The sequence below is a fragment of the Aulonocara stuartgranti genome (genome assembly GCF_965226115.1).
Source record: "Aulonocara stuartgranti genome assembly, chromosome: 18".
In the NCBI taxonomy this organism is placed as follows: Eukaryota; Metazoa; Chordata; class Actinopteri; order Cichliformes; family Cichlidae; genus Aulonocara; species Aulonocara stuartgranti.
In genome coordinates this window covers 33,712,534-33,772,393 of record NC_138954.1, presented here as the reverse complement: position 1 = coordinate 33,772,393, position 59,860 = coordinate 33,712,534, and the positions used below count along the sequence as shown (strand labels likewise).

General features: G+C 40.3%; 2 protein-coding genes across 4 annotated transcripts in view; both read left to right on the top strand.

Annotated features, from left to right (window-relative positions):
• Positions 1–9,200: 9,200 nt before the first annotated feature.
• On the top strand, positions 9,201–52,900 carry LOC309694166 (solute carrier family 12 member 7-like). Of its 3 annotated transcripts, XM_082514004.1 has the most exons (27): positions 9,201–11,625; positions 25,234–25,325; positions 27,152–27,277; positions 32,789–32,935; positions 34,179–34,233; positions 35,073–35,203; positions 35,307–35,419; positions 35,505–35,609; positions 37,863–38,050; positions 38,153–38,317; positions 38,448–38,546; positions 39,505–39,562; positions 39,673–39,847; positions 40,345–40,463; positions 40,542–40,640; positions 40,714–40,833; positions 41,618–41,722; positions 42,144–42,312; positions 42,555–42,750; positions 43,582–43,751; positions 45,027–45,158; positions 45,271–45,378; positions 45,673–45,774; positions 47,942–48,111; positions 48,344–48,358; positions 48,672–48,805; positions 51,845–52,900. In XM_082514004.1, the coding sequence occupies exons 1-27, from the start codon at positions 11,481–11,483 to the stop codon at positions 51,934–51,936; spliced, it is 3,330 nt and encodes a 1,109-aa protein (XP_082370130.1). In that variant the 5' UTR covers positions 9,201–11,480; the 3' UTR covers positions 51,937–52,900. The 3 variants fall into 3 exon arrangements, with proteins under 3 accessions (XP_082370130.1, XP_082370131.1, XP_082370132.1); XM_082514005.1 differs by lacking the exon at positions 45,673–45,774 and having other exon boundaries at positions 9,202–11,625; XM_082514006.1 differs by lacking the exons at positions 9,201–11,625; positions 25,234–25,325; positions 27,152–27,277 and adding an exon at positions 30,239–30,244.
• A 4,390-nt stretch (positions 52,901–57,290) lies between these two features.
• Positions 57,291–59,860, top strand: part of col15a1b (collagen, type XV, alpha 1b) — a gene marked incomplete at its 3' end in the record, with an annotated part of 57,395 nt that continues 54,825 nt past the window's right edge. The window contains exons 1-2 of the mRNA XM_082513990.1: positions 57,291–57,427; positions 57,694–57,749. Coding sequence (XP_082370116.1) covers positions 57,417–57,427; positions 57,694–57,749 — 67 coding nt within the window. The 5' untranslated portion in view covers positions 57,291–57,416. The remainder of the gene's footprint in view (positions 57,428–57,693; positions 57,750–59,860) is intronic.

Below are 59,860 nucleotides of genomic sequence, written 5' to 3'. Positions count from 1 at the left end.
TCTCTTTGGGGACATGCCCCAGCCCCTCTGCAACCCGGATAAAGACAGGATGGTAGTTGTAAATCCATTTACTTTTTATGTTAACCACACTCTACACTTTGTTGAATATTATGTAATATGAAGACAACATGTAGTATTAAAGTGACCAAGTAGTATTGGGGTAAAAATTATTGAATAGTGTTGGAATAAAATTACAAAATTGTGAAGGATTAAAATATTCCAAGAGCTGAACTTACTTCATCTAAACATGTTTCAATCATGTTTCATCAACAAAAAATGCACAGGTTTATTTAATATGAATATTTTGTGTGTGGGGGGGGGTTGTTTTCTTTTTTATTATTTATTGTGTGCAGCGACTGACAGTGACATGTATTTATAAAACACACACATATGCTTATTAACCTGTATGTGGGGTGGCTGTAGCTCCACAGATAGAGCAGCTCACCTACCAATCGGTAGGTTGGTTCGATCCCCGTCTGCTCCAGTCTGCATGCCAAATATCTTTGGGCAACATACCCAAGAACCCCAAACGCTCTCCAGTACATCCACCCGAATATGAATGTGTGTGAATGTTAGATAGAAAGCACTTACACAGAAAGAGAAAAAAGTGCTTTTGTAAATGCATAAAGAACTTCGAGTCCTCAGTTAGAGTAGAAGAGGGCTTTTATATAAGAACCAGTCCGTTTACCATTTACCGTGCCTCCAGCATATCTCCATAAAACATGGCGACTTTGCAGCATTTAAATGGACCCAGGTGCACTGGTAAGAAATCTAGGTTTTTGACTAGGATATGCTGAGCTTAGCACAATCTAACCTGGCCCCCATTGAGAAGGGCCCCACAGACATAGAGGACATATTCTCCACTCTGTGTGCCACACTTCTCAGCTAGGAACTGCATACGTCAAATGCTTCAGTCAATCTGCATCAGACTCAAAGCCTTCACAGTGTTCACTCTCCCCTCGTGCTAAACTTAGTTACCCCTTGTAATCATAACTGCCATCTCATGAATCTTTAAATAATGATAGACAGAGACCTGGAACATTTAATCCACAAAACTGAACTGTAAAGAAAAGTATGAGTCTTTTCATGGCAAATGAATAAATAGTCCCAGCTTGTATTTGTGTAAGTCTAACAACATACTCCTGTGTTGCCCGTTTTAGCAATAAAACCTTTTTGATTGTGTGTGTTGGTCAAAAAAATACAGAAACATCAAATAGACATAGCAATTATGAGGCTTTGTGAGATATGTTTGAAATTTGGACACATCTGGTCATGCCTGAAAAACACTGAAGTGCATGGGTAAAATGTGTGTGTGTGTTTGTGTGTGTCCACATCTACGTACAAATGGGTAACTGTGCGTGTGTAAAAGTCAGGCACTTTCTAAATATGACTCGTGCAATCACTCGCATGCTTTATAGCCCGTCGCTGCTGGCGGTTGACTCCTGGGTGGACACACACCAAGCATGTGGGCTAACAATCACTGCGTGACAGGATGAGAGGCGTGTGTGTGTGTGTGTGTGTGTGTGTGTGTGTGTGTGTGTGTGTGTGTGCACGCTGCTGTGTGAGTGTGCGGTTGGACTTCCTCCTCTCAGCCCTCCACCACTCATAGATTTAGACGTTGTTATTATTTTAACATAGTTAGCAGCTGTGTTTTGGTGGCGAAACATGGTAATCATCTCACGGCCGCAGGGCTTTCTGATGGCTGAGGTGTATTTATAACGGTGGGGAGTTTCAGTCTTCTTTCTCATGACACAACACAGATCTGGAAGCTTCTCAAAGTCATACTCGATTAGCCTTTGTGTCAATCTATTAAGCCTGAAAGAATCATTAGGGGCAAATCATTAAACTACATTAATATGTCGGTTATGCTTCAATTTCAGTGTAAATGTACAGGAAGAGTTGGTCCTGGAAAAAAGAACTTTTAATGTTCGTCACAGAGATGTGTATGTTTCTAATGCCAAAAATAATCGTGTCACGGCCCGGTGGATCAGCAGGTAGCTGATCTGCATTATTGTTCTCTCTCTTGTGCCGGGGTGGAACTCGTTGCAGTTTCACGGCACCCGTGAAATGGAAACACCTGAGTCTCACTGCATTTAAGCAGAGGGATGGCAGCCATTCATCACTGGATCATTGCGTGACTCGCATCAGTGTATCTCAGCTCGAGCGAGTGTTTTCCCCTGTCCTCCCCACCTTGGATTCCCTGGAGCCCGGACCCCTGTCACATTTGTATGTAGCACAATTCCCTTCACTGTCTGTACACCTGGTGAATGTGAAATAAACCCCACTGGTCTCCTCAAACCAAAGAGTCCTGCATGTGAGTCCTCAGTGAACTGTGACACACTGAACTCAGCGTTCTTTTAATAGTTATTCTCACTTGGGTTCTTTTTTTTTTTAAATTTGCCATCATCATAAAATAAATTGTATTTCTGTTATGTTTTGGTGACTTTTCTTTTTACTGGTTAACTCCAAAGGACAACCTCAGGAGTGAAGTGACCACTCAAGGTAAGCTTCAGAAGTCAGTAAATCCCCTTAGACTCCCATGTTAAAATCTCCATCAGTTTTGGTCTCTATAGATAGTATCCTCCCTGGTAACAAGTCATAACTCATCCACCTGTACCCATCCATCCACCTTGTGGACTGCCAAGTATCCTGATACAGGCAGCTGGAGCTGACTGGTGTCATTGTCATTTTCATCATTTTAATTCATCATTCATCATTATCTGGCTAATATTGTGGTTTGTTGCATGGTACAAATCAACCCAAATATAACTTTGCACTCCATGCTTTCATCCAAACAAGGTACCTTCTGGTTCCATAAACAAACGTGGCTGCAGGAAGAACACTAACACCGAAGCCTCAAAATGCAGGCTCTTGAAACCAGTGGGTGACATCAAGATGGCTAGGTTCGTTGTTTATGCTGTTGGTTCCCAGAGATGGGTTACTGTAATCAGATTACTTTTTCCGAGTAACGAGTACAGTAAGGAATTACTATTGCAAAAAAGGTAATTCGATTACCTTTATTTTCCCGTAAGCATAAACGATTTTATTTTATATGCTGGAATATGCAGAAAATAGGTTTAAATGTTAAACAAATTTCTTCCAGTCAGAGAATGTTGCAGATAATTTAATGTTTGCCTGATGCATAAAGTTAAAAGATTAAAACTAATAAAACAATTTTTAAAAGAGACTTTTTCATTTGATTACATTTTATATGATGGATTATGCAGGAAAAGTAGAATTTGGCTGAAAGATCTATTGCTTTATTACCTATTTAGGGGATAAATCATGTTTTAAAAAGTAACTAACTAACTAATTACTTTTGAAAATAAGTAATCAGTAAAATAACGGGATTACTTTTTTCGGGAAGTAATCAGTAATTAGTTACTGATTACTTTTTTCAAGTAACTTGACCAACACTGTTGGTTCCTGACTTTGGTAGCATCCTCCTCTCAGGTCATCTACTTTACAGAATTAGAAAATGAATTTTCCCCAGAACCATACCTATAAGAAATTTTACCAAAGGACAGCTTCTCAGGCACTGACCAGGGTCCCCAGCCCAAAGGGTACAGTGAGCAGTTGTGTTTTTACAAGCCTCTTGTGTCAGAGAACACATTCTGAGGATGTTGGATGCTGAATGTATTTTGCTAGAAACAAGTAAGTGATTAGTAAATGGACGGGTTCTCACTCACACAAACACTTTTTTCTATGCTTCTGCTTTTCTGTTCAACATTCACACTGTATCTCATAAGCACACTGCACAGCAGCTTGGGGTTGGTCTCTTACCCAAGGATACTTTGGCATGTGGACTGGAGCAGCCAGGGATCAAACCACCAACCTTCCAGTTTGTTAATGACCTGTTCTACCTCCTCAGCTGCAATGTGGCAAAGCCTTCCCCACAAAGCCTTTAGCATTTTCAGTTTATTTGGGATACATCTTGCGTACATCAAAGAGGCACTCTTGGGGTACCAAATTATATTTTAAATCCTGATTTACAGATTATATGAATTTTCTTTTTGTTTGTTTTTATGTTCTATATTTTCTATTTGAGTTGCTGACATATCTATTTATTTTAGCTAAATCAGTGGCCAAAAACACCATGAGTGGTTTCGAATGCACACCCTACAGGTTGCACCAGCTGGAAAGAGGGTTGGTGCCAATGCTCTGCCCACTCTGGAGGAAAGGGAGTGGGCGATGACAAGTGGCAGAAATATGGGCGAGAGCGATATATCACTCAGTCAGACTGTTTCTAAACTCCCTTAAGCAAACATGTCTACTGGACTATGTACAGTAAGCAGTCACACTTCAAAGAAATTAATTGGTCTGAAATCTTGCCTCATGTTTGGCAAGAGTCTCCTTGTCCTGCTTTTACTGATTGAAACTACAACTGCTCTTGGCCTCCTGTGCTAAAGTCCCTCCAAAAATTCAGCGAATTTTTGAGCAGATTCCAGACCCACATTTTGTTGCTAGTCTGTCAGTTTTAGTTATCACCCACTCATTTAATCATTTGCCTTTTTTTCGTTTCTCCACATTTTACATTTTCCTCCCACCGGTTTCCTCTGCAGTGTTTCTAGCTTAAGGAGTGGTTCACCTCATCTGTTTTCGTGTAAAATGCTGACACAAAGAAGAAAACTGACTTGATTTTGGACTTTTTTTTTTCATCTGCAGGTGGAAAGCATTTTAAGGATGATGAATTCTGGCTCTGCACCTCCCACCAGCCAAACACACTCGCACACACATACTGATCCCAAAGTCAAATTATGGGCTTGGCAACCCTCCCTCGCCTGCTGTTTTGTTGGTAACCCACATGCAGAATTTCAGCGCCAGCAGAGTGTTGCAGAGGGTCACTGTTTCCCACAGTCCCCCAGGAGTCACAGACTTTCTCCTGATCCTTTGCTGTTGGTCCCCATTCAAAAACAAAATTTTCCACTTATACCAAAAATAGTTGTCTGACTGCTGCCCATGCTTGCCTGGAGCCCCCCTGTTGGTTACGGTAGGCTGAGTACACACAGTGAATCCTAATAGTTAAGATATTCATTTTTGGTTTTTTCCATAACGAAGGAGAACTCGGTGTTTAAGTTAAAGTGTGAAGAAGGACCGAGCGGGTTATTCTTGGGTGTTCTGGAGATTGCTGCATGTTGAGCAAGTGGTCATGTCTCTAAAAGGAGAAGAGTGATGCGGACAAGGGAGGCATTATATGATCTTCAATGCTACTATACAGTATAGCAGTTCCAAAAAGATTTTTGGTTCAGAAACTTTAGTTGAGTTTATTTAATAGTATAATTCAAAGTTAGGCATCACCATGATGTGTGGTTGTTTCTTTAACAGTTTACAGTCTAAGTCACTGTTGGTGGTAACCCTATCCTAACCTTACATGTTAGAGGAAGATAAACTTTTTTGGAAAAAATGTCAATGGTTTTTTATGTTTGTCAGTTGGAATTATTATTTTCTTTGTTCCTCAAGTATGAAGACATTAGAGAAGGGTGTATGGAGAATGGTCCAAACAATAGAAAATCTGTATGCACCATTGGCAGTTCCCTTGTTGAAGATCTCTGATCAGAGAAGATCTTCTCTGATCTCTATTCATGCCAGAGATCAGAGAAGAAACAGCAGACGACCACATCGGGTGCTTAAACCTGGTAAAAACAAGAAAATGAGGCAACAATTAGCACAGGCTTAAACTGGACAATAAAAGATTGGAAGCGTGTTGACTGGTCTGATGAGTCTCAGTTTCTGCTCTGACATTTGCATGATAGAGTGCACACTTGAACATGACAATGAGTTCACTGTACTCGGCCTCCACAGGTGGATCTCAATCTAATAGAGCACCTTTGGGATGTGGTGCAATAGGAGATTTACTTCACGGATTTGCAACCTACAACTCTGCAGCAACTGAGTGATGCTGTCATGTCAATATAGACCTGAATCTCTGATTAATGTTTCCAATGTCTTATAGAATCTATGCTGCAAAGAATTAAGACAGTTCTGGTACTTACAAGATGTACCTAATAAAATAACTGGTGAGTGTATTTAGCATTTAACACAATCTCAGCAACACTTTTGTTTAATATAGAAGGAATTACTTTTCATTGGGTGTCTGTGTATATAATTAGAAGCATTGTTCATATATTCAATATCTCTGGATTTCGTCAAATACTCTGACTAAATGAAAACTTGGACAAACACGAGTTCTGTTGCTCTTGATGTTGCATTTTGTGGTCTGACAGCACAGTGCAGGCAATTGAAATTTATACCTTGTGTGATGTCACAAGAGGTCATCCAAACCCTGCAGTATGTTTGTGCAGCTACCTGGTTTTGGAGTGGGGGAGTCAGTAAACAGGTAAAATGCTACAAATAGAATCTATAGCCACTTAAGAATATAGTCTTGAGGGAGGACAGCCTGCTCCCAGGTCTGCGTCAGCACTGACCTTTTTACTGTTTGCTAAAGGGATTTGATTTCACCTCTACTTCTCTAGGTTTTACCTTTTTTTTCAACATTCACACATGAGCCATCTGAGGATAAAATGGCAGTTTTGTCCAGGAAGGAGAATCTGTGCTGGTTCAGGCATAGGCATAGCAATATCACACACAAATGATATGAAGGAAAAAATGGGGTTTTGTAGATACAAAATTTGCATCTCACCTAATAACTGTATATCATTTTCTACAGCTCTGTTCAGATTCAGGTGCTCTTTGCGCCATCCTCCTGTGAACCAAAGCATATGTGCAGCTAGTCCACCACTGGCTGCTTGCAAATTATAAATATCATTCCCTGTGACTTGGACACTGAGTTGCCATCTCTTCGCACTTCACTGTCAGCGCTGCAGGTTCAAGGCCTCATGAACCTGCAGCACCCTCTGCTGGCATTATATGGTGTGACCTTAGTACTTATCATTTGATGACTTTGAAGAGACTAACAATGGCACCAACTCAATTAAATTTTATTTATATAGCAACAAATAAAAATAACGTTGACTCAAGGCAACTGTTGTTGTAAAGGCTTTATATTCTAAGGTAAAAACCCTACAATAATACAAACAAAATCCCAACAATCAGATGAACCCCTGTGAGAAAGTGCTTTGGCAACAGTGGGAAGGTATTGCATTAGGCCCATTAATTATGGGCCTATTGCACCATAGCCTCCTCTGCACCCTGGTGACATACCCCTACTCCAAGGCCCTGCATGTGTGGGTGGACTGATTATTCAAGATCTTGTATGTGATAAGAAGGATTTTAAATGCAATACCAGTAAGAGTAAGCATGTGGTTAGAAACTATATTTCTAAGATTATTAGGGCCAAGTACAATAACCTCAGTTTTATATGAATTAAGTAGGAAATTAGAGGTTATCCAGGTCTTTGTATCTTGAAGGCATTTCTGTAGTTTAAGTGTGTTTGTTATCTGGCCTCATGGATAGAGAAAGCTGGGTATCATCTGCATAGCAGTCAAAAAATACACGCTATGCCTTCTAAGTGATACTGCCTGGGGAAAGCATGACTTTGGACGATGAGGTCAATTTGATTCATATTATCATTAAAATGAAAATCGTCATGACCAGTGACAAATAGCCATGAGTACCATGGGTGGTCACAGCATTATAAGATGAAAAGATGTACTCTCAGGCCCCCTCTTCGATTCTGAGATGGTGCTCCCCTTTTACCTTTTTGAATCCACAGGAGTGGATTTCAAAACATAATTTTATTTAATTTTGTTCCTTATTGATGTTACTGTGTTGATTTACATTTTTATTACTTTATTTTGACATATATTATGCTCACTGGCAATCCAACTACAACATTTAGTGGGTTAATTGACTGTGTGCACGTTAGCATATGCTACTTCCGGTGCGGAAACTCCTGTGGGGAGCTTTGTTTCCGGTGTCCTATTCGCGCCTGGTTTACGGTCCAAAACAAGTTTAGCAAATGAATGAATCAAGCGGCGATTTACATTTCTATAGATGTCTCGGGCATTTACCCAATATATCTGTAAATGATGTTCATCGACTTGTTGATATTTTTTCCTGCGCCTCAGAGCAAAAGAGAAAAGGGATTCAAATGTTATATTTCTCAGCTGTCCCTCGTTTATCGCGGGTGTTATGTTCTAAAAATAACCAGGATAGGTGAAATCAAGTAGCCGATTTTATTTTTTGACGGTGCAAAACGTTTGGTGGACATCGTGGACATACAGCACTGCACTTCAGAGTCACACTGCTAGCGATGGATGCAGCGATTCTGTACTGTACAGGAGAGACATCACGGAGGAGATCGTCTGCAGCGATCAGGATGCAGGACACAATGTGACGTAAAATAAAAAAGTGCAAACTTGCACTAAAAAATCTGCGAAACAGCGAGGTGAAAGGTGAACCGCGTTATAGCGAGGGACCGCTGTAATTTTGAAGGCAAGTCACAACATATCCTTCGTACATACTAATGTATAGAAACCGTTACCAGCAATCATTCATTTTTTGTGTGGCTTTTTTCACGGTTTGTTAACATGCTGTGTAGGTGTGTACTTGACTAGCTGATCTCGACATTATGGGGGAAACATCTGGTTTGACTATTCTTCACCTGTAGTTTGAATGCTGAACATTTGCCTGTTTAAATCATGAGACCAGTCACGATACAGAGATGTGCTTCTGAGTGTGGACGATGTGTCTTCTGCTGCAGTGATGCAGTTCTGCTTGTGTTGAGTGATGTAAACAACTGATCGATCTAAACGCTTTAAACATCAAAACTGATCATTAGATTTTGTATAACACAACAGTGGTGAGTGTTCCCACCTTCTGCTCTTTGTAACTTAACGCAATCTTTCCGTTTTCGAGTTTTGGACATGATTTTGGAGGATATCTTCGCAGTAGCGATTGACCGCAAAGTAAAGCTATCGGAAATGTACAACCCTACATCCGGTCTCAAACCAGGAAGTTAGCATTTTCTCGTGCACAGGGTCTTGTCACTACCCGATCCGTACCGGAAACCCGATCGGTACCCCGGGTAGCGACAGGTCTATTATAATTCCCATTAGTGGACCTCGCGCAGGCACTGGGTAGGGCAGCTTGGGGGTCCTTATATCTTGTTGGCACACGCGCGTGGCGCGAGCGGCTTCCAGAGTGAATCCGCGCTGAACGGAAGTGCTTGTGTTTCTGTGTCTGCAGGTGAGCACAGGTAATGTAAGCAGAGTGAAGCTGTACAAGAAGTGTGTTCGAGAGATGTTGTTATGAACATAAATACAGCGTGAATGTTGGCGTGTGCAGTTTAAATCTCGTACATGAACTTGTGCGAAACTGTGTTTCACCTCTCAAATTGTCAATAAGGGGATCAGAGTAATCCCCAGCAGCCTGCTACATTATAAGTTGTGTAAACATACATAGGGGTGCACAATATTGTCAGTGTGAACAATACTGAGTATCTGGTTATTTTGTCAGCACAAGTTCTGAAATAACATAAGGAGCTGGTTACAGTGGTCCTGTATCATATTCATCGTATTCAGTGCACACCTCTGAGTTGAAGTGCTTGTGTTTCTGTGTTTGCAGAACAAAAGACAAGTAACGGAAAACTATTAGAACAACATGCTTTCTTGACATGATGTTCTTCTGCTTCCCTGGCTGCTGTGTCTGTGGCGATGTTGTTCACTTTGTGTTGTTGTAGCGTCCTCATGATACTCAGTTTGTGCTCCAATAGATTATGAGAGACAAACATAAAATCCTGATCTGTGGCACTTACTGGTTAACCCTACACATCGACTTCTGAATTCATTATTGACGGGAATTTTACAGCCTAAGAGATCTAGCTCACGGCCCACTGTTAGTCAGCGGTGCTAGTTTTGTACTTTGTGCAAATGTGTTGTTGTCAGCCAAGACTGAAGAAGTCGCTTGGATAAGTTACAAAATATTTCTTGCACTGAAAACGTCACATACAGATGAACAGAATCAACTTTCTGAGATGATTTGTCTAATTAATCTATTACGTGATTCTAATGGATTCATTAGAAATGTTACATAAAGGCATTTGTGTAGTTAATGTCCAGATTAATAATGCTATGTAGTGGATGAGGTCCAGGATTGGCAATGTAATATTAAAAAAATTAACAAATAGCACAAAAATGATACCATCCTCCTGGAGAGCAAAGAGCAAAACTTGAACTACCAAAATAATACAGAAAACAGCAGCAGTAAAGCTGCTTGTTCATACTGTCTTGCATTTCAGGGTGTAAATGGCATTTTTCCATGTGTCTCGGGTTTATGTTAGAGTAACTCAACAATGTGTTAAACTTTAAATACAAGTGGTATAAAATACATTAGATGAATACAGACATGTATAATTTCAGACCATAGTATATTTTACTATAGTTTTAAACCTCAAAAGCCAAAATGGCATTCTCAAGTAAGACATGTAGTTTAGCTTCCCTTTAAACACCTAACAGACGTGCTGCAAAATATACTGACTGACACAGACACTTTCAAAAACAGACACTTGTATAGTTTCTCAGTACTCAGACTTCACAGTACTGACACAAAGATATGATGTAACAGGTAGTTTATAGTTGAGTAAGACAGGCCCTGCCAGCCTTTTAAAGAGAAAGATGGGTAATAAAATAATTGTTCCCACAAACTAAACACAATGCATGTTTACTTGTGGCCGTTGTTATTCAAAGCTCACTCCTTTCCGCCTGTGACTGTCCATTGTAATCGTGGAACTCGCAACAGACAGGAAATACAGAGAAATAAAGAGGAAAGTCACTCTTCAAGATTTCCAAGGTGTTTCCTTTGCTGTTACAATGTGTGCGGACGTCAGAGAGCAAGAATATTCTGAATCGCTGTTCTTCCTCATTACCCATCATGCAATGTGGGAAAAGGAACACTCCTCTTGTTTACCTGGAAAAACACAGAGACGACAACTATTAGCCGAAGGGAGAGGAACAAACGAAAGCAGAAAGAAACAGACTTAGGTTTGTCCTGCTAAGCATGACTCGGGTGTTCCGCTTCGTGTGGATGAGTCAGATCCTTTTTATATGTACTTCTGGATATTGCTTCCCTGCCGTCTTGCATTTCTAAGGTGTGTGCGAGAGAAGTGGGACGTCAGAGTGGGAGGGGCTGCAGGGCTTCCTCTGTGTGGACTAACTGTTCATATGGTAAACAGAGGGTCACGTGGGCCAACAGTGCTGAAGCAGTTAGGAGAAAAGGGAGGGAAAGAAACAAGGAGAGGGCGTAACTTGATACACAGGAGGACTTTGGCCTGCTTCATGTGCAGGAGGCGGTACTTTCACCCTGAGTCTAGAGGACATTGGATTACACACCAAAAAGAAGGGAAACAAAAGATCTGAGTGCCATGTTGTGGTTAAAGTGAAGTTTGGCCTGCCTCATCGGGTTCAGTCCTTTTATTTAGATTTATCTGGACACTTTTTAAAATCTGTTCTCTGTGGGAAAAGCCAGTGTCTTCCTAGTTTGTAATCTCTTCATAGTTTCTTCCGGGTAAAAGAAGAATCAAGATGCCCACCTTCACTGTGGTGCCAGTGGAGGATGTGGAAGATGGCAGCAACAGTGGAGCTGCAGCTGGAGGGAACAGACCTATCAGCTTGGGCAAAATCTTTTCAGAGGAGCAAGAGGCTGACAGTTCAGAGGATCCTTTTTCAGGTAGGTGTAAACAGTTCTTTGCTGATGTGCTCATACACAAGCCTGCTTTTTGGGGGTTTTGTGGTTGCTATCCCAGCATGCACTGCGGGAAGTATAGGTGTGCAATTTTGATAAACTGCATGCGTCATTGTGAGATTAAATATGACATTGGAAGCGCGCTGACACAAACAGATGCATGTTTTGACAGGCACATGCTTAACACATATAGACACCCACAAGGAAAAATGCAAAGTCAGAGATGAACTAGCTATAACTTGCACTTGGATGAGTCGGGCAGGAAGGGGGGCCTTGGTGTTGGTATGTATGCCTTAGCAGCCCTGAATGATGGTTAAGGCTCCTTGCCTCATTGCATGTGTTTCTGTATGTCAGTTCTGGAACAAAGCAACTAAATATACAGTAAACTAAACTAACCTCAAACAGCAGGGAAGTTGTGTAAAAGAGGCCTAACTGTTTTACAGTGACAAAGTACAAAGTCTATATCCTTACATGACATATTATTATACCATTTAAAATTACTGCCTGTTTTTCTTTCACCTTTATAACACTTAGTTTAACCATTTTTCTTTGTGCACATGTTGTACCTCTTTACATCCATCAGTTTCCCAGTCAACCACTTTGGGGGTTGGGTCAGGTTGTTTGTGCTACACGTTCCAGATACCTTGAAGTCGTATTTCGAAGCTTGGGAGCAACGCGACTTCAAATAGTAGTCTTTGTTTAATATTCAGCAGTGGGATTGTATGCAACAGCTGAAACATTTGGTTGTTTTCTCATTTTACTGCAAAAATCTACATTCTTATGCTGTACTGTCTGAAATCTATCAAACTCCTCTTGTGCATTTCTGGCTACTTTTTTGCCACAGTTTTTAAATGGATCAGTAAGAGAATTTTATAAGGAGCAAATCCTCAATATAAAGACTTGTAGATGTTAGAAAATTACTGGATGTAGGTTGCAGAAACAGAACAGACACGGGGCAATGCTCGAAGAAGCGGAGAAGCTTGAAGGCTTTGTTTTCTGGAAAGACAAAAAATTGCTTCAAGATTTTTAAGTGATAAAGAAAGTCATAATGTCAGCTGATATCTTTATTGTAATCTAGGTGTGCTTGTTCTTTTTATTACTTTAGACTCAAAAGTCTGCAGAAATGGCTTCGAATGAAATCCAATTACAAGACACTGCCTTGTTTAAATATTTTGATGAAGTAACTCTACTGCACAAGTGTCATGTTTATGAACAGGCATACTTTCCATTTAGGGAAAATTCCTGCAATAAATGTAGGTTTGTCTTTAGCTAAGGCATTTCTGGTCATTTTGCTTTGAACTCTGGTTGTCTTGCTTCTCTCGGAACTTCTTTTATGCCTCCTCTTTTGCTCATCTTTCATATGTGGGCCTTTTTTTTAATCTGTTTTTTGTTTTCTGACTTTGATCAGTTAGATTTCACAGTGAGCCCGAGTCACCCATGGTCATCATTCTGGACCCACCAGTTAGGACATGTTCCCCCAAAGCATTTGTGAGATTAGAGGCAGATTTGAAGTATCAGTAAAACAAGCATAACAGGTTAGGTTTTTTTATATTCTAACCCTCACTATAATAATGTTAAAAAGAGAGCAGACCCTCTTTAAACTCTAAGGTTTTACATATGAGTACCACATTAAAAATTAGCTTGCTTCTTAGTAGGTCTTAAAATGAGGTAAATACAGTCTTAGAAGAACTACAAACCATGACACGTTACTTTGTTATTTATTTGACAGAAATTAAGTGTACATGGTTATCTGTTTCAGAAAGAGAGTCAACGGTTAAACTTAAGAGCTCACAGACTGATCCAACATGCTTACTGGCAGGTTTTCTTCAACAAACCCAGTTTCTTTCCTTTTCCTCTCCTGTGATCCCAGTTTGGTGTTTTTAATGTTTAACATGTGCGTTTTTGTGCTTAATCCACCATCAGTTTAAGGACAAAGACAGTGACTAAATGCATTTATTTTCAGCGATCAGTCATATGTTGCACTCAGTCTTGTTGATGGACATTGTTTGTCACAATTTGGATAGCGCTAAATAAAATTACTCTCTTTTTAATCTAAATGTTAGACTCCACATTGACGCACATGATTTGTAGAACCAAATCACATAACGTTGGGGTGACTGTAGCTCAGGAGGTAGCCCAGGTTGGAATGTTGATGGTTTGATCCCTGGCTGCTCCAGGCATGACAAATATCCTTGGGCAAGATACTAACCCCAAGTTGCTCTCTGAATGTGAATGTTAGCTAGAAAGCATTTACACAGAAAAAAAGTGCTTGTATGAACGGGTGAATGAGGCCAGTTGTGTAAAGCGCTTGTGGTCAGAGTAGAGAAGCACTATATAAGAACCAGTCCATTTACTATAACTGAAAACTTGGTAAAGAACCAATTTTTAATTTCTTGAATCTTTGAAAAACACCAAAGGTAACACGATTGGAAGGAGATGGAGCAAAGTGATTACCAAAGAACTATTGGCTGTGGAGTTGACATGTCTTGGCATGATAAGTATCATATTCTTAAGAAACAATTTGAGGTATGCAGAATATGGATGGTATTTAAAAGCCATGCTGTTAAGAAATAGAAAAAGGACCTGAGAGCTGTATCTGGCATTTCAGTTGATCTTTCTACAGAAGCTTCGTCAAAAATGGTCTCAGTGGACGGCTGCCTCCTAAGAACTCATTTTTAAGACGGGGATAAAAGACTGAAGTATGCCAAATTATAGAAGAACTAATGTGAGAACGAGTGGCAACAGGTCTCATGAAGAGATGAATCCAAATTTGACATTTTTGGTTCAAGTTATTGTCAATACAGAAGAGGTCAGGAGAGAGGTCCAACATCCTTACAGCCATCTGTAAAACACGTTGGAGGCTCTGTCATGGTTTTGGGCCACATTTCAGCTGGTGGTGTTGGGACTCAAACACCACTACCTTGCATGAGCATGTATGTGTCCACCATCCGCATGTTTTTTTTCTGAACATAGGTTACTGCCTTTCTTTCTTTCTGTTAGGAGTTTGCGTAAATGCATCGCTACATTTGGGCGCACTCTGAGGAGGGTGCATTTGCTCGCAGATGAAAGAGTGTGCTGTAGGGCTGAACGATTATGGAAAATAATCTAATTGCGATTTTTTTGCCCCAATATTGCGATTGCGATGCGATATGCGATTATTTTTTAAGGTCTTTGTCTTCTGTATTATTAAACAAAGACAAGCAATACATCATATAGTATGGCCAATACTATATTACATTAATTTTAAACTGTTCTTTCCTGGAAGACAGACCTCTGTTATGATGACATGAGGTGATGCATGAATTGATGACTGACATTTTTATTTAACTTCTTCAATCACAACAGTATATTTGAACATACACAATAGTTTATTTTTAGCTTACAAACATCTGAGCATAAAGTGCTGACAAGGAACCCTGGTGTAAACATTAAAATGAAAGTCAGTACAATGTGCAGATTGCAGAAATATACATAAACAAAATCAGTGGCTTTACCACACTCAGTTTTTCGACATCTGTGAACTACTAGACAGTCATTCAATTAAAAAATAATATTAAATAAATAAAACTAATAAATAAAAAATACACACATCTTACTGATCTCTGCAGTCAGTAACATTACACATAAAGTGCAAACATAATAGCAATTGTATAAACACACACACAAACATGCCTTTAAAGTTTAAAGGCGTGAAATTGGACGGTCTAGCCTTCTGATTAGCGTCACCGCTGTCTCGGTGGAGTTTAATAAACTCGGCCGTCTGCTTCTTGCTATCTAAAATATAACCAGACACTGGTGTAAATTCTCGACTGTCTCATACTTCTGTTTAATAAGTTTTCTGTTTGACGTTTAGTCAGCTGTGTGAAAACCAAGGAGGAACCCACCCGGGGGATTAATAAAGTTTTATTTTATCTAATCTAATAACTTTAATCTCAGCCAAACCGATTTACTCACGAACAAACAAAACACTGAAAAAAGCCCAACAATAACATTTTTAGGTTGTCTAAGTGACGTATATATTACGTTTAACCCGAGCAGCGAAACTCCGCGGTGATCTGAAAATGATGTGCCGGGAGTTGTGCCGTTCTCGGCCGCATCAGTAACCCTCGAGCTCCCGGCTAGCTGTCGAGCTGGTGGGTAGCAGACGCCTCTGAAAACGTCGAAGCACTTTTGCAAATATGGGATATCTTGATAAACCGAGCAGATATTTGATGTTTACACAACTACTTTCTCGCCTGAAAATATTTTAAAAGTTTATTTTGTGACACAGAAAGATTAGTATGAGTAATTTTAAAACTTAGTAGCGGCCGCCATTGCTGGAAACTGGAGTTTGGCTGGGCCGCGCTATGAATTCTGGGATATGGTAGTAATTTGGACAGCCTTCGGCGCGTCGCTGTGACGTAATCGGTCTACAAATGCGGCCTCAGGAGGATGCAGCCCATGAATTTGGACATGTCCAGAGTATAATCGCAGCCTTTGCGGTTAGAAAATTGCACTTGATCATGTCGCGATATTATCGCAAATGCGATATATCGTTCAGCCCTAGTGTGCTGTTAAAACGGCGCTATTATTATCATTTTTTTTCTGTTTACTGCTTCTATTAATTCCATCATTATTAACTTACTCATGGCCAAGTAAATCAAAAAATCGCCCTTGTAAAAATGATCGACAATAGGCTCAGCCTATCGTCGATAGTCGATATATTCGCCCAACGCTAACTGACAACGTTTCAGTATGACAGTGATTCCAATGCAGTAAAAACATACCTGCATAGAAAAACACACAATGGAATCAGTCATGGATTGGCTTCCCCAGAGCCCAGACCTCAACGTTATTAAAGCAGTGTGGGATCATCTGACCAGAAAATTGAACAAAAAGCAGACAAATCCAAAGAAGAGCTTTGGAATATCTTTCAGGAAACCTGGAGAATTATTCCTGAAGACTACTTAAAGAATACCAGGAAAACTGTGGAAGACTCAAGGGGCTGATACCAAATATTGACTTTCAAGCTTTTTAGAATTGTACAGACTCAGCTTTAGCTTTATATATACGGTGTTGTCATATGTGTTTGCAAAATGAATAGTTTTAATAAATTGGTGCTGGTAGGGCTGTGCGATATGACCAAAATCTCATGTCCCGATATAAGACATCTATCGTCCGATAACGATATAAATCACAAAAATGTAACATTTTCTGTAAATTCTGTGAATCTCGGGCAGCTCGACTTGCGTGAAGTGTTTCCAGCTGTGTGTCGTGTAGCTGGAGTCGAGTTTTTTAACCGATGCATGAAACGATACATTTTTAGACATAAGTTGTAACGGACGCCGTTTTCTTTGTGAGTATTTATTACACGGCGTGCTGCGGGGAAAAGCCTGTTCTAACGTTTGAGTCTAAGGTTTATTTTTAGCACCTGGCGGCTCGTTTTTACTTCTCATCCGTAATTAATCTGCTCTTTCACATGATTCAGTTTATTTTGAAAAGTCTCAACAGGATCTTGAGCTTTATTGTGAAAGGTTTATGTGGAACAAGCGGACACGCCGTGGTTTTACCGTCGTTGTTGCTAACGACAACGCATACAAAACAAAGGCTTGTCTGTCAGTAGTGTGGTTATATTAACTTTAGGAAATGAATATAGCCACTACAGTGACCATCAAAACCATGAAACAATATTGCCGTAAACAGTTTATTTTGCGACACCACGAAATAAACGACAGCGTAAAATGAAACGACAGACGTTTTTATATCCGATAGATATCGTTATATCGAACAGCCCTAGGTGCTGGTGTGTGCATATGTATATATAATACAGAGTGACGTGATATAAAAGTAGTAATTTTACACATTTACATAGTTTTTGTTCTTCATATAATTAAACTTAGTTTTAATTTATTCATTCTTTATTTTTATATTCTATTTAATTTTTCTATTTGAGTGAGCTTCATTCTTTTTGTGTGTGTGGGTGATTTGTTGTTGTTGTTGTTGTTGTTGTTTTTTTACCTCATTTAATGACTTTGGGGGTGTTTTGGGGGTAGTGGTTTATTTTCAGTGCTTTTGCTCTTTTAAGATTACATTATGTCAACATATAGGATAAGGAAATTATTTAAAATTGCTTGGAGCCCACAGGGGGGGATGAACAGGAAATCCTCCCCTGAAAACCTGTATCTCTTACTGATGCTAATGAGGGGAAAATAAAAAGGTTTCCAAACAATGTAGACCCTCTGTTATCTGTGTATCAAGGTCCAACAGATCCTTTAGAGTGGTGACCCTATAACAACTCATAATGTAATGTAAAAACATTTTACTACAACTTTACTCCTTACAATATGTCCTTTCTGGAGAAGACAAAAGTCACAGATTGCTCTGCATTCGGACAGACGAGCACACACGTACGCACCGATTTATGCATAGTGCTGAACAGACAAGATGCAATCTGTATAAACAACTCATCATTTTCCAAAGAAGTATCCGGTGTCATGTGTACAGTGTCCTGTTTCATATTGTCCCTCTTTTTCCTTGTCAAGTTTTAGCACGTAGTTTTGACACATGTTGAGATTATTTGTTTGCTTCTGAATGAACCTCACTGATGAAACTCAAAAAGCAGGGCATCTCTATGAAAACGAATACAGAGAAGAAGACTGGAGTAGTAAATGATAACCGGTCATGTTGTCCTAGAGACACACCCAAACTACTTGCCAAGCAGTAGACAAACCGGAGTGTGTTGATCGCTACTGTAAAGCAGAAATTTCACTTTTAATTCAATTAAGTTTTATTTTATTTACAGCACAACAAATCACATTAACAGCTGCTTCAAGGCGCTTTTTATTATAAAGTGAAGTAAGGTTGTGAGGTTTGCGTTGCATTTTTTTTCCAAGTTTCCTGCATCTCAGAGAATCTATAGGAAATGTTTCCAGGCAAGTTGGCATCTTCCATACAAATTACAGCCAACAGCGGCAATCCACTAGAAACCAATGCAATCACAAGGAGGTATTTAGTACACACCTTCATTGCATGCAGTTTCACCCAGACAGCAACCTTGAGCAACCACTCACCAATTGTTGGAATATACACCAACTGGTTGGGTCACTGCCTGGTTTCTAGGCTTATGTGACTGATACCTTAGATAGAAAGAAGAATACCACAGTCAGGATCTACAGACTCTAGATTTAAATATAAATCTAGGGCTTTGTTAGCTGAACAGTTTCCTCCCTTAGAGCTATGCCAAGCAAATTGGTTGATCACATTCACACAGACCACCTAACTGGTGAGTTGGTGTACCAACCTTTGCAGCTGATCCTGTCACACATTCTTGAAACTATTATTTAAGAAGTTTAATATTGTATTTAAACATTTGCCTAACAAGGGAATTAAAATTACATGCCAAAACTGGTTTTAACATCCTTGTTTACAGTGAATTGGAAATGGAGATTTTCACCCATGGTTTATCCACTGTTGCTCTTTACACCTTAGATACTCCTCGTCCAGCAAATTTCCTAAACTCAGCATTAAATGTCTTCATAGCATTTGTCTGTTTCATTTCGAGGTGGTTCTCATGTCCTTCTTCTTTCTCCAACGCAAAGGACATAAATCGTCATGTGTAGCTCTGTTTTCCATATGTTAGCCCTTTGGGGTTGGAGAACTGCCAAAAGCAGCTGCCACCCTGTTTCCTGTTTAAAGGATGTCTATTTTGGGTCAAACTGTTACTAGCTAAATTGTACAGGGAGCGTTCACAGGGCATGGGTTTGTGTTTTTGTTTGCTTGTCATTCTAACCAAGGGGCTCTCAAATCACATGCCACAGATAACCTGGTGGGCTGGTCCTGCAGGTGTGCTCCGAGATGTCATTTATAATACCTGTTTGTTTGTTTTGTTTTTTTAAATGATTTTAAAAAAAAGTCTCGTTTTGAGTTTTGTACTTGTTTCCCAAGAATCATGTGAGTTGTCCACGCTAAGCAACACATGCATGTAACATATGTTTCCGTAAAGAAAAAAATATTTGTGCCAAATGTTAGATTGCAAAAATATTTTTTATATATATATATTTTTATGGTCACCTTAGCAAACACATCATTTTTTGCAGCCTTATGAAATTTCCCCTTGTGGGACTAATAAAGGTATATCAAATCAAATCAGATTAACTGACACTTAATAACAACTTACATGTGCCAAATGGATTTTAGTGTGTTTTAGTAATTTAAATGGATTAAACATTTATTGAACATAGACAAAGTCTATGTGGCATTTTGTACATATTGAAATGGAGACCTCTGCTGGTTAACATGATTACTGCATCAAACTGTCAGAGTCCTTTACGCTCACTCAACGAACTTTCAGAGGACATTTAGAACTCAGCCCATTTTAGAAGTCTTTTGATTTTTACCTGATAATATGATGATTTGCAAATTGTCTGACATGACTATATGATGACAGACCATGTTCCCCATCAAACAGTTCTGACAAGATCTATACAGAAAATGAATGCAATCTGACTTTGTTTTCCTAAGTAAACTATTAGAAAAATTAAACACTGGCACATGAGGTTTAGATAATATAAAATTGGGTACTGTACACCAACAGATGTGGCTTGAAATTAACGTTGCTTTATGCAGCTATGTACAGCAGTCTCTTTCAAATGCTTGTTTCATAGATGGGGTGCCCTGGGACACCATTGGAGGAAAAACTCAATTTTAGCAGGGCAGCCATCGGCCACGACTGCTTATGTAGTGAGGGGAAAGAGAAAAAAGTAGCTCATAAGGACACTTGACAGTGACACACACATAGGACTCCAAGCTAACCCATTTGTGCTGTTGATCAACACTATATCATGTTTGGTGGATTTTACCATGTAATTCAGCTAAGAAATAGTCGATTCTATATAGACCTTGAAGTGTAGTGTGTGTGCTTGTGTATCTTTCTAGATTTCACACATCACATTTTTATCTAAAACTTGCACCGCTGGTGAAACAGCTATTTCACCAGTGGTTCTGTTGAAAAGTATTCACATATGGAGTTTTGATATATCTAATCCCATTAAGAAGCTTTGAATTTGCCCAGGATGTCATTTTACTATGACTGTGTTTTTAATGACTTCTGAGGTTACATTGGCCCGCCACAACCTCTACGACATCTTGTGGAACAAATTGCTATCACATGAAAGTATAGCCCGGCTCTAATTCAACCTTACTTGATATCTCTTTGGCAGAATACAAAAGCATTTTAGACATTAAGTCACAGCTTCATATTCTTTTGATAACTCTATTTCACTTTGCAATATTCAAAACCAATTTACATGTGCTGGTTCTTATACAGCAGGGGTGCCCAATCCCGGTCCTCGAGAGCTACCGTCCTGCAGCTTTTAGATGCATCCTTGTTCCCACACACCTGAATCAAATGAATGGCTTGTTATCAGGCCTTTGCCAAACATGATGGTATGCTGAAGAGGTAATCAAACCATTTGATTCAGGTGTGTGGGAACAAGGATGCATCTAAAAGCTGCAGGACGGTAGCTCTCGAGGACCGGGATTGGGCACCCCTGTTATACAGTATAGCACATTCTTACACTTGAGGACTCATAGCATTGTACAACTTGCCTCATTCACCCAAGCACTTTTTTCTACGTATCTAACGTTCACACTCCAATGGATGCATCAGAGACTTGGGGTTAGTAGCTTTCCCAAGGATAATTGGGATTGAAACACTAACCGTCCAATTAGTAAATGATCTGCTCTACCTCCAGAGTTATAGCCACCCTAATTCAGACACAAGGATTTGCAAAAACTAAATTTTAATGATCAGTAACATTGAATCAAAGGTTAGTGAATATGATTACAGTTAGAGTTTGCTGATATAGTTTTGATAGCTTTAGGGCATGAATAAGCACGCATACATACCACAGAGTAACACATATTTGAGAGACGGGCAAGAGTGAAAGTGAAAAAACCTCTACATTTACAAGTAAAACAGACTAGAGTTTGTATATGCAAAAAGATTTTTTATAAAATTGCATGTCTGGATGTTTTATGGACTGATTAGGAAATGATGCTGATATTTTGCTCTATGACAGCTGGGATAGTCTACAGCCTGAATTTGTCCAACTCCAGGCCTCAAGGCCCTGTGTCCTGCAGGTTTTAGATGTTTCCTTGATCCAACACAGCTGATTTAAATGACTAGAATACCTCCTCAACATGTCTTGAAGTTCTCCAGAGGCTTGGTAATAGACTAATCACTTGATTCAGGTGTGTTGACCCAGGGTGAGATCTAAAACCTGCAGGGCACCAGCTCTTGAGGCCTGGAGTTCCCCACCCTTGAGTTAAGAGAGTGGAAGGGTGGATGTATAATTAAAAAAGATGCAGAAAGAAAAAGGCTGAAAAGAAAAAGGAGCAACTAATGACCCAAAGCAAACAACCTTATGTGCAGCAGCAAACATGGCATTTCCTCTGTTCTGGTTTGGTCACTAAAACTGTTTGAATGCTTACACACACAATTCATCACTCTTTGGACAACACCTAACAACAGTTGGGACAATCAAGAGCTTCTGGAATGTCTTTCTGGATCTGTGTTTATGAGCAACCTCATCCTACGATACGCCATTGGATTTAAACAGCTGTTAGTGGCAGGCTTACAGTACATAATCACTATCTCATTGTTGTTTTCCGATGATATCCTGCCTCTTAGTGGGTAGTCCCAGCTTAGAAGAAGCAATCTGAGCAAAGCTGTTGCCCCGACTCTATAACCCTCGGTATATAACCCTTTTGTAATCTTATTTTAAAAGCCAGAGAGGCTTGCTGTACAGGGAGTGCAGAATTATTAGGCAAGTTGTATTTTTGAGGAATAATTTTATTATTGAACAACAACCATGTTCTCAATGAACCCAAAAAACTCATTAATATCAAAGCTGAATGTTTTTGGAAGTAGTTTTTAGTTTGTTTTTAGTTTTAGCTATTTTAGGGGGATATCTGTGTGTGCAGGTGACTATTACTGTGCATAATTATTAGGCAACTTAACAAAAACAAATATATACCCATTTCAAATATTTATTTTTACCAGTGAAACCAATATAACATCTCCACATTCACAAATATACATTTCTGACATTCAAAAACAAAAACAAATATATACCCATTTCAATGATTTATTTTTACCAGTGAAACCAATATAACATCTTCACATTCACAAATATACATTTCTGACATTCAAAAACAAAACAAAAACAAATCAGCGACCAATATAGCCACCTTTCTTTGCAAGGACACTCAAAAGCCTGCCATCCATGGATTCTGCCAGTGTTTTGATCTGTTCACCATCAACATTGCGTGCAGCAGCAACCACAGCCTCCCAGACACTGTTCAGAGAGGTGTACTGTTTTCCCTCCTTGTAAATCTCACATTTGATGATGGACCACAGGTTCTCAATGGGGTTCAGATCAGGTGAACAAGGAGGCCATGTCATTAGTTTTTCTTCTTTTATACCCTTTCTTGCAGCCACGCTGTGGAGTACTTGGACGCGTGTGATGGAGCATTGTCCTGCATGGAAATCATGTTTTTCTTGAAGGATGCAGACTTCTTCCTGTACCACTGCTTGAAGAAGGTGTCTTCCAGAAACTGGCAGTAGGACTGGGAGTTGAGCTTGACTCCATCCTCAACCCGAAAAGGCCCCACAAGCTCATCTTTGATGATACCAGCCCAAACCAGTACTCCACCTCCACCTTGCTGGCGTCTGAGTCGGACTGGAGCTCTCTGCCCTTTACCAATCCAGCCACGGGCCCATCCATCTGGCCCATCAAGACTCACTCTCATTTCATCAGTCCATAAAACCTTAGAAAAACCAGTCTTGAGATATTTCTTGGCCCAGTCTTGACGTTTCAGCTTGTGTGTCTTGTTCAGTGGTGGTCGTCTTTCAGCCTTTCTTACCTTGGCCATGTCTCTGAGTATTGCACACCTTGTGCTTTTGGGCACTCCAGTGATGTTGCAGCTCTGAAATATGGCCAAACTGGTGGCAAGTGGCATCTTGGCAGCTGCACGCTTGACTTTTCTCAGTTCATGGGCAGTTATTTTGCGCCTTGGTTTTTCCACACACTTCTTGCGACCCTGTTGACTATTTTGAATGAAGCACTTGATTGTTCGATGATCACGCTTCGGAAGCTTTGCAATTTTGAGACTGCTGCATCCCTCTGCAAGATATCTCACTATCTTTGACTTTTCTGAGCCTGTCAAGTCCTTTTGCCTCATTTTGCCAAAGGAAAGGACGTTGCCTAATAATTATGCACACCTGATATAGGGTGTTGATGTCATTAGACCACACCCCTTCTCATTACAGAGATGCACATCACCTAATATGCTTAATTGGTAGTAGGCTTTCCAGTCTATACAGCTTGGAGTAAGACAACATGCATGAAGAGGATGATGTGGACAAAATACTCATTTGCCTAATAATTCTGCACTCCCTGTATATTTTTATATTTTTGTTGCATGAATGTTGAAAAAGCAGCTTTCTTACCAATATTCTTTCTCACTCAATACCACATGCGAAATTTTCTTACAATCTTCACTATGTCATGTGCATCTACGGTACACCATCCTCATTAATTTATCTTCAACAATCACTAAATCCATGCAAGGCCCTGGGCTCTTCAAGGCGACAGTGTAGCCTACAACACTGTGATGTGAGTGTGATAATATGCCATATCTAACAGTCATAGACCACTGCATGACAACCAGGGGCAAAAGAAGCCAGTCTGAACAGGCCAGTCATAATGTTAATCTAAGCCACTGTGTCTTTAAGTGGTGTACAAAAGCTGTTAGCAAAACTATAAGCCTAAAGTGTGGCCAAAGCCTTCATTTGTCTCCAGGGGATCAAACCTTTGACCCCTGATTCTCTATAAATGGTACTGGACACAGTTGTCACAGAGCACAGCTATATCAAATACAGCCTGGACCATGTAATGCAGTCTTGTGCTGTTTTTACAAAGGCAGTGGTTGCAGCTCTGGGCCAGTAGTTTGATGTACAGGTCCAACAAAACCCATACTTAAGAATCCTTGGGACGACATTAAACCACAGTTACTGCCCCTGATGTGTCATCAGTCTTTCGTGGTCAGTAAGAGTAGTATCTATGCAGGTCATTTGCATTAACTATTAGAGAGACTTTGGACTGCAGACTATCATTGGTTCTGGTAATGTTGCTAACATAATACTGACAGAGATCCATCAGTAGGATCACACCAGCCGTGACACATTTATTTGTGTGCTAACAATAAAAAAAAAAAACATGGAATAGTCATGGGGATGAGTATGGGTGATGCTGGCTGCTCACTGGGATTACCATGCTGAGACAAGTAGCCTCCCACTAACACCCATTAATTTCACTAAGAACTGATGACACTCGGTCCAGGCAGACTCGCACCTTTCTGAAGTCTTCTACAACTCTGTCCTTGTTTAAGAGCAACAAGTTATAACATCAACATACAAGAGGCAGTCAGTAAGCTAATTCTGCAGTGACAATTAGTTAAATCCAAATGGAAATACACATCTAATGATTCTGTCAACCTCTTGCCTGTTTATTCATTGGTTCTTTCTTTTTTTCTCCTTTTTTACCTCAAAAGGAGATGACAACCGGAGGGAGTCCTCTGCATTCATCAACCCAGACATGGACACAGAGACCTACTATGAAGGCAAGAATATGGCCTTGTTTGAGGTAAGATGAATTAAAAATGAATGATTTGTCTGTTTTTAATACATATAGTCCAAAACATGCTGCTAACGATTTAAACGGTATGTAAGATATAGTTTTTGTTATTATGTAACATTAATAGAAAACAGACAGGACTGTGTGACCAGATGGTTGCAATTTTTAAATCTTTGCAATAGGAAGAAAGTCAGACTGGGGTCATTGAGTGCTTCTGTTTAGTTTGTCCCAAATCTCTCATAAACAAAATCAATCTGAGATGGTCTCAGTTATCTTAAAGTCTGTTCACTCACTGTCATTCATACATGGAAAGTGTGCTACATACTAGAGATGGCACGATACCACTTTTTTATGTCCGATACCGATATCATAAATTTGGATATCTGCCGATACCGATATGAATCCGATATAGTGTTTTTTAATCAACAAAACTGTTTTTTAAAATATCTTGCTGCATTTTGCAAGTCTGCAAGTTCATACTCAAGTTTAAAACAACAACTACACTAAAGCTATTCTGTTATACCTGTATACAAAAAAAATATTTCATAGTTCAGCAATACTGATCAATCTAATAAACTTAGACCTACACCATCCTCCCTATTCTGGTATTTTAAAGAGTACTTAGCGTAAATATTAAGCAACCTAACTAATAGGGTTCCAACTCCCAGCAACAACAAAATTAAATAAATAAAAATAGGGAACCACCCCTCACGCTCCACCTCATGATGCTTAATCAACGTAATCAACCTTAATTTGATGCAGTGTGAAAAAAAATGCACAGAAATCAATTATTTTTCAAGAAATATTAAATAGATTCAACATCTTTCTTCAACAAAATTGCAGACTGCACAGATGGTACCTTCCCAAAGGAAAAAGTACTATAGCTTACTAGGGTATATATATTAGACTTAATAGTCACTATATACAGTAATGGACTTCTATTCATTTTACATCAAATTAAAACTTTGGGTGTCAGATAATTATTTATTAAAAGCTCGACATTTTAAATGAGAATAAGAAAGAAAAGTATGTCTTTGTGCCCCCTTTTCCCTGTTCATGCCCTATCGGCCCCCCTGGCTAAACTTTGCTAGATCCGCCCCTGCACAGTTACCAGCGTCAGCTACGTAGAAAAAGATCCTCGAGTAGAAAGAAATATTAAATACATTCTAACAACAGCTTATCAAGCTTAAACGTGCTGCTGTTGTTCAGCCGCTGGTTTCCTCTTTCTGGCGCAAAGTGGGCCAAAAACAAAAGAGAGACAGACTCGCGACAGAAAAGCCGATCAGCTGATCATTAAGCAGTTTCACGATTGAAGTAGCAGCCGGAGAGCGAGAGACAGTCGCTCGTTAAGCTTAACGTGGGAATGCTTTACAAACATTCAGAGATGGACTTACACACTTGCTTTACTTCTCTCGGGGATAACTTTGTCGGAGATGAAATGCCAGGTTGCTAGCGAAGCTCCACATGCTATCCAGACCACCGACAGGTCCCGCATGCCACAGCCGCTCTATCACGTGATGCATACTGCTCCGAGTGCTAACGTTCTGAGGTGAGTTACGGCGTGTTGCAAGTTTTGTGAGGTGCTTTCGTGATATTTAATGGATCGGATTACATTTTTTATTTTTCTCCGATATCCGATCCAGTAATTTAGGTCAGTATCGGACCGATACCGATACGTAATATCGGATCGGTCCATCTCTACTACATACATACACAATAAAGATCTTGGAGTCAATAAAGGGAGTCTGAGGAACATACAATAGGAAATATTTCTTGGTCATGCTTGAAAGGCCTGGATTGGTCTTTATTTTTATATGTTCTCTGTCTGTTTACAGGAAGAAATGGACAGTACGCCCATGGTTTCATCTTTTCTCAACAAACTGGCTAATTACACCAACCTAACCCAGGGTGTTCGTGAGCATGAGGAAGCCGAGGATGGAGTCAGGAGGGCTGCAGTCATGGTACGTGACTCCTGTTTTTGAGCCAGCAGAACTCTTAATGAAAGCATGCATGCTTTGCGCCAACATAATCGTTAGTGTAGTCCTCAACACTCGGAGTGCTTTCTCCTGAAATCTGTTCTGGTGGGATTTTTAGCGTCTGCAATAAAACTTCAGCACCGATTATATCTGTACACAAGAAGGCCTTTCTTTTCGTCTGGAATATCTGCTTATCTTTTTCATCTGCCATCCTGTTTTTATTTTTCGATATACAAGCACATTCTGTTTCAGTATAACATGAAACATAAAAGGCAGCACAAACAAAAAAAGGAGGTTTCGTGTTTCATTCACTTCACTGAATTGAATTAGCAGCACAGCAGCTGTAAACGTCCTAATTTTGATCCTCACGTTCAAAGGGTTGAGTTAATATGAAAAATAACCCCAAGACGTTGTTGTGAAGGAGTAATTATCTATAGAGACCAGACGTTTTATGCTAAACAGTGCAGTTAGAAAGTGTTTGGATACAGACACAGACCCACAATTTTAAGTATCCGACTGTAAAGTTACTCTATGTTAGTTAAGTTACTGTTACTGCATCCTTATTAAAGATATTTAATCCTTACATGTAGTTTATTTTGTTTCCATGCTTTGAAACCAGCCTTTTAAAGTTTATGTCAAGATGAAAGCCTTAATTGTCTTTTTATCCAACCATTTTCTTGCACTTCTCCGGTTCAGGATCAGAGGGGCCTGGCCTATCCCAGCTGTCAAAGGACATCCATCTGTCACAGGCCTAATGTAGAGAGACAGACTGCCATTTGCACTCACATTCAAACCTACAGGCAATTTAGAATCCCTAATTAACCTAACCAAACTAACTGCATGTCTTTAAACTGCGGCACGAAGACAGAGTACGAAGAGAAAAGCCACAAATGCATGGGGAGAGCATGCAAACGACGCCTTGCTGCCCTATTGTTTTGTCCTTTAACCTGTGCACTATTTTTTAAAAACAGCTATTGTTAAAAACACCAGTAGATGTTATTGCAATGCAATTAATAAAGTTGGAAAGTGGATTCTCTGCTTTCTCCACTTCCTCCAGACACTAGGACCCTCATTTCAAAAAGAAATACAAAACTTACATTCATCAAAAAGAACACTTTGGACTGCTGCGCATCTGCATGTGTATATACAGTGGGGCAAAAAAGTATTTAGTCAGCCACCGATTGTGCAAGTTCCCCCACCTAAAATGAAGATAAAGGTCAGTAATTTGCACCAGAGGTACACTTCAACTGTGAGAGACAGAATGTGGAAAAAAAATCCATGAATCCACATGATAGGATTTGTAAAGAATTTATTCGTAAATCAGGGTGGAAAATAAGTATTTGGTCAATAACAAAAATACAACTCAATACTTTGTAACATAACCTTTGTTGGCAATAACAGAGGTCAAACGTTTACTATAGGTCTTTACCAGGTTTGCACACACAGTAGCTGGTATTTTGGCCCATTCCTCCATGCAGATCTTCTCGAGAGCAGTGATGTTTTGGGGCTGTCGCCGAGCAACACGGACCTTCAACTCCCGCCACAGATTTTCTATGGGGTTGAGGTCTGGAGACTGGCTAGGCCACTCCAGGACTTTCAAATGCTTCTTACGGAGCCACTCCTTTGTTGCCCGGGTGGTGTGTTTTGGATCATTGTCATGTTGGAAGACCCAGCCTCGTTTCATCTTCAAAGTTCTCACTGATGGAAGGAGGTTTTGGCTCAAAATCTCACGATACATGGCCCCATTCATTCTGTCCTTAACACGGATCAGTCGACCTGTCCCCTTGGCAGAAAAACAGCCCCATAGCATGATGTTTCCACCCCCATGCTTCACAGTAGGTATGGTGTTCTTGGGATGCAACTCAGTATTCTTCTTCCTCCAAACACGACGAGTTGAGTTTATACCAAAAAGTTCTACTTTGGTTTCATCTGACCACATGACACTCTCCCAATCCTCTGCTGTATCATCCATGTGCTCTCTGGCAAACTTCAGACGGGCCTGGACATGCACTGGCTTCAGCAGCGGAACACGTCTGGCACTGCGGGATTTGATTCCCTGCCGTTGTAGTGTGTTACTGATGGTGACCTTTGTTACTTTGGTCCCAGCTCTCTGCAGGTCATTCACCAGGTCCCCCCGTGTGGTTCTGGGATCTTTGCTCACCGTTCTCATGATCATTTTGACCCCACGGGATGAGATCTTGCGTGGAGCCCCAGATCGAGGGAGATTATCAGTGGTCTTGTATGTCTTCCATTTTCTGATGATTGCTCCCACAGTTGATTTTTTCACACCAAGCTGCTTGCCTATTGTAGATTCACTCTTCCCAGTCTGGTGCAGGTCTACAATACTTTTCCTGGTGTCCTTCGAAAGCTCTTTGGTCTTGGCCATGGCGGAGTTTGGAGTCTGACTGTTTGAGGCTGTGGACAGGTGTCTTTTATACAGATGATGAGTTCAAACAGGTGCCATTCATACAGGTAACGAGTGGGGGACAGAAAAGCTTCTTACAGAAGACGTTACAGGTCTGTGAGAGCCAGAGATTTTCCTTGTTTGAGGTGACCAAATACTTATTTTCCACCCTAATTTACGAATAAATTCTTTACAAATCCTACCATGTGGATTCATGGATTTTTTTTTCACATTCTGTCTCTCACAGTTGAAGTGTACCTCTGGTGCAAATTACTGACCTCTGTCATCATTTTAGGTGGGGGAACTTGCACAATCGGTGGCTGACTAAATACTTTTTTGCCCCACTGTATGTTTGTGTGCGTGTGTGTCCAGAGTTCAGCTGAGACAGTGTCCTTCGCCCTGCCAGGCTAAGTAAACAGTAGTAGCTCCCTTCCTGAAGACGTCGGTGCATGATCTTGATGCAACCAGTGTCAGACCGTCGCTTGTAAAGTTCTCTTGAACCGAACATGACGTCAAACATCATAATCGACATCAGCGCTGCAGTCATGGCTGTTACTTATGCACCTTCTTGTACCACACTTTTCTCTCCCGGTCAGCTTTCCATTAATATACTTTATTACTGCACCCTGCAAACAGCCAACCTTTTCAGCAATGACCTTATGTGGTTTATCCTCGTGGGCGCTGTTGGTGATCGTCATCTGAAAGAGTTCTGAGTCATCAGTCTTTCCCCGACCATGGTTACATGTACAGAACTGGACCAAGACGTACATCTTTAAGCTGTTTGAATGGGGCTTTAGTCCAAATGACGGTTTTCTTTGATTTGCATGAGTTATAAACCCCACCCTTTAACATTTACTTTTATTTTACCTTATTGAGTTAAATAAAATTTAAAAAAAGAACATTTTTCATAATAAGATTTTTTTGAGATGCACTAGTTTGTTTGATTTCTGTTGTCTTCAACATAAGTTAAGCTAAAGGACTGACAGCAACACAAGCATGAACAATAGGAGCCCAAAGGCTTGTTCCTTCTTCTGCACTGTGCACAGTGACGACGATGGACTGCAATGATATTTTTTCACTTTGTTCACAGATTAGGCCCTCATCAACCGGAGGTGGAAACTCATTCTGTGAACCGTTAGTCTGAATGTCTTACCATAATCCTCCTCAAGGTCTCACACTCTGGAAATCTTTCAGTTGCTTTAAAAATGTTGCCAAAAACTGAGCCAAGAGCAAGTGAAAATAGGTCAAATGGTGCGACAAAGAGAGAAAACAGAAGAGTTTGAGGCAGAAAAGATTAAATGTTCAGATTTTTTTGTTTTAAATCTATCCATCTTTAATCCCTTGAGCTTCATGTGATCGAGCTGGGGATTTTACAAATACAGTGCAGACAGCCGGTTCAACACAACCCAGCCGGTTCAACACAACCAGACATACAGCACATTAACAGTTGTATCTTTTTATCAGGACTTAGATGAGGGATGTTAACAACCACCTTCATTAGGTCATAAGATTGATTTCATCTCCTTTGTGCTTAAATAAACTGCCTGGTATGGAAATGTGATCAGGGAGACCAATTTTCTTCGACTCAAACTGAAGAGAAAAACGACAACATTTTTCCTGGTAAAACATCTGTACAGATGTTACCTGGGTGGGTGACTTTGATAACTGTCAAGCTACTGCCAATAGTCTGTTAGAGTGGCTTATTAACCGGATACACAGAGGAACAGCTAGCCTTTGACCACAGGTCCACAGGTTTAAAAAAGAAAGCAGACAAACACACAATAAAATATGTTTCAAAACTGCTGCTTTGTGGCAAAAGTTGTACATGCTGCAGAAAACGGGCTTTTAACTGAGAAGGCGCTTTCATTGCAACAATTTCTGTCCCTTTTGTGCTTTTGCTAAAGTCAAAAACAACATTAGTCATTGACGAGACAGTGGGACCTTGGTCTGTTGCTCTATGTGGAAGCATTGATGATGTTTGACTAAAACCCGCCCCCTGAATGAGAGCTGAGAGCTCTGCAGAGGATCTGGACCTTTAACTTAAACGGCTCAGTGAAGGGGAGAAAACAGGCAGGAGAGCGAGGCAGTGTAACAGAAAGGAGAAGATGTGGGAGGTTTGGAAATCCACAGCAGGCACTTTGCAGCATTTTGACAAACAGCTGAGTGCAATGGAGAAAGCACAGGACAAAATGTTTGCATGTCGGAAAATGGTACGTACTCTTTGGTGTTTGTGGAGGCGTGCGTGTGCAGTATGCATGTGCTTGGCTATTGTAATCCGCATTGCTAATGCTATACTGCACTTAAATCGTTCAAGTTATGTGACCCTGCTGGTGTTTTTAATGAGCTTTGATGTTAGTCGGTAAATGACAGCTTCAGTGTGATTAAATTTTTCATATTTTCCATCTAATTGTTTTCATTTTCTGCAAGTTGTGTTAAGCACAAGGTTATCTCGAAAATACAGATTTTTTTAGCCTTATTCTCTTCAGTAAAACTGTTTAACCTATCGACATGTTTTATACGCATGTAATTAAAATAAAAGTGAATAATGTAATATTTTGTGTTGATGATTCCGGTTTCCGCTGACCTTTGTCATACAGTGTAGTCAGTAACTTGATTTTTCGCCAATCAAGGATGTATGATTTAGTTGTTCCCTTACTTTTTCATTTTGTGAAACGGCACGTGGCTAAAAGAAAACCTGACACTAACCCTGGGCTGGCTGCTCATGATCTGATGGGCATTAAGAGGACAACCACCAGAAAACATCTGACTGTAGAGTCTTTGAAAACGCAAGAGATTATTTTTAGATTTAACTAGAAGTAAGTGGCATTGAGTTTGATGCATCTTAAACAGATGATAACATGCCGACGCACTGTAAACATACAGTAATGTTAAGTGCAGGATGTGCTTTGTAATTTAACACTTTGAATGACAAGACGTTTTTTAAGTGGCTTGGTGTGGCTGTGAGGAGGGACACGTGTTGGATTTCCCCACATTGCAGCCTACTCTCATGTTCATCTCCTCAGTAACAGTGCAATGAGGCATAATTCAAGATTCACTCTCACCTTTGTGCATGTCTGTTTGTCTGTCGGCAGGTCCCCCATATGGGAACATTCATTGGGGTCTACCTGCCCTGCATGCAGAACATTCTGGGGGTGATTCTCTTTCTGCGCCTCACCTGGATTGTCGGCACAGCAGGAATTCTCGGATCTTTCGCCATTGTCTCCATGTGCTGCATCTGCGTGAGTAATTGACAGCTTCAGATGACGAGCTGCTTAATGAGTCTCAAAATGTGGCAGTGCTAAACAAACTGTCCCTCTTGGCCAGCCATCAGTGATGTAGCTGCGATTGAGTGTGAGATTTACGTCACGCCAATCACAGCTCCTCTGAATTTATGGTGTGATGAGCATTAATGTCTTTGTCCGAGTCCCTAAAACGAGCAGAAAACCTTATTTACAACCGCAGCACATACGTCAGTAGCTCCAGATGGCCAGACAGAGAAGTGCCTGTTTCAAAGTTTGAACTTGAATGCTCAGCACTCATGTGATGTGATGCGAACAATCTGCAAACTACAACTCCTTTACATTTTAGACTCACCCTGACACGCTCGTATGCTCCACACCAAAGAGATGACGGGCAATAGAGGTGATGATGCCAGTGGTCTCATTTTTCTTGTGTCTGTGTTTGACACTTAAGGTTCCTCCCCGTTAGTGGGGCAGCATCCTAACAGAAGGGCTCATTCAGTAAAACCTTGGAGAAACCTTCTAGAACAAATCTCCTGGAAACAGAGACTCTCGCCATTTCATCTCTACAGAAACTACAAAGTTTATTTGCGTTTTTGTATTTTATTTGTTGCTATTTGTAACCAGTTTCACTGCACAGAGCTTGACTGTCTGGTGAATGAAATGAATTTTCCAACAGTGTTTGAGTAAAACTCAAACATTGCAGAGTGAGACAATCAAGCTTATTTTTCTTGACTAAGTACAATAAATACAAAATGCACAAATATATGACTGTACTTCAGTGTTTCTGATTTTCAGCCTGGCCCTCAGTCACACTCGGTTTGACACTGGTGCTTTCACTGATTCTGCTAAATTTAGGCAACTTTGTGTTTGATGGAGTGGAAACAAAATGCTGGAATGTGTTTTTCCACTGGCATATTGCACAAAACAGCATGCAGAGTATTTAGTACTCTGCATGCTGCATGTTTCACATTATTGCACTCCTAATTCTAATCAGAGGCTTCAGTGACTGTTTTCAGGCACTTACTGTACTTTGTATTTTATTGACACATTGTACTTCCGCTCAGCTGCAATTCAAAGCACTATTATCTGAGCATGATGCTTGCACCTTGACAACTTAACAAACTTGACAAACACAAGCTGGTCAAAGTTATTTTCATTTATCTTTCTTTCTTTTATGTTGCTTTTACAAACCATCCACTGGTGATCATCTGTCCTGTTTTCTTTTGCTTTTTTCATGCAGACATTGCTCACAGCTATATCAATGAGTGCCATTGCAACAAATGGAGTTGTCCCAGGTACATAATGAATTATTTGATTTGCTTTTACGGTACAAGAGATGTATGCACATGCAGTCTGCAAAAATAGCTGCAATTGTGAGTGAGATTATACAGAGTTTGAATTGAGCTATGATTTGCACAGCATCCAAAATGTTTTTTAAACTTCATCATTGTGTGAGAGCAAGCTAATTCTGCACACTGTGTAGAGCACAACCAATTGTTTGGCATGCCAGTGTTATCAGCCGATATCTGCTATTTGCTGATTGATTGGACACTCTGCATCATCCCTGTTGGCAACACACTTCTTTGTAATACCACAAACACAACAAGCGCTTGATACATACTTACAGTTTATACATTTAGCAGAACACAAACGAGTAAATAACATAAGCATATTTGGCCCTTGTCTGTTATGTTTTGTGTCTGAAAGGGAAAACATAGTTCGATATGTTGGAATATTGGATTTTTAAATCTCAGTAGAATATTCTCAGTAGCTAATATATGAAATCTAATGCAATGCACAAAAGCTGCAAATGGACAGAGCCCAATTTTAAAGGGGACCAATTGTCCTTATTTTACGTTATTTTATGTTATGTAGATGCTGGTAAAATAATCAATGTTTATATCAAATATGGGCAACATTTTCAAACAGCGAGGTCAGTGTTATGCAAGTAATCCCTGTGAGCTAAAAGAAAACATTCTGAAACAGTTTTATGCCCAAACTGGTCTACGAGCACAGGAACAGGCAACTATCAGTTTGTCACCGGAAACTTTATTGGCATTATTTATTTTTTTACATTTGTGTATGTGTAGACATGAAACTAGTAAAATGTATTTTTGTGATCACTTCCTGACAGCCGGTGGCTCGTATTACATGATCTCCAGATCCTTGGGTCCAGAGTTTGGAGGTGCTGTGGGACTTTGTTTGTACCTGGGAACCACCTTCGCTGGATCCTTGTACATTCTTGGAACCATAGAGATTCTTTTGGTTTGTAAACTCTATGTCCTACAAGGAGGCAGCCATGTCAGTGCCCTTCTGATTGCACATTAATCCCTCGATCGATCTGATTTTTCTCTTTGCCGTCTACCAGCTCTACATCATTCCACCTGAAAAAGTGGTCAAAGAAACAACGGCCAACGACATGCGAATCTATGGCACCTGCTGCCTGCTCCTGATGGCACTGGTTGTGTTTGTAGGGGTGAAGTAAGTTTCCATTCACCATCTGACACACACAAACAGAAGAACACACCACACAGGCTCACATTTGCCCCTCTCCTTCTGTCTGCAGGTATGTGAACAAGCTGGCTCTGGTGTTTCTGTCCTGTGTGGTTCTGTCTATCATGGCCACTTACGCAGGAGCCATCAAGACGGCCATCAAACCCTCAAACTTTAGGTGAGCGACTAATAACTGAGCAACCGCTTTTTATGAAGTGCTGGCATGTTTTCTCTGACAGTGAAAATCACGTACTGTCAGTGCTTACAGATACATTTTAAGCAGTTTATTGTACTACAGCTGATTTATCCTTTTTTTAAGATAAGGAACTGGATTAGTTTGTTTGTTAGTTTGCAACCACTGCAAAGTTTGTTTTAAGTACTTGGGTAAGTGTATACGTGAGTGTGTGAAGCTGCAAGAAACTTGAAACACCTTTTAGAGTCATTCGGTCAGATAGTCTTTTAAAATGTGTATTTTATTTTCTGATATGATTTGTCTTCATCTGGTAAATAGAAGGGAAAATATGAAAAACAGCTTCTGTCTTTCTGCACACTGTACAGTTCATATGTGGGGGGAGGGAAATGCTGCAGTGATATACAGCTTTTGAAGAGTGGAGATTCAATTCAGTACATGCTTTATATTTATTTTAATAAGGTAGAACCTGAAATCAGATGACCCCGTGAGAAAGCGTTTTGGCAATAGTGGGAAGGAAAAACTCCCTTTTAACAGGAAGAAACCTCTGGCAGAGCCAGGCTCGGGGAGGGGCGGGGCCATCTGCAATGATCAGCTGGGGGCGAGGTTAGGAAGTACAAGAGAGCCAGACTAATTAAGTGTAGAGTGGTGTATAAATACACAATGAAAGTATGAGTGTGAAAATTGGAGTGAAAGCTAATAACTGGAGGATTCAGTGTCAAGTGATCCAGCCCTAACTCAAGCAGTATCAAAAAGAAACCTTTGAATCTAATCTTTACGTTAGAGATAGTGTCTGTCTCCTGAATCCAAACTGGGAACTGGTTCCACAGAAGAGGGGCCTGAAAGCTGAAGGCTCAGCGTTCCACTCTATTTTTAAATACCACATGTAAACCTGCAGTCTGAGAACAAAGTGCACTGTTGGGTTGATATGGTACTATGACGTCTTTAAGATAAGACGGTGCCTGATTATTCAAGACCTCGTAAGAGAGCAGAAGGATTTTAAATGCAATTCTAGATTTAACTGGGAGCCAATGAAAAGAAGCCAATATGGGAGAAACTGGAGACTTCAGGGAGTTTTAGGAAAACCTTAAAATAACGTCTTAGAGTAACTGTATGAGATCTGTTTAACTTGCACAAAAGTAGAATTGTAGTTTCTAGTCTCTTTCAGCTGGTTTTCTTTGCTTTTTGTTAGATACTAAATGTCTTAAATGTAAATACCAACTAAATTCTCTAATATTTAATACTTTTTTCTCTCCTTTTTATTGATGTTATTGTTATTATTATTTTATTACTATCACTGCTATTTTCTGTTGTTTTCTTCTCAATATAACTGCACTCTCTATATGCTCATGTAAAGCTGAGGAGCACGAGCCAAAGAATGTCATTATGGATAAATGTGGCTACACTGTTTATCTGTACATGACAATAAAACTTGAAACTACTATTAAAAAAAGATCGTATGTATTAGCATGGGCATTTGAAATTTACATAAGACATCCAAGAGACTGCGACTGTAACAAAGTGTAAAGTTGGAAGGGATCTTGAATACCTTGGCACCGTTACTTCTGGTGTCCTTTACTCAGTACTGCACTGAACATCTTCAAATTCTGACACCAATATGTATCTGTAAAGCCAGCACCTGTTCCACAGATTTAGACCGTGTCCCTCGGGACGTCCTGTGGGGGGTTCTCCAGGATTATGGGGTGTTTGGCCCATTGATCCTTATACAACTGTGGCAAGAGCTTGGTCCGCGTAGCCGGCAATAAGTCGGACTTGTTCCCGGTGGGTGATGGGCTCCGCCAGGGCTGCCCTTTGTCACCGATTCTGTTCATAATTTTTATGGACAGAATTTCTAGGCACAGCCAAGTGGTGGTCTCAGAATTTCATCTCTGCTTTTCGCGGATGATGTGGTTCTGTTGGCTTCATCAGGTGATGGCCTCCAGTTTGCTTTGGAGCAGTTCGCAGCCTAGTGTGAATCAGCACCTCCAAATCTGAGATCACGGTTCTCAGCCGGTAGAGGCTGGGCGTCTCTGCTTAGGCTGCTGCCCCCGCGACCCAGCCCCGGGTAAGCGGAAGACGATGGATGGGTGGATTTTAGATTGTCGCCCTCGTCACATGCACATGGATGAATCTAATCTGACAATAAGAAATAATAAGTAGACACTCCTTTGTCGTGCGTGAGGAGGGGGGGCTGTGTCTGCAACAATTTATGAAATGCTTGATCTCATTTTTCTCCTCTAGTGTCTGTCTGTTGGGGAACCGCACTCTGAAGAATGAAATGTTTGAAAAGTGCGCAAAAACAGATGTGGAGCTCTGGAACCTTTTTTGTGACAGTCCATATCTCAACGCAACCTGTGACGAGTACTTCGCCTTAAACAACCTGACCGAGATCCAGGCCACACCGGGAGTCCTGGGGGAAGTCATCAACGGTGCGTCACCGTCAAGCAAAAATCCACTGAGAGTTCCTCCTGTCAGTCTTTTTTTTCTGCAGTAAATTCTGATCATGCAGCCTGTGCTTGTCTTTCCTTTAGACAACTTGTGGGGCAATTATGGCCCAGACAACATGGTGATAGAGAGGAAAAACCTGTCTTCTGTACCAGCCGAGGCCAACAACGACAAACTTAAGAACTACGTCTTCAACGATTGGGCCACCTACTTCACTCTGCTGGTGGGAATATACTTCCCCTCTGTCACAGGTAGATGATTTATTGTGGTCACATTATACAAAGATGAGAAATCATTTAGGATAAACGTTTCAAGGGACTTGAGCGTGAGGAATTATAGTTTTAATGCGTTTACATGAGTAAAGTTTGTGTTGCGTTTCAGGTATAATGGCTGGTTCTAACAGGTCAGGTGATCTCAGAGACGCCCAGAGATCCATCCCAATAGGAACCATACTGGCTATTCTCACCACATCCTTCATCTGTATCCTCGAGATCCTGAATGTGTCGATTGTGTCTGTGGAACTGCTGCAGGAACACCCAGAAACTCTTTCACTGCTGCTGGTTCCCCAAGGAGCAAATCCAGAAAAGGCCCTTCTGGAGTCTTGTGGTTCTTGATCCTCCCAGACCTGAAAGACCAGTGAGGGAAAGTTGGACATCAGGTGTGGCAGTGCAAGACTCTCTTGGTGTTCCTAAGGGTTAATTGCTTGTTCACACGAGTGTTCAAGTGTAAAGGCACGCTTGAGGTTTGGTTTGGGGGGACACCACTTCTTGTCTTCTTGGTCTCATTTTTAGCTGAGATTAAGAAGTCGTTTAAAGTAAATCCACTGTTTCCACTAATAATCCCTGTTGGTCAGCATTAGGGAACCTATTTATCTCGAGGTGCAGTGGAGACGGAGGTGACACTGTTACTACGTTACAAGAGCAGCTGAAGAAACTGAAACACTAGTGTCTGAGGAGAAAGGCAGAAAGCCCGGTTTCCTCAGGTGTGATGATAACTGAGATGTAATGGGTCATGCACTATGACTTATTACTTTGACTAAAAAGTTGAGAAAGGTTTGACATCCAGCGAGGATCCAAACATCTCTTACTTTCATTATTATTCATTATTTTCATATATTTACTGTTTTTTAGATTTCTTTTGTTTCCACGTTGTTCTCTGTTTTATTCTGTAAGCACTTTTTGTTGACTTTATAATTACTTATTTGTTTCCATTAGTTGTCTTAACGGCTTACGCAATTCAGGGCGTTCTTTGTCTTCTTATTATCATTACTAATATTAAACGAATTGAGGGAAGAAAATGTTGATGATTCCCAGATTCACGCTGCTTCTAAATGAGGTGATATTTATGCACCAGCTGTGGGTGAAGAGCAGCAGATTGATATTGTCACAGGCTGTTGATGTAAATTGTCCCAGTGTTTTCATCTTAACTTCCTGGTCAGATATCTCCTTTGTGGTCTTGTTTGGAGCCTGTATTGAAGGAGTGGTCCTGAGAGACAAGTAAGAATGTTTAAATGTTTGGAAAAGCAGGTGCTTTGTTTTTTCAGAACGTCTCATAATGCATTTTTATCATTGCGATTGCTGTTTAATAAAGCGTATGTATGCTTCAGGTTTGGTTTCTCAGTAAAGACGAAACCTGTCATCAGCATTCTGGCCTGGCCATCACCGTGGGTGATTGTGATTGGCTCATTTTTTTCCTGCTGCGGGGCGGGACTGCAAAGCCTTACAGGTGCCCCCCGGCTGTTGCAGGCCATTGCTCGCGACGGCATCATTCCTTTCTTACAGGTTAGTGGAAGATCACCTCTTTTGAAAAACACCTATTCCTTTTTCATTTTTATCTTGAAAGTGCACACGCAGCTTCCTTTCGTGCTTCATTATTGTGCTTTTTTACCGTTTAAAAGCCAACGGCAGAGGTAGTCATAACTTATGAATGTGTACTGTAAAAAATGTTTGGTCTACTTTCTCATTTTTAAATGATTGTTTAAAAGATTTCCTTCTTTTTCACAAAGTCTTCTGAACTGATTGTTTCATTCATAAATTGTTAAAGGACTGGTTACATTATACCCGTCGCAGCTTCCCAGAGTTTTAAGGAAGCATGTTTGGGTTGTGTATTTAATCTGTTTCATTTTATGTTTTTCTCAAAATGTTTTTTCAGTTTCTAACCTAATAAATGAGAGAAAAGCTGCAAATTCTCACACAGGAGTTAGAAAGGCGTGCCGTTTTGACCTTGATAAAAATAAGTACTACATCAAACCTCTGTCCTTTGGATCTCTCTTTCTCAGGTCTTTGGTCATGGGAAGGCTAACGGTGAGCCCACCTGGGCTCTGCTGCTGACTGTCGGGATCTGCGAGATAGGAATCCTTATTGCCTCTCTGGATCATGTAGCCCCCATCCTCTCCATGTATGTGCTTTTTTCCCTCTTTTTGTCACTGAATTTGTTAATGTCTTTACATTTCATACTAATCACTGGTCTTCTCAGGTTTTTCCTCATGTGCTATCTGTTTGTCAACCTGGCCTGTGCTGTCCAGACTTTGCTCTGCACCCCCAATTGGAGACCTCGCTTTAAGTTCTATCACTGGTAAGAGCATGTCCTAGAAAACTCTCTTATCTCTGAGTGTAACAGTAATGATGACACTGCTTGTTTCCTGTAGGACTCTGTCCTTCTTAGGGATGAGTCTTTGTCTCTCCCTCATGTTCATCTCCTCCTGGATCTACGCTCTGGTCGTCATAGTGATAGCCGGCTGTATCTACAAATACATTGAATACAAAGGGTAAGTTTCAGGTGATGAGATCAATTCAGCGTTTAAACCAGGTGCAGGCAAGAAGGTATGGTCAGAAACAAACTGATACACAACAATCGTTTTAGGGCGGCTGAGCTTTTCAAAAGTAAAGAGAGGCTAAGGTTTGCCAGTCTTCAAAGAACTGTGACAAATTGACAAAATGTGGAACAATTTCAGAAATGCAAACTATCTTATCATACACAGTACATGATATCATTAAAAGATTCAGAGAATCTGGATATCTGTGTGCACAAGACAAGGCCAAAAAGGGTCTGAGTTGGCACTTCATGAAAAAGAGACAATATTATGTCACTGAAAAGCAGCGCATGGGCTCAGGAACCGTTCCAGAAAACATTTCTGTCAACACAGTTTGCTGTGCCATCCACAAATGCAGGTTAAAGCTCTTTCTTGCAAAGAATATGACCGATAACCGCCATGTTCACTGGGCCAAATATAAAATCTTCTGTGGCCAGATGAATAAAAATATTAAAATTGAAAAACACGGGCGCTGTACTCGCCGATTTAAAGAGGAGAGGAATGAGCTGGCCTGTTATCAGCACTCTTTTCAAAAGCCTGCATCTCTAATGTTATGCAGATGCATTAGTGTGCAAGGAATTGGCAGCTTACACAACTGGAAGGATGCCATCAGGTGGTGAAAAGGTTTCTACAAGTTTTAGAGCCACATACGCTCCCATCCCAACAACACCTTTTTCTGAAAATCAAAATGAGTTCTTGTTTGTTGAGATGTAGTAAAACAGTTTTAATGGTGGTGCAGGGCAGTGAAGGAGTGGGGAGATGGAATCAGAGGTCTGTCCTTAAATGCCGCACGCTACGCTCTCATCCGGCTAGAGGAGGCACCGCTACACACCAAAAACTGGAGGTGAGTGCAAAAACACTTCTCTCACAATAGAGTATTTTAATTAGAGGCAACAAATAATGATTGGTCTATATTTAATCACTTAGAAATCACAAACACGTTCTTCTTAAACTCAGAGATTGGCAGAGAAATCTGCTGCTCTACATTTAATCTACTGAATATTCAGATTTGGGCTGTTGAACAAATGTTGAACAATATGACATCACCTTTACCTCGGCACAGTTATTTTTCTGAATCTGATTTCAAATCTTGAACAGTTAAGCTGCAGCCTCATTGTCACTGACAGTCATTACATTTTTTATCATCTCGTCCTCTAAAGAACTACAGTTGTCTGCAGACAGACTGTCATTCATTCAGAAAAATTACTTTGATTGTTTTTCGGTTGTTTGCTGCTAGACGTTTGTATTTTTGGCTCTGTCTTCAGGCCTCAGCTGCTGGTGTTGTGTAAACTGAACTCAGACCTGGAGGTGACACACCCTCGTCTCCTGTCCTTCGCCACGCAGCTCAAAGCGGGGAAGGGGCTGACCATCGTCTGCTCCGTCCTGGAGGGGACATACATGACCCGAGGGGACGAGGCCAAGAAAGGAGAGCAGGTTTCTCAGTTTGTTCAGTCGTTCGCTCTCATCGGCTAGCCATGACTTCACTGTACATGCTAATGTTTGCGTTTAACCTTCTTCCATGTGTCTCTTACTTTTGTAATTACGTTTGTTTTCCTGCTCTATATGTTCGCTCGAATATGAACCAACATGTTGCCGAAGCTGTGAATGAATCAAAATATTGCACACCACTCAGCACCTAAAACGGTTCCTTTCTTTTCCTTGCTTGCTTCCGGCAGAACTTGAAAGCAGCCATGGCTGCGGAGAAGACAAAGGGTTTCTCTCACGTCGTGGTGTCGTCCAGCCTGCGAGATGGTTTCTCCATACTCATTCAGTCAGCTGGACTGGGGGGAATGAAGCACAATGCCGTGCTGATGGCCTGGCCAACAGGCTGGAAACAGGACCGGGACTCCTCCGTAAGGAGAAACTTTATAGGTAAACTCAACAGAAGGGTTTTGTGTGACAACACTGCAATACTGAGAAAATTACAAAAGGCTTTCTGATGAGGCAACATGTCAAAAAGCTTCAAAAGCTGTAATAACTGAGATCAATCATTTGCTAATCCATAACTACTTAAATACTGTGGACAACAATTTACAGAACTGCATTTCTTTTAATGAGCCCTTCACTTCACTAAGAGGACAAAACCTGTCCTTAATGGCGTGCTAACGTTACAACATTCTTATTGTAAAGAAATAGAAAAGATGTCATTACAAAAATATTAATGCCAAAAATATCAGCATTTGACATTTACTGTATTGTTTTTTTACATTTCTTCTATTATGACCACATAGACATGTAATCACACATTACCGAGTAGATTACAGATGTTTTTAGTCCAGATGTCCTGCAGATGCAGATGACAAATTAAGCGATAGTCACAAGTATTGTTGCGCGCCAGGATTTTATGGTTTTACAGATTTACAGTGGCCTTGAGAGTTCAAATGGACTGCAGTTTAAGAAAAACCCCAACAAATAGAAAAATGCTGCAAAAGTACTTCACATGTTTGGGTGTGTGTCACTTCCACAGCTGCTTCGTCACAGTAATGTGTTCCCAAAAACACTTCTGTGTGTTGTGAGATTTTGGTTTTTCTACTTCCTTTGTGTTTTATTCCTCTTCTTTTTCTTCCAGGTTTTATGTGCCTTTGCTGCATTTTTCTGTTTGCTGGTGTTTTCATAATTTCCGGTGTTTAGGGCCGCCATATTTACGCACAAGGTTAGAGATTTTGGACGGGGCTCAGGAACATCTTTTTTCTCTCCCTGCAGAAACCGTTAGAGAGACGACTTCGGCACATCAGGCTCTGCTCGTAGCCAAGAACATCGACCATTTCCCTGCTAACCAGGAGCGTCTGAAGGAGGGCACCGTTGATGTGTGGTGGATCGTACATGATGGTGGACTGCTCATGCTTCTGCCTTTCTTACTTAGTCAGCACAAGGTGTGTCTTTGTTTGTGTTGCCTAAATTATCTTTTTACTTTAAGATTCTTTAGTTGAATTTAAATATGAACCGTTCAAGAAAAAACAAGGACTCCAAAGTAAGATAAAAATCAATAATTATATAAATTGCCACAGTAAGCAGGATGAATAGAGTGCATTTATATACACCGTTAAAATTTGTCTCAATGTTCTCACCGTTAGCATTGTGGCTGCTGTCTTCCAGCCAGAAGTTTCCTTTTGAAATGAGTGTATGCTAACTTACTGGCTAATACTAGCAAGCTTCGTTATCAAGCTGCTTCCATATCTGCTAATTAATGCTAAGCAACATACAAATGCAAAAAGTGCCCTCACTAGACTTTTGTACATCCTTCATCACACAGCAGCGATACCAAGTGTTCTGAACATCACAAATAAAGTCTTGAGTTCAGTTCTTGAGGAAGCTGAACCTGTCAATCAAAACGGCCACACCCCTGACTTTAAGCCATAGGAATGCCCAAAAGGGGGAAATCTTACAAACACATCACCACATGCATGTTGTTGTGAATGTGTTTTGTTATTTATGGAGACCAAAACCATGTTGGTACCAGGCTGTAAACATGTAAGTTACAAGGCTAAAGTTTGCACTTTAACATGAGAGTTAAAAAGATCATGATCAAGTCGCTTTTGGAATCAGCCTCAAGTGGTCATGTGGGGAACTGCTCAGTCCCGTAGGTTCTGACTTGACAATTACCATATGGGACTACATTTAATCAACTTCAACCAAAATTAAAATTACTCTTCTTTTAACCTTTAAACATTTTCCCCAAAGATTTGTAGTAAATAGCCGTTGACCTGTTTGCAAATCAAGATCTTTTGCTAACAGCTTCTAATGCGGGGGGTGGGCAATCCTAGGCCTCGAGGGCCGGTGTCCTGAAGGTTTTAGATCACACCTTGGGTCAACACACCTGAATCACATGATTAGTTCGTTACCAGGCCTCTGGAGAACTTCAGAACATGTTGAGGAGCTAATTTATCCATTTAAATCAGCTGTGTTGGTTCAAGGACACATCTAAAACCTGCAGGGACACCGGCCCTCAGGGCCTGGAGTTGCCCACCCCTGTTCTAATGTCACACAGTTTAATATTGATGCAGAGCCTGCCGGCCTTCAGTCATAATAAAATAATAAAAGCAGGTCTTTAATCTTTCGTGCTGCACTCAGGTGGCCTATTAATTGAGCTGGATAAAAGATGGGCGTGTTGCTCTGGGTGGTTGGTTATAATAACTTTTTCTGTTTAGGTATGGAGGAAGTGCAAAATGCGAATCTTCACTGTGGCACAGATGGATGACAACTCCATTCAGATGAAGAAAGATCTCCAGATGTTTCTCTACCAACTGCGTCTAAATGCAGTGGTGGAGGTAGTGGAGATGGTGAGACTGTCTACACTTTTAATTCACTTTTAAATCTGCATTAGATTACTTAATATGATAATAGTTCCATACCTACTCATACTGAATTTGCAGATGCTCTCTCTCCCTGTAGCATGACAGTGATATCTCAGCTTTCACCTATGAGAAGACGCTGGTGATGGAGCAGAGATCTCAAATGCTCAAACAGATGCAGCTGTCCCGCACAGAGAGGGAGAGAGAGGTAAAGGGACACATACTGGACATCCTTAACGTTTTTCAAATGATTGTAAAGCGATGTATAAGCTGGTTATTTTGGCATATTTTAATGTTTTCCTGCAAGACTTTTATGATGGTCATATGATGGATTTGTTAAAACAAACATATCAACAATAATTAATATTTTTAGAATGACAGGATTTAGGAAAAACTGCTTAAATATTAAGGTGTTGCAAAAGTCTTCACGGTCTGTTCTGCTGTTCTTGACCTTTGACCTTTTCCCCCTAATCACTGCGTTGTGAATGGACAATGGGCTCAGATTCAGAGCATCACGGATGTATCGCGTGCCTCCATAAAGAGGAAGAAGTGTTCGAGTGCCGACGCCCCGCCCCTCTACTCTCAGTGCATTCCAGAGGATGAGGTAGCCATGGCAACTAGACCAAACAAACAACCCTGGAGCCGTCGCTCTATCCCATTCATCATCTTTACCATCCTAATCTATTCATAACCGCCGGAATGCTTTAGACAGTGCTCTGAATTAACTCATTTGTTAAGTGTATGCATGAGCTTGTTTCGGCTGTTCACCCTCCAGGATGTTGCTAACAGAGTGTCAGAAACCAAAAACAGCCGCTAGGGGGACACAAAGTCCTCCCTGAGCGGCAGGCACCAAAATATCAGTCATGACTATTTCCTCCCAAATCTTCATCTTTTGATTTGTGCCCATCTTCAGATTTTAAGATGTGGAACTCTCAATGAGCGGTCAGTTGCCTTATACATGTGCAGGTCTGACACAAAGAATAATGTCACTAGTTTTGCATCATGCACCATCATTTTTTCCCCCTATCATGCATGCATTTTTGCACTGGAGAGCTGGAACGACACATTTTACCTATAGGTAAGAGAGCATGTCCAGGGTTCTGCATGAAGCTTATTTGTTTTAACATCGGTCCTGTTTCTTGTCTCTTGCCAAGCGCTTGTACATAGGAGCAGTGATTGTTGAGGTTTTCTCTTTTTCTCTCTTATTGTAATTTTACCGTACAATATAAAGCACCTCGGGCCAGCTATTTTTGTAATTTAGTGCTTTATAGATACAATTTACTACTACAATATAGATTTGTTCAGCACCTTTCAAGAAACTCAACGACACTTTATTAAAACAATAATAAAAAATCTAGAAATTAAAGAAGAGGTGAGTTTTGAAGAACGGATGGGAGTTTTAAAGAAGATATGGAGGTTGGTGCGAGGGACAGAAAAGAGCCCCATGGCTGAGGATCACATCATCCAAGGCTGCATGTATGGGTGGCCAGACAGGTACTGAGGGCCCAGGTCATTAACAGGATTTATAAATGAGCAGAAGCAACTTGTAAATGATGCGTGACGTGACCAGGAGCCAGTTGAGCTTTATGTGGAGTGATATGTTGGGGATCCCAAATGGGACTCCATTGCAGCCAGATAGCGCCAAAGAGTCAGTGAGCGATGACCAAAGTCAAGAGATGTTCATTAGACGAAGAAAAGCTGCTTTGGTGACAGATTTATAATAACCCTGGAATAAAAGTTTAGAACATTATAACATTATAAAGTGCCACAACTGTTGTTGTGATTACGTGCTATATAAAATTGAAATTAAATTGAGTCCAGGGGTTGCTGAGATGGGGGGGATCACCCATGTCGATGAAGAGCTCCATTCTTCTGGAGCAGGGTCTTGATGGCCACAAGCAAAAGCACAGTGCTATTGCTTTTGAGCTAGGTAGTTAAAATCCATGTTGTAATTTCATGCAGACGTTTGGTCAAGGAGCTTTGATTGTGGAGAGTTTAGCACTGACAGCTGTGTGTTGTCAGCATAAGAATGGAAACAGAAACCATGGCACCACTGCCCATGAGGGAGCATGTAGATGGTGAAGAGAAGGGGTCCAAGCACAGAGCCTTGAGGCACCCCATGGTTAACTGGAATAGAGGTGGAGCAAGAGTCTCCTAAGGTGACAAGCTGTGTTCAGTTGGAAAAGTAGGACTGAAACTGTGAGAGTTCAGTACCAGTGAGGCCAAGAAAGCCAGCCAGAGGTGAGAGAGAAGAATGGTGTGAGAATCAGTGCCAAAGGCTGCAGAAAGGTCCACAGGGTCAGAGTCTGCCCTGTTGGTGATGGGAATCATTGAGGCAGTTTGGAAGCGCGTGCCTAGTCCAAAGGTGTCTGCATGGGGTCCCAGATGCAGGTGGAGACTTGAGTCAAAGAGAACCACTTTTAAAAATGTAAAAACAAGTCCTGCAAAAGAATATGCAGAAGGTTTTGCACATATGAATTTGCAGGTTTTTAATAATTTAGTCATATATAGAAGTGTTACCATCACATGAGGGAAGCTGAGGCTTTTCTTCATTCATGTGATTCTTTGAGTCTGCATGTACTTTATGCTCTTAAACATATCGCTTGACTGCTGTCATGTCAGACATTTCTTCTCATCATTTTTTCTTTCCATATTAGAATGTCTCCATTTCCTGAAAAGCTGTGGTATTCAGTATCAGCTCTCCTAATGAAAGATTAAGGGTGAAGATCACGGAACTAATAAGACTTTATATCATGTCACCGTCTGTTCAGGCTCAGCTGATTCACGACCGGAACACAGCATCTCATTCTGCAGCGAATGACAAGGCTGCTGGCGCCACTTCTGATCGTGTCCACATGACCTGGACCAAAGACAAACTGCAGAATGAGAGGAACAAACACAAAGAAAACATGGCAGTGAAAGACATGTTCAACATGAAACCGTAAGTAGAGCTAAGTATGCTGCCTCACACTTTTGACACATACATAAACAGAATTTAGAATATATATTGCAAGAAAGTGGCATTGCAAATTTACTCAAAATGTTGCAGGAGGGATTCCTGGAGTGACAGCGTGATGATTTAAATACAATCTCTGAATATTTAGAGGCTATATTTTGCTATTAATGTTGGATGTGTGTCCCCCATCCTCTATCCCCCATCCTCTATCCTCTAGTGAGTGGGAGAATCTGTAAGTAACTTTCACTTCTTGGCTGCATGTGCTTGAACTTTTTCACGTGTGAAATAATCTCTGTTGGCATGCTGGTAGAAAAGCGATTAACTAGTTCATGCATGCATACGTGATGAGACAAAAAGCTCGTGCTTTTATCACAAGGAAACTGCATCCATCTGCATTTGCATCCTTCATTGTCATCCCCAATCTTTTATACTGCACTTGAGTGGACAGATGAATGATAGTATAGCATACTTTAGAAGATGATTGACTGTGTTGCATGATTTTTTGTTAAATTAAAGACCTTGTTAATGTCTCTGGTTAAACATAGCAACCACTCTAATGTGCGGAGGATGCACACAGCGGTGAAACTGAACGAGGTGGTGGTGAAGAAATCCTGTAACTCGGAGCTCGTCTTGCTGAACATGCCGGGCCCACCAAAGAACAAGAAAGGGGATGACAACTGTATCCTTTTTCAAAGTACCAGCAGTATTAAGCCCTTAACTGGATTTTTCTTTCAGTCTGTGAGTTGTTCAGTCATTTAGTCAACCACAGTAGATAAACTGTTTGATATTTAGACACCCACTTTCTTGCTATTAATATGAGATTAGTCATAGCACTTAGAGCAGAGCGATATGACCAAAAATATTTATCAAGCTATACATTTGAAAATTTGCGATAATGATATAACTGACGATATAATTGACACTAGACAAAATACTTTACAACTCCACAACTTTATTAGTGCAAAAATAAGCAGCTGTTTTTTATGTGCATTAAAGTTATATAAAAACGTAACAGTGCAAATTCCTTGCTGATAGTTTAACCAAAAGGCATTTCCAGTGGAAACTGGCCAACATATCCTCAGCATAACCATGTATAATATCCACAAAACTTAAAAAGAGGTTATCCGGTTGTTAAGTCTGACGTCACTAGCCGTGTCTGGACCTAAACTCCGCTGCAGGTCCATATATCAAACGATCACTGTGGCATTACTGAGAGTTGAAAAACTGTCTAAAGTCTTTCATCTTTAATAAAATGATCAGCGTTCTGCTCTACCAGGTGTAACAATTGAGTTTAACATCCAGGCATCCATGAAAACGGAATTTATGACATTTAACGGAGTTAGAAGTTAGCAGGAAGTTAGCTCGCTAGCTTCTATCTAAATACAATATAGCATGTCCTGACTGCGGGGTTTTGGAAACAAATTAAAACGTACAGCTCTGTTATCACTTCCAGCATAAATGAAGACAGAAAACTAAACAGCAGTGACGTTTGTAGGGTTACTGAAGTTGGGCTAGCTGGTATATAATGATGTGCTACGTGACCGCTAGCGACACAGCTATGTTAGCGTAATATAAACAAGCTAACTTTTTTCCACTCGATAAAAGTTACTGTGAGTGTTCTCGGTCAGGAACAAATGTAATCGCATGGCAGGATGCTGTAAAAGGACCAAACTTCAGCCAGGAGAACAACTGAGATAATCCATCCACAATACGAGGTTAGTCATTCATATACTGCTGCATGGGCTGGGCTGTAGTTACATCCTAAGGTTTTAAAGACTGAGCTTAAATAAATGATTAGCGGTAATAAAAGCCGAGGGAGGTCAACAGTGATCACTGACTGTTTTAGGAGCTTTTTGAGATTAAATAGAAGAAAATACAAAACATTAAACATGTTAACAACACAAAAGCCATATTAAACGCAGACTACTTTAGACCCGGAAGTAGGATTCGTCACGTCATCACTTAACGACCAGACACACACACACAATACGGTAATATTATGTTGAAGCACAGTACGTATCACTCCGCGAGACTCCTGCCTGCAAAAGCGGTAATGCTCCGACAATCCATCAAGCGGTGCGGGTTCGTAGCTTAGCAAAATCGTCCTAAAACATTTGACAGATTTTCGAGCGCCACATAAAATCGTTTCGAGGTCAGTAAACACAACCAGAGTTCATACATAAGGCACACGGGATTATAAGGTGCTCTGTCGATTTTCAGAAAAATCAAAGGATTGATTTTAAGTGTGCCGTATTTTCCAAAAAACACGGTAGTAACGATGACCCGCTAGCATGCGCTACCAAAAATAGTGCTTTGTTGTGTATCTGACGGTCGAAAGCTAAACCAGTTCCACACCACTGAAGCTGCAGCATTTTTACCAACCACTTCTGGTTCATCCGCTTCATTCAACGATCCGCTTTCGCCCTCCTCATTCTCCGTCGCCGCCGGCATGCTTTTTCCGCCATATGCGTATGAAAACATAGGCACACGCGTTTTACCCAAATTCTATCGCGATATTTCAATTTCTTGTCGTTGCCCAACATTATACCGGTATTACCGTGAACGGTATGATATGGCCCAGCCCTAATAGCACTGTCATGTTTGTATGCTAGAGTCAGCTAGCTTAACTAAGCATGGATAGATAGTCAACAATCGTGTCTTCTTCCAAAGGTTAAAAAAATCCTCCTAGAAGCATTTTAAAGCATATTGACTCAGTTAATGTCATTAATTAAACCACACTAAAACTGAACATAAAAACTAAGATGCTGTTGTGAAAACGTTTTAATAGGACTCTAAGCAGTCTTATAAAAAACAAAGTAAATCCTTAATGTTTCCATATCTTCGTAACTCCAGGTTGAATTTTGGGTTATTTTTTACATTTTGGACCAATGTTAATTCTTTGCCCCAGTTCTAAGCTAAGTTAAGCTAAGCTATCCAACTATAACAGCAGTTCTATCCAGTCTTTAAGTGACGACGTATGAACCCGGCTTCCGGGTCCAGACTACTTTGCGTTTATTAAGGCTGTTGTGTTTTTAACATGTTTTAATGCTTTGTATCTTGTTTTATTTAATCTGAACAAGCCCCTAAAAGAAATGCAATTGCATTTGTGGAGCATTCATGTTAATTTTTGTGGAAAAACATTAGCGTTCATCCTCCAGCTTCACTGTGATAATGTGTTTAGATTATGCTAATGTAGCACATTATAAAACAGCTAGCCCAACTTCAGTAACCCTGCAAACATTACTGCTGTTTAGTTTTTCTGTCTTCATTTATGTTGGAAGTGACAGCAGAGCTGTACGTTTAATTTTTTCAGAAATCTCTCATTCAGAACATGCTATATCATGTTTGGGTGGAAACTAGCGAGCTAACTTCCTGCTAACTTCTAACTCCATTAAATTTAATAAATTCTGTTTTCATGGATCCCTGGATGTTAAAATTAATTACTACACCTGGTAAAGCAGCAACGCTGATCATTTTATTAAAGATGAAAGAATTTAGACAGTTTTTAGCTCTCAGTGATGCTGCACTGTTCGTTTGACTTTGGGACCTGAAGTGGAGTTTGGACCTGGAAACTGCTAATGACATCAGACCTAAAAACCCGATACTTAGAATAAAGATATTGAAGTGGCATTTACTGATTCATCCTGGTAAGAAAATAATAAAGCATATTGAGTCTAATAGTAGTGCATAACCCCCTTAACCAGAATGTGTGTCTCAGATATGGAGTTCCTGGAAGTTTTAATGGAAGGTCTAGACCGTGTACTGTTGGTTCGGGGAGGAGGTCGGGAGGTCATTACTATCTACTCCTAGCGCAAAGAGGTTCCTATTTTTTTGGACGTGTACTTTAAACGAACCATGTTTGGACACAAAGGCTTTAAGGTGGGACAGTGACAACAGACTTTGTTTTTTAAGAAGTCCAGTATTTCTAACCTCCTTAGATTACAATAACCTGGATGACTGATGAAGAGAAGAGTGCCACATTTGGACAACAAGGGACTCTGCATACAGCACAGCCTCAGCTTAGTGCAGAGTCTGGAAGTGAAGAGGATTGACTACAGACAGACCACTAGGGGCTCCACCACTCCAACTCCTCCAGATGAAAAAACATGAACTGCAGCTTGTTTTTGTTGCCTTTAGTGCAATTGTTGGTTTCACTGAGACATGCAGATATAGTGGAAACTGTCCTTTTACAGAGTACCCTAAAGATCACAGCAATGACTTTTATAGGAATACTTTTGCGTTTGGCAATAACATTCAATGATATTTCCTTTGTGATCTTTATTATTTATTTCCGTGCCAGTTGTGACACTTCATTGTAACAAATGTTTTACTTTGGGATGATTAAATGAGTTGAACATGTTTTTTAGCCAATATTGTGAAAGAATATCAAATGTGGAATAATGTGTTGATGACCATGAACAAACGTATGCTGCTCGTAACACACTAGGCCATTACTGTTTTTGTTGCCACAGATGGGAATGTGCCAAGCATAATGAAGATGTAATAGAGTGAAAATGATACAGATGATTTGCTGGTTTCAACGTTTCAGGACATTTTAATTATTGATGAGTTTGACTGAGTTTTTGTATGTTGTCATAATGTTAGTCTGTGAGCTCTTTCCTTAGACGCCACTACAGCTAGTGGCAAAGGATGCAATATGGAGTCTCTATAGTAGTGTTGTTGTTGTTGTTTTCATCATAGGTTAGTACTGATTCATCTCTTTTTAGGATGTTATTTAGCAAAAAACAAATATAACTTAAAGTCTGTATAATAATGAAGTTGTCATGTCTGATTATTTATGGCAATATGTTCTGTGCTAATTTTCTTTGGTAAAGGTAATAAGCATTAAGGTACCAGTACACTATAAAGGGGGGAAAAACAAGGCACAACAATGGATATGGACCTGGACAAAATGATGTGTGACAGCAAAACAACAATAATTAATTTGTGTCTACAGTAAATGTCAAATAGCCTGTGCACCTCTGTGGTGAAAGGAACCGATTGAGATGGTTGGTTTCTTGATGCCTCCAAAGCTGAGGTGTTTTGTACATATCCTACTGACAGGAAACCCCAAACCTAAGACAGACTGGAGGGATTATGCCGCTCGGCTGGCCCTGGAATGCCTCGGTAGGGACCTGGGGACAGCGGCTAGCGAGAGGGAGGAGGGAAGACTTGAAATCTCTGCTTAGACTGCTTGTGACCCTCAAAATGAGCTTATCCTCAATGTGAAGTGTTTGTAAAGACTTGGAAGGAACCTCCCATAACAATCACATAAAACATATCTATAAACACACAGAGACAAAGGGCAGGAAGCAGGAAGACGGTATGTAAAGGAAACGAAACTAAAGTAGTAGTCAGCCAGATATAGACCATTGTGATGTCTCTGATGACATTCTACTCCTCTCAATTTCTGCCTTTTGTTACAAAACACTTGAAATGCGTGCCAACAGTAAATATTTTATCCTCTTCAAAGTTTTATATTATTGTATCAAACTGAGTGGTGGTCTTTAGTCCAAATCTTTATAAACATATGTAAAGGGAAAGTGCTAAAAAAAAAAATGTCTATGATATACTCAACACTACAAACAGAAAGGAAATTGTCTACCACGTATATTGAATTTAGATGGAAGAAAGAGGCCGGAATAGAGCTGAAGAAGAAGATTGGTCTAATATATGTAAACCTATAGCCACTACTTCCAGCTCCGAACTATGGAGAGAATTCACTTGGAAGAACACTATGAGGTTTTTTATTACACCTAAGATTAAAGAACACCAAAGCAAAAATGTTGACCAAGGGAAATATTGGAGGAGATGTGGATAGACTTTAGCAGGCCACTTCCATATCTTTTGGGAATGTCCTAAAATCTCTCCCTACTGGTCAGCTGTGATTGCACACACTAAACAGATAATTGGGTCCCAGCTTGAAGGGAGTTTCTGTGTTTTTTATTTAGGCAATATACCAAACAGACTAAAGAAACAGGATAGATACCGGCTACAGATACTGGCTGCCAGCAAGAAAGCTATTACACGCAAATGGCTGAATGAGGAAGCACCAAATGTTTCGGACTGGACAGAAATAATACATGAAATTCACACTATGGAACGACTAACCTTCTCTTTGAGACTATTTTCAGAAAAATATGAACAATATTGGGAGAAATGGAAATGCTTTCACAGAGAAATGACTGTAGACTCCTGTGTTATTTCTTTATAACATTTGTATTAATAAGATATTCTTTTTGTGTATATATAACTCTGAATTGGCAACCAAATATCAAAATTTTCTCCCCGATGATATAACTTTTTTTTCTAATATATTTTCTTATTTACGTCGACCCTGTCTGTGTTACTTCATGTTTAAATGAAGAAAAAAAAAACAATAAATATATAGTTTAAAAAAAACTGAGTGGTGACCAAGGTGATATTCTCTGGCCAGATGTATTGAGTTCTTGTCTGACCCAGAGGAGAGTAGTACTGAGAGTCTCTTACGTAAGCCTCTCAGGCTCAGTTTCCAAAAATTAATTTAGTTCTAAAATCATCAGTGGCTCACAAAACAACAGAGCCCATCTTGGAGCTGCTGTAAGAAGGCTGTTGGGAAACTTGGCCCTGGATAAATGGCTTCCTGTTTTTCCCAGAGAGTGGTTAGCTGGGTCAGCACGCACAGAGCAACAATAACGACCTGCCCAGTCTGATGCTCTGATCACCATCTGAATTACAACTCTGTTACGCAGTCTGCTGTCCATAACCCTTGCTCCTTTTAAAGTGCAGGCTGTCCCTTCAGAACCGTTAACCTAATTTGACACTTTATTGTTGCCCCAATGAGAGTCTTGTCTGCTGGCCACAATCCACATAAAACCACGATGACCTCAAGTGTCAGTGTGTGAAACAATCCCCAAAGCTCATGAAATACTAAAATGGGTAAACGATGGGTTCACAGAGGATTCTATTTTTGCAAATCTTGGACTTTCAGCATCTCGTTTTTTCGTTAAGATTACATGGACTGCAGTCTACAGTAATGAACCCACATATGAGACATATAATAAATGAAAAATTAGACTTCGTTCCATCATTTTCTTCTGTTTATCCATATCAGGACTGCTGTTGGGCTAGAGTCTATTCCAACTGTGACTGAATGAGAGGTAGAGTATACCCCAGGCAGCTGCAAGGTACCTGAAAAGAGACTTAAGCTGGTGATAAAAAATAGTCTTTGGTTATCACCCTGCTGGTTTTCTGGAACTGAGGGAATCAATATAAAAGGAAAAGCTGCTGAGTCATCAGCTAATGCTACTGCTAGCTAGCATGAGTAACAAGGTGCATTCATATTTCACTGATATTACGTCAAATACTGATTTTGGCACTTAATAATAGTGTCTGTTTGTGTAAAATGAGATGAAATGCCACCTATCTGTTGCTCAGCATAGACATTGTTTATTAAGCTTTTGTACAAGTTGAGTGAACATTGAAAATTGACCCCCTCCTACAGCTGTCTCACTGCACTTCTAAGCATCGTTTTCTGCCTCAGCGAGCTATTGTTTTCAGGAGAAAAAAGTTCTTAAAACACATGATATACTTCCTGCCCAGTGCCATCCGATAGGAAAGGCTAGCAAATAGCTAGAAGACATAACAGACCTTTTCGCCGATATTAAACTTGACATTTCTCTCAGATACTTGTGGAAAGCAATCGAAAGCCCATATGGATTTACATTCAAGTGACAGAGCCCTCTGTGTGCCATTCAAACTCTGAGAAAAAGAATGAAAACGTGTGTTGTGATTGTACAGCAGAGTGACACCTTCTGAGAGTGGAAAAATTAGTTTAAAAAATGCACATCTGATACAAGAAATGTATGACCTTTACTACATGCTAATTTGTACAACCTGGACCCACCCAACCATCTCAAATGAATAATTTAACCCAAACATTACCGGCCTTTATTAAACTTGAAAGGCAGTAAGAACAGATTTCTCCTACCTAGGAGTCTAGATAGATATATAGATAGACAGAAAGAGTATAAATAGCACAAGTGTCTTAGGAAGGGCATTTTCTCAGTATAAGGTGATGCAGTGAGCAAGAATGTAACTTTTCTTGTTCTCACAGACATTATCCTTCCAGAATCTGGTGATGCCGGGGTGTTAACATCATGACATGATTATTCCACAGATTCCCTTTGACCTTGTTGACCTGTTATCCTTTCATTCTGCTAGCTTGAGAAAGAATGTCTAAGAGGAGATTAAAACGGTCAAGCTCTGCTATTTTAAACTACTGCACTTGATCGAATATTGATTTGTTCTTTTTTAATATATCAATTCTGTGGTTAAATCCTCTGTCTTCTTTATTTAAACATTAAACATGTTCTTTGTTTTCTAATTTCTTAGAAATTAGGCTTTGTCTCATTTAGCCTAAGGCTGCACACGTTAATCTCATAATTGGTACCTTTTTAGAGGTGCAAACATCTGCTCATTGTTAAGCAGAATCCTGTTCTTTTTTCATTTTAATTAAACTATTTGATTGGATGATGAAGCCTCTCCATGAACCATGGAGAGGCTAGTGTACACACATTATTAGTATCGTCATTTTCCTCTGAGGTGGCACCAAAACTTCCCGTATCACAGAAAAGCCTTGGTTGTTATATTGTAGGTGTTTATTGAATTACCATCAACTATATCTGACACACAGGTCAGTACAAAGTTACTTTATAGGAGAAAGGCAGTAAAGTGATCTCTCAGGGTGAGTGTGTACAGAATGAAACAGGGGATGGGGGAAGTGAGGATCACTGGGTGACCAACAACAAATCTTTGACCCAGGACAACCAGGAAGCTCCGGCCATGTTCTTTGACTTCGTCATTGTGTCACTCTTTCATTAGGAAGCATTACAGGATTTCTTTCACTTCAATGATACAAATATATCCCTGCAGGTACAATGAATGAAAGCACTCTAAACAGTATTGTACATAGAAAGTCGATTCACTGGTAGATGCGTTTAACTTTAAATAACAGCCCATCACGTTATTATCAATCAAAGGAAATTGTCTCAACCAGCAGGTTAACAAAGAAGGTCTAAAGAGTACGTTTTTTTCCTTCAAGCGAGTCAAATTTCCCAACTGTGTGGGTCCTAAGAGTCAGAGACAGAACTGAGGGAGTCTTTGTGCTGAGAGAGAGAGAGGGAGAGAGGGAGGGAGAGAGAGCAGCACTGTGACTTCAGGTCTGCACAGTCAGGCAGAGGGACCACAAAGTTTGCCTCACACATGTACTTGGAGTTTACTTCCAAAGCTGGATTTGCGTATTTACTGAAATGTCTCAGCGGTAAGAAGCTGTTATTTATATCTTACCTCAACATTTTCTGCATTTTTATTATTATTATTATTATTGAAATTATAAAAGCATTTCTCAGAGCAGACCTGTTCATTTCTTCTATACACTGCTAGATTTCTGCTATTACATTTCAGCTGGAATTTTAAATCGATGTCATGAACTTTTTTGCAGTGTGTTTTAACTTTCTTTTTTTTTTTAAGTCTATGCAGAATTTCTCCAAATGCAACTTTCATTATGTGTCTGATGTGTCTTCTTAGATGGTGTCTTACCATGCTGCTGTGCTGGCTGGCAGCGGCTCTGCAGGTTACAGAAGGTAAGGTTCACGCAGCTGCAGCTCAGCATGGCCTGTATAAAGAAAGTAACAGCTGGGACGGGTCTGCGATTGCAAAAAGAAAATGGGACAGTGACCCAGAGATGCTTGATCTAAGGAGGGACATGTTTCCTAGTGTTGATGATTAATCCCACTGAACTATAGACAGCAAAAGTGTTTTAAAGCGATCGACACATAATAAGTAAGCATATAAGTTAACTATGATGCCAAATTATTGATCTACGGTTGTAGACGTTTCTATACGGTATTTCTCAAGCGAGTCATTGTCTTTTAGGGATTTTAAGTGAACTTTCCTTAGGTGAGAGATGCTTGATGAAATTTCTCAGGGTAATGTTGAAACCTTACAAAAAAACAAACTATTGACAAATCCTAGTTCTTAAAAATGACTTTTAACAACTAGGATTTTCCTCTCAAAGACTAAAATCACAAGAATAAATCTTTCAGGAATGGACAATTCAGTGTCTGGTCTGCTAGCATGTCAACTAACTTACTAGTTTTTTATGCTGCACTCTCCTTTAGCTCAAATTATCATCTGATAAATATACATCAAAAAATCTAATTTTTGCTTTGGATTCATGCACAATTATTTGCTTATTCTCCAGCTAGATAACATCTGGTAATCATACATGATCTAGTAAAATAATTTAAGATTCTGATTTACATCATGTAAAACACTCAGACCTCACAGGCTTTTCTCCAAAAAGCATCTTTCTACCCTGTCCTCACTAATTCCCAAATAATTTGCAGAGCTTAAACTGGTGGAGAGTTCTTGTAAAACAAATGGCTTAAAACTTCCTCAAAATAGCAGTTAACCGTCTTTAATGCCAACAAAAGAGTCTGCACTTGAATCCACTGCTCTCACACAGATCCATTATGAGTCACACAATATGGTTCAGCCCCCTTCCCATTTCCATTATCACACCTCTGCCTGCTGTGGTGCTTTTCATTCAGCGGCTGCCTGCTGTGGGGCTCGGCTCACAGCTCAGCAGGAGAGTGATGGTTTATTTGTTTGTTTGGGAATGGGCCAGGCTTCCTCTGTCCCCTAAATCCTTTACGTATGATGATGTAGGTAGAAGTCAAACTCTGCACCAGGGTGAGAAGTGAAGTGTTTGTATGGTAATGCTGTGAGGGGGTTTCCTCTGTGTGTGTGTGTGTGTGTGTGTGTGTGTGTGTGTGTGTGCGTGCGTGCGTGCGTGTGTGTGTGTGCGCGCGTGCGTGTGCGTGCGTGCGTGCGTGCGTGTGTGTGTGTGTGTGTGTGTGTGTGTGCGTGCAGTGAGTTATGAGTGGCATGTTTTGATCCTGTGCCAGTTTGATGTCAGTGGTGTGTAGGTGATGTTTGACAATGGATGATAAAAATAATGTTAGAACATCTGGTTAGAACTCATGTTCTTGATATGTCTCGGAAAGACTTGTCAACACTGAGATATTGATTATTCACACAGCTCGTGACACTGTGCGCGCCCACAGCACCCAGAGAAAGCAGCAACCTGTGGGTTGAGACTTGAGGCAAAAAGCTACAGCTCCTCCGATAGCAGCTCGAGGCTAACAAAATGAGTCAGTGCCTTTCGATCTCGTCTTAAAATGCAGAAATCCAGCAATGACATTAATACGTTTACAGTCTAGAGTGTACAGCACCCCACAGCTGTTTTAACCCAAAAAAAACCAGCTGTGTGAGTTGATTTGGTCCTAGAAGCTTGTGGTGGTTATTTGGGACGGTTAAGGAAGCATTATTCTGTCTGAAGACTTGGAAGTGGGCAAGGTTCCCTCACCCCTAACCAGTCACCACAGATGGCTGTGCCGCTTAGTTCTAGTAAAAGAAGTTCTTAATACTTGAGCATACCAAGACATTTTGGACAATGTCATGCTTCCAGCTTTGTAGGAAAAGTTTAGGGATCCACACATTAGTGCACAAAGCGTGGGCCAGTGAATATTTTTGATAATACAGTGTGGGCCTGAAATGTAAACAAACTTGGGTCTACACTGATACAACCTAAAGATTTTGGAAATCAATCAGCTCACCCTGAACATGGATAGTTTTCACCTATGAACTCCCGATAGTGTCATTTCACAAAGATGTCCTTACATGTAGCACA

Coding starts and splice junctions, on each gene's coding strand:
- LOC309694166 (XM_082514004.1), top strand. CDS start 11,481: ATGCCCACCTTCACTGTGGTGCCAGTGGAGGATGTGGAAGATGGCAGC. Junction 40,464..40,541: donor GTAGCCCCCATCCTCTCCAT/GTATGTGCTTTT, acceptor TGGTCTTCTCAG/GTTTTTCCTCATGTGCTATC. Junction 42,751..43,581: donor CGTAAGGAGAAACTTTATAG/GTAAACTCAACA, acceptor CTCTCCCTGCAG/AAACCGTTAGAGAGACGACT.